The sequence below is a fragment of the Cricetulus griseus genome, chromosome 4, assembly GCF_003668045.3.
Source record: "Cricetulus griseus strain 17A/GY chromosome 4, alternate assembly CriGri-PICRH-1.0, whole genome shotgun sequence".
Lineage (NCBI taxonomy): Eukaryota > Metazoa > Chordata > Mammalia > Rodentia > Cricetidae > Cricetulus > Cricetulus griseus.
Window position 1 is genome coordinate 182641025 of NC_048597.1, and position 67132 is coordinate 182708156.

General features: G+C 43.5%; 1 protein-coding gene and 1 pseudogene across 1 annotated transcript; both read right to left on the bottom strand.

Annotated features, from left to right (window-relative positions):
- Window positions 1-11421: 11421 nt before the first annotated feature.
- Window positions 11422-47976, bottom strand: Aqp9 (aquaporin 9). The gene is made up of 6 exons (XM_035443242.1): window positions 47866-47976; window positions 27384-27510; window positions 22330-22467; window positions 20253-20371; window positions 13231-13448; window positions 11422-11596 (listed from the first exon to the last, which is right to left on the bottom strand). Exons 1-6 carry the CDS (start codon window positions 47974-47976, stop codon window positions 11422-11424), a joined length of 888 nt encoding a protein of 295 aa, XP_035299133.1.
- An 8796-nt stretch (window positions 47977-56772) lies between these two features.
- Window positions 56773-60978, bottom strand: LOC100756686 (annotated as a pseudogene).
- Between the last annotated feature and the right edge of the window lie 6154 nt (window positions 60979-67132).

Below are 67132 nucleotides of genomic sequence, written 5' to 3' on the forward strand. Positions count from 1 at the left end.
CACACACACCTTATCTGGAATGTTTCAATTGGGGATGACCTAAGTCAGGTTGGCTTATGTCTGGGGGATTATCTTGATTGCCTTAAGTTATATGGGAAGAACCATCCTGAAATCAGCCGGCACTATTCTCTGATTCCTGGACTATATAAAAGTAGAGAAAGCTAGGTGAGCACAAAGCCTGAACTCATTTATCTTTTTATCTTCTTTGGACTGTGGATATGCTGTTATGATATGACTAGCTGCTGCGAGCTCAAACCACTGTTAACTTTCTTTCGAGAGGCTATAATCTGTTTATTATTATCTAGAAATTGTGAGCCAAAATAGGACCATTCTTCCCTGTTAATTTTTATGAGTATTTTATCACCGCAACAGAAGTGAATCTAGGACATATACATTCATATGTTTACCAGCATGTATGCACATTCCTATATATGAATACATATCCATGCATATGTACACACACATCCATTTAAGTTAGTTCATCTGACTGAGTGTGGCTAGTTGCTGCATGGTCTTGGAGAATGTCCATTCCCCACATTGTATTTATCTAGACTCTAAGTGGCTTCTTACCTCCCACAGCCAAGAACAACACTCTATCTATCCCCACGGATACATCCATATGGATCTGATTTTCAGAAGTATACAGAGAGGAATGAGATTTCTGACTCATGAGAGAATACGTCTTTATATCACTAAGTGCTTCCAGATTGTACTTCAGATGGACATAAGTCTTTCTTTATAATTAAGAAAAAATTCCCAAGCTGTAAACATCCCCCTTATAAAGAGTGTAGTTCATATCTTTTAGACTTTTTACAGGAGAGGGAAAGCACCCAGTACCTAGTTCCACAAGATTCTGTCACCTCAGGTACTGTCGGCATAGCTTCCCATTTTCTGCTAACCCTGGCCTCTGGCAGCCACTCCCTGACATGTAAGCACAATCATTCCACATTTGACCTTGTGTATCTGCCTTGTTTCCTCACTTAACATAGTATTTAGGCCAGAAGAAGACTCGATGAGCAAAGATGCTTGCCGCCAAACCTGGAAGGAGAAAACAGTCTTCTACAAGTTGTACTATGACCTCCATACATGTTCTATGGCATACATGTGCATACTCATACAAACAATAGACAAATGTCATGAGAAATTTAAATGTGACTGTGTTTCCTAAAGTTATCCATGTTGTATGTTTACCTGCACTTCAATCATTTAAGAGTTAAGTAATATTCAATTGTGTGGAGACATTCGATTGTATGACTCTATCAGTAGATTGGGTGTTTGGACTGCTTTGGGTTTTTTGTGGGATTATGAATAATGGTACAACGCCAAGCATTTGTATAAAACATGTGCTTTGGGTTCCCTTGGTGTAAACTTAGAAACAGAATTGCTAGGTACTATGTTTTGTCGAATTGTCAAACTGTAGAGGGAGTCTCACCATTTTAGACTGGCTGTGCCTTGTTTTGTGGCCTGGTATGTGGTCTCTCCTGGAGTTCTGTGTTCATCTGAAGAGACTATGTATCCTGATGTCATTGGCTTTGGAGTTCCCTAAAAGTTTGTTACCAAGTCGTCTATTCACTGAGTTCTCCACGTCTTGTATTTCCTTGTTGATATTCTGTGTAATTGTTCTATCTTTACTATAAATGAAACGTTTATTCTTTAGAGGTGTGGTCCCTGGTAGGTTGGACATGCCCCACATGCCCCACATCCACGCCTATATAGGTGGAACAGATTGAAATCAGTAAGTTATAAAGATCAAAAAGGGGAGTATGAAGTAGGCAATGGGGAGAAATGGAGGGTGAATATTAGCAAGATATATCGTATGCATGTGTGAAATCCTCAAAAAATATACTATAAATGAAACATTTAAGTCTTCAACTACTATATCTGAATTCTTTTAATCCACCTTTCAATTCCTTCACGTTTTTCTTCATGTATTTTTGAAGCTTTGCACATACATGTTCTCCTCATAGTTTAAAGCCTATTTTATCTGACACAGACATGAACATGCCAGTTTTCTTTGACAGTGCTTGCATGCCGTCTAGCCCTCTACACTGAGCCTATGTGTGCCTTCCAATTGACAGCACTGAACCTATAGAAAACACAGTGTTGGTTGTATTTATCTACCTATCATTCTATAGACACATCTATTTTTTTTGAGACAGGGTTTCCCTGGGGAGTCCAAGATTATCTTGAGCTTCAGATCTTCTTGCTTCTACCTTCCGGCAGCTGAGCATATAGGTGTGAGACACCACATCCAGCAAGCCCTAAAGTCATGGATGAAAAATCAGCCACAGTCATTTTGAAGATATTTTATATCATCTATTCCAAGTATATCGTTTGGTGAATTTTGACATGTGGGTGCATCCATACAGTCCCAAACCCAATTAAAATACATGACATTTCCATTTTCCCAAGCCCCATCACAAACATTGCACCCTCCCATCTCTGACAGGACTAATTGTTATAGTCTCTGTCACTATGGGGTATTTTGTTTTTTGGTTTTCTTTTTTTTGAATTCTGTAGAAGTTGAATCATGATGCACTTCCTATATCTGACCCATTTTGTTCACCATGTTTTAATATTTTTCACACTGTGATATGAATAGCATGTTATTTTCTTTCGTTAATTCTTCTGTTGTCATGTGTTATCAAAAATGTGTCTCCTTTCCCTGTTCCTGGACATCTAGACTCTGTTCAGGTTGGACCTTTAATGAATAAATATGCCATGAACATTTTTGTGCAATAATGCTTGTGTGTAGGTCATATATTCCTTCTTGGATAAATACTTGGAAGTGGAATTCAGAGATCATAGAGCAGGCCTGTGTTTAACTTTATGAAATTTTTAAAAATCCACTTATACCATTGGACAAGTCTAATAACACTGAATTACAAGCTACAGTTGCTCTGGATGTTGCCATTTGGAGTTGCTGACGTGTTTTGGAGGACGTTGTTTTAGTTCTTAACACACAGACTTTTAGGATAAAACAACAGGATAGAGAGGATAGAGCACTAAGTTTAATGTGAACTTCTTTGGTATGTGTATTGAATATTTAAATAATACTTTAGGGTGCATCTAGTCCGTGGTCCATTTTAAAAACTGGTTTGTCAAACATGGAATGTACTTGTTCATACATAGGTGGATATTTGCTATAAAGTAGAGGAGAATCAGGCTACAACCCACAGACCCAGAGAAGCTAAGCAGCAAAGAGGGCTCAAGGTGTGTGGGGGGTGTTGCATGACTATTGTGGTGAAGGTGAAATAGGATGGGCACTGCCAATGGATGGGGGAACCTAGAAGGGGTATGGGGATGGGAACAGGAGAGATCAGGTTCAGGGAGGATGGAGGGAGAGAGTCCTGGGAGAGACAATTGGAATCTGGGGGCATCTCTGGGATGAGCTATAAACCTTGAGCAATGGAAACTCCCAGGAATCTATGAAGGTGAGCCTAGCTAAGTCTCCTAGCAATAGGGGATATGGAGCCTGAACTGGCCATTGCCTGTAACCAGACAAGACTTCCAGTGGAGGGATTGGGACACCAACCCAGAAACAAATCCTTCAAACTACAATTCGTCCTGCCTACAAGATGTGCTGGGGTAAAGATGGCACAGACATTGTAGGAGTGACCAACTAATGACTGGCCCATATGGAAAACCACACCTGAGAGGGAGCTCACCCCTGAGGGCCAGGACCCAGAGGCATGACGCCCTGGAGACCTTAGATAGAACCAAATACATATGAAAAAGAAAGTCAATGAAATGAATCCTAATGACATCCCATTATACTCATAGATACGAGTCTAGCCCAACTGTCATGAGAGAGTCTTCACCCAGCAACTCATGGTAACATGTAAAGACCCACAGCCAAATATTAGGTGAAACTTGGGGAATTCTGTGGAAAAGGGGAGGAAGGCTTAAGAGCTAGTGTGGTTAAGGTCACCACAAGAAAACTCACAGAACCAACTGACCTGGGCTCACAGGGGCTCACGGAGCCTGCAGGAGACTGACTTAGGCCCTTTGCATATAGGTGACAGTTGTGTAGCTTGCTCTTCTTGTGACACTCCTAACAGTGGGAGCAGGGGCTGTCTCTGACTCTGATGCCTGCTTTTGGGACCTAATCCTCCTAACGGATTGCCTCATCCAGCCTTAAGAGAGGTAGCAAGTCTTACTGCAACCTGATATACCATGGCTGGATAATCTCCATGGGAGGCCTGCTAGTATCTAAAGAGAAACAAAGGAGGAGGAATGGATGGGGGTGGAGGATGGGGGAAGAACTGGGAGGAGGAAGGGGAAACTTTGGTTGGGATGTAAAAACAAAGAAAATAAATAAAAACAAAAATAGTTTATCTTAGCTGCAATTATACTAGATATTTTTATTCAAGTCTGTGGCTTTCCCCATTTCTTTTCTTAAATAACTTTATTTTTTTATGTATATGGGTGTTTTGCCTTTATATGAGTACGTACACCTCTAGTATGTAGTACCTGGGAAGACCAGAAGAGGGCGGTGGATCCTCTGGAACTGGAGTTACAGATGATTGTGAGCTACTAAATCCTCTGCAAGAGTATAAAGTGCTGTTAACCACTGAGCCATCTAAATGACACCCAATTATTTTCTTAGTCTTCCTTCCTTCCTTCCTTCCTTCCTTCCTTCCTTCTTTCCTTCCTTCCTTCCTTCCTTCCTTCCTTCCTTCTTTCCTTCCTTCCTTCTTTCCTTCCTTCCTTCCTTCCTTCCTTCCTTCTTTCCTTCCTTCCTTCCTTGTTTCCTTCCTTCCTTTCTTCCTTTCTTTCTTTTTTCCATGACAAGGTTTCTCTGTGTAACAGATATGGCTGTCCTGAAACTCACTCTATAAACCAGGCTGGCCTTGAACTCAGAGAGATTTGCCTGCCTCTGCCTCCCTGAGTGCTGGGATTAAAGGCACTTGTCACCACTGCTCAGCTTTTTAATATCTTATAATGGTTAGAAGCTTTACATTGTACTAAAGTCCAACTGTTCTGTTTTTATAGTATTATGTAAGAACTCTGTCAAAACCAAAGCTGCATATATGTTTTGTTGTAGAAGCTTATATATTGAACTTCTGTATTTAGGTCCATATTGAATTGGTTTTTGTGGACTTTTTCTCTAGAGCTAGTCAGTGGCATTTGGGGGAAGCACTTCACTTTCTTGGGAAGGTGACATTAGTTTCCTTATTGAAAATCAATAGGCATGCGTGCCGGTCAAATTCTGATTCCCTAATAGCCATTAATTTATTTGTACTGTCTTATAATGACAGTGCCATGCCCTGGTTATCATGGTTTTAAAGAACATCTAAAAATTAACTTAGACACTGTAAATCCTCCAACATTCCTCTTTTCAAGTCTTTTGGAGAAAAGCTTCATGATACTGTCTCACTCTGTAGCCTAGGCTGACCTTGAACTCATGACCCTCCTGTGTTAGACTCTGCAGTGTGTGACATTAGGCCTGCCTATATACTTACACACAGCCATGAGCTTTTAATTTCCTTTTAAAAACACCTGCTGATATTTTACTGTTATTACATTAACTCTGTAAATATTTTTAACTTTTTAAACAAAATTTTGTTTTAATTTAAATAACTAGGTCAGCAAGCACTGGGATGATTTCTTATCAATGCCGAGCTCTTTGTTGAACTGAGTGCAGCTCTGAGCAGATTGCCAAACCTCAACCAGTCATATAAGCCAAGCAGCCTTAGCAAACATACACTTCTGTAGCTATTTTGGGGGAACTTCAAATTCTTACCTGTCAGAAAAACAAGTGAGTGTGAAAATGTGAAATAACAATAGAATTGGGGGGGGGGGCGCTAAGATGGTAACAAGTTCCAGGGAGTATTTAAGGGTTTCATGGTGTTTTCAACGCCCTATAGGGCATCATCCCCATTTGGTGGATAAAGGGGAGGTAGAGGCTCACAGTGACTCCATGGTAGACTGCCTCTCTAGATGCTGCCTGACCTCCTAGGCTCCAGACCTGTAGTCCCCAGATGCGAGCACTCAGAGCCCCTCATGGTCTCATTTGCAGATCACTAGGTCAGCCCTTTGCTTTATGCTGACAATAGGTTCTGGGGTGGATAAGGTATGGTCCTCACTCCTCCAGCTCCACAGAAGTGACTTTTGGCTATGACAATATTGTCTGTAAATCAGAGTCTTAATCTCAGAATATCCCCAGACATCAGTCACCTGGGAGGTTATCAAAAGCCTTGATTTCCTTTACATCAAGTTTTTGGCTTGGAAGCAGGATGCTATTTTTGTACTGGGTTTTATTTCCAAAGATCTGAAGTCCTAGGAATAAATGAATAAATGGTTATCAAATAGCTACTTCTGCAACAAACTGTAGTGACTTGTGAATTTGTAGGTTTTCACCGTAATCAGCTACAGTGTCTTACAAAGGGATAGATTCATGGCATATCTCAGCTTTTAAAGTTTAAGCATTTTATGGAGTATGGATTTCTTGTTGTAGCAATAATTATTAAAGACAGTATGAGTGCTGGATAGAGAGAGAGGTCAGTGGCTAAGACCACAGTTTGGGTCTCAGCATCCATGGCAGGTGACTTGCAATTGCCTGTAACTCCATCTCCAGAAATATAACACCCTCTTCTGGCCTTCATGAGTACACACACACACACACACACACACACACACACACACACACACACACACACACACACACACTCATTCATTCATTCATGCTAGTGTGGTGGTTGATATCGACTGTCAAGTTGACAGGGCCTACAATTACCTAGGAGACAAATCTGCAGACATAGCCTTGAGGCAGTTTCTAGATTAGGTTGAGGTAGAAAGACCCACCCTAAATGTGAGCGGCTTTCTTCTATGAGCACAATGCTCAGACTGAAAAGGAGAAAGCAGGCTGAGCACCGACATTCACCACACTTTGCTTCTCAATTGTGGATGCAACATGACCAGCTACCTCATGCTCCTGCAGCTATGCCCGCTTCACTACAATGGACTGCATCCCCTCAACTGTGAACCAAAATACACTCTTAAATTGCTTATGACAGGAATTTCATCATAGCAACACAAAGTGACTAATACACATTACAGCCTCCCTAATGAGTTGGGACTTCCCTGCTGTCTTTACACACTCATTTGCTGCTGGAACCCTGATGGGAGGCCATGCCATGAGTATCACTGTGGCTGAGGGCCTGGACTCTGAAGTGTCCTTCTACCTCCAGAAATCCAAAGATGTCCCCACCCTCTTACTCCAGCAAGCATAGCATTGAGAGGAACTGCCCTGTAATCAGGCTAGGGCTGCCAGGGGTGCTAGACTAGGAAGGAAGGAAGAGGCCACACCAGCACCTTAGTCTTCATCAGGCTCAATGCCTAGTGCTCATGACTCTTTTTAGCTTTTTGTGCTTGTCTTTGTCCATTCATGCAGATGTCTGTGGGGGCCAGAAGAGAGCGTTAGTTTCCTCTGCGCTGATTTACATGGTGGAAACAGAACTTCTGGCCTCCAAAAGAGCAACAGGCCCGCCATCAGGATGGCCGATCCGTCTAAGGTGCTGCGTTCAGGTCGCAGTCTCCACTGGAGGCATGGGTTCGAATCCCACTCCCGACAATCTCACTCTTTGGGCTGGAGAGAAGGCTCAGAGGTCTTGAGTTCAATTCCCAGCAACCACATGATGGCTCACAACCATTCGTAATGAGATCTGGTGCCCTCTTCTGGCCTGCAGGGATACATACAGACAGAATACTATATACATAATAAAATAAATATTTAAAAAAGAGCAGCAGGCATTCTTGACTACTGAGCCATCTCTCCAGCTCCTCCCCCACGATGATCTTTAGGATACAATAAAATGTTTTAATCTTCCCTAAAATCATATGTGGATAAAGAATATAATCCATCATGCCACTAACAGTCTTCAACATTTATTTTGTTTCTTTTGTGTGTGTGTGGGGGGGTGAAACTCATCAAGGCAAAACAAAATGTAGCCCTTGAGAGTGCCAGATTGTGTGCCCACTCATAGCGTGGTGGATCCTCCAGACAACCGAAGTTCATTCATGTTCACTTGGTGTGTGCCCTCTATGACAGCAGAGGCGTCTTCTCTACACTCATGATAGAAGAGGTTAGGCCTCGTGTTTGGTTGTCTGTCTATCTGCAGGAATCTTTCATTGGCTGTCTTTTATTTTTATGCAGACCTAGAGGGTCCACACAGTAACCCTGACTAGAGCTATCGTAATTTATGCCCATGGGCTATAACTAGTCAACTTGTTACACTGGAGAATTTAGGTTCTCAGTTTGAGAATTGACATACAACATCTCACTGTGATGTTTTGGGGGTGGAGGGGTGGGGGTGGGGTGGAGAATTCTGTTTGCCCAAATTCATTTCTTAAGAAGGCCATGGAAGATGGCCAAGATTCAGTTAATGGAGCCAGTTTCTGTTCTTCAAACTTTCATTAAGATGTTTTGACAAAGGTGTTTAAACCATGATGCAGTGTTCTGAAGATGCCCCCCTCCCCCCCAAAGAGCCATTCTTGGGGAAAAAAAAAAGCTCCTTAGCCCTTCTCCCAACCCCACTTCATTTGTGGATACAACACAAGATTTTATTTGAACAATCATTTTTATGGCTAAACAAAGCTTATAAACCATTATCTGTAATCAGAGATTCCAATTCTTTTCCCATGATGATATTGCTGAATGCTAATATACCTTATGTATGAATACACGTGTGAGAGCAACTTAAATTGTAATTTATGTCTTAAGGATTAAATTAAAAAATATTTTTAGCTTCACTTATCCTGTCCAACAACTAAATAATTGCTGAGGTATTTGGTGGGTAGAACCATGCTCTGAGACTCAACTGGCCAGGGAAATCACAGAAAATTCTGGTTTTGACATTAAGATAAATGCTCCTAGGAACCTTTTCAACTGACAAGGGAGGCTGGAAGGAATGTTGCAACTGTAATTCCTAAAGGAGTTCTTTTCAAAGGAGAGCCTTGGCTCTGCTAGTGACTGCTGGCACAGACCAAGAAAACTTTACATAGACACTCTCTTGGTGAAGAATCCAACAGAGGCAAACCTCCTCGCTGTAGATCTGGGACAGGAATGGATCTGAGTATAGAACAAGGGAGCTTTTTCTATGAAGATATCCTTCCTAGGGCGGACTTCCAAAACTGCACACTTCCTCTTCATAATCTTGATTATTGATCATCCAGTGGTACTTAATGAGTACCAGTGGTACCTGAATGGATCATCTATTGCCCAATCTACTCCCCCAAAACTCAAATTTTGAATTGCCTCCTGCTCTAAGAATTAAAATCTACCATGCGGGTCTGTTCTGGCTTGTTTGACATCTCTGCTCTCTACAGAACTTGAATCCAGGGCATAGGGCCTCAGTCTCCGGATTCTCTCCTCACCCTTCAGAAACTCCAGGGTCTCTCAGCCTGGTGACTGATATGGGTTTTATACCACCTTGCCGTGGCAGTGTCTCTAGACATCAACTCTTTCCCTTATTCCTAGTGTGACAACCATCAATGTCTCCAGATATTTCCAGATGTTCTGAGTGCAGGGAGAGGGTGAAAGCAAAACTGCCACTACTGAGAACCATGCTGTAATCCACCAGGAACCGAAGGCACTGAGAACAACGCCAACGAGCCCATCATGACAACTATATTTGGCTTTCAAGGAAAACTTAGGCCCATAGGATTCGATCCAATCCATGTTTCTAGTCCTTGATGGATGCTTGAATCACCTAATCTATTTACAAAGAACTAACTGGACATTAATATTTTCTAAAATCCCCCCCCCAATTAAGTTCCTAGATAGTATCGACAACCTCTGAACTAAGGATGTTTGGTGACCATCAAATGGAAAAAAAAACCTAAACTAAACTAAACAAAACCCTAACCACAATAATATCCCCTATGTATTTAAACTAAAAAATATCCAGGTAATTTTAGAGTTAGAAAATAAATCCATATGCCCACAGGTTGCACAGCACAGGGTGTTAAAGACATGTCTCATTCATTTCTTGTTCTGTTGTCCTTGCAAAGCACCTGGGAAACTTGCTCTCTCTAGGAAGGCTGGGCTTTAAACAGGTGGGATAAAGGTATGTCCCCTGAGGTAGAGCAATTCTCATTCTGGCTGAAAATAGCATTAGAAACTCTCCGAGAGGCTGAGGAGGGCTGGCAGGGAAGGCAAGCAGGAGTGGCTAAGGAAGAAAGACCTCTGAGAAGTTCTCTACAAATGAAAATTATCAGATGGCTGCCTCCTTCCTTCATCAATGCCTCAATAAGAGTGGGAATAAAACCAGACAATGTGGCTCTGGAGATCTCACACCCTAAGATCCAGAAGTGGTATTTCTACAAAGCACATGGGGTTATGGAAACTGCTCATGCCCCCTTTCACATAAGCCTGAGCAGGATGCCTAAGACCCTCAGTCAGCTAGCAAGCTTCTGGAAGGCAGAAGGCAAAATAAAGGGCAACTGGCTTATTTCATTTGAAAAATGGCTGCTATGATTATTTACCTTAAACCATCACTTTGTCAGTGATAAAGTCTGTCTCTCATGTGTTCATCCCAGAGACTTTTTCTACCCTCAACTTCAGTCTGCCCAGCCAGCTTCCAGTAGCTTTTAGTTTGGGCTTCTAGGGGCATGGATGAGTGCAACCACAGACTACTCAAGAGGTCTGTCCTCAAATGAGCCATTAGGAAAACACATTTGTGCTAAAAAGACAGAGTGATATATTTTTCACAACCAAGGTTACAATCATATTTTAGGTTATTATACACTTAAGGACCTGGAAATTAATTGATACCATCTAAAATGCAGAAGAGCAAGAGATTAATCTGACAAATGGTTTCCATTTTTTTTAAAGCCATTCAGTTTCCCAGATTTATCTTGTGTCCTGAGGTTTCTAAATGCCAAGCGCTCTTTCCATCTGCCATCTCCTGTTTTCTACAGCCACAAGTTGAGAGAGCATCAGCATCTTTGCAGAGACAGCCCTCAGCTCAGTGGAGTGTTAACCCTTTGCTCCCCATTTCATAGGTGTTAAGCGCAGCCGCCATTAGGCCTATCAGTTTCAGAACGTTGTATTTGTAGATCATGAAGACCGAGTCTTCAGCAACACTATTTCATACAGGGTAATCAGGTCTCTGAGGCCATCCAGCCAAGTCCATGGTCAAGCTTCCAAATTTTTGGCAATCACCTGGGAGTAAGGATTTCCATCAAAGATGCAGTAACTGGGCAGGAGAGATCGCTGCCAGTCAGTGCTGTTCTTGGGAGGGGTGACTGGTGGAGTTTTTCATGACTGCCTTTGAGATTGCTTGTCCCAAATGGCTAGGGAAAATTGAGTAGACTCCCCCCACCCACCCCAATTCTTACCACAGCATACCACACAGATGCCATCTTTTCTGAAGAGAGAATAGTAAATGAATAGTAAATCTAGACCCAGTCACAACACTACATGATGACACTGAGTTCACATTTCTCCAGCTTGTTCTCTGATGGCTCTGCATTCACTTCTGAGTTGGGGGATGAATGATGCATTTGGATAAAAAGAATGTAGAAGAGGCCTCCAAAAAAAGCGCCAACCATAGGCCCCACAACCGGAATCCACCAGAAGTTATTTCCAACTCTGAAAGCAAACAGGAAATGGTGAGACATTTCTTGGCCACCTTGGTATCTCTGCCTTTGCTGCTCACTGGTGACTCTTTCTCGTGTCCACACCGCTCTTGAACTTGAAGAGTGTCAAGTATAAGCACATTCACACCATCATGGCCATTGCCACCCTGGACTCTCCAGTGTACCTGATATCAGGGGCTCACTCCAGTGTCCTAATGACTGATTGTACACTGTTTATCTTCCTTCGAGAAAACATGGCACTTGGGCAAGTGAGATGGCTCAGTGGGTAAAAAAGCTTGCTGCCAAGCCTGATACCCTGAGTTCAATCCCCAGAACTCACATGTTGAAAGGAGAGAATCAGTTCTTGCAAGCAGTCTTAGGGCCTCCACATGTACATGGTGGTGTGTGTGTCCCATCCACCCTATACACCCCCCAATGAAGTGTAATACATTTAAAAATGTATGCTTCCTTGAATTCATGGTCGGAATTGAGGGCAATCTAGAAGGTCCCTGAGGAAGTACCGTCTCTGAACTCCAATTTCTTCATTCCCAGGGAGGGACACTGCATAGGTTGGGTGAAAGAGTACCAAGACTCAGCAAAGCAGCCACCAGATGTCACTCTAACTCTGTGCAAGAGGTTGCTGGACTGGTCCTCCCATGGTCCTTTTCCACACCTTCAAACCCAAAATCCGGATGCACTCTGCCGCTAGAGGCTGGCAAAGGGTGGCTGCTTTCTCCTCTGGGTTTAAAACCCTTTCTGGAAAGCCTTGGCTGGAGTTGAGTGTGTTGTCCCTGTAGCAGCCATTTTAGTTGCTCCACAGTTTCATTTTTTGGAGCATCTCCCTGTCACAAGCTGGACCCTGACTGTTTTATCTAAAGCTGGACCCATTGTGCCAGAAACCCAAGTCCCAAGTGGAGGTGCTCAGGTGTGATTGCCTGCAAGGTCCTGTCTCAGCACACACACACAGGACAGCCATCATTTACTCTGTGCTCCTAGGACTGCCACAGGAATGTGGGGCGGGACATGAATGCTCATGTGTGCACATCTGGGGCCCATATTAGGTACACCTGTATAGTCTCCCTCTGCTTTATTGAACTGAAACAGGGTCTCTCATTGAAGTGGAAGCTCTCCTTTCAGCTGGGCTGGCTGGCCACTGAACCCTCAGGATCTGCCTGTTGTTTCCACCCCTCCATCCCAGCTCTGGAATTACAGGCACATGTAGCCATGCCTTTTGGCACGGATTCTATCCTTCTACTCTCTCCCTTTCCAGTTCGTCTTATATGGTATGCCAGATTAATTTTGATCAGTAGGTCTTCTAAACATGCCAAACTTCCTAGTGTGGGGGGTGATTTGGAAATGTCCTCTATCACAGTGAATTCTGCATATCTAATGCCCAATAAAGCTCTGCCAAGAGAATGAGGGACTCACAAGGCCCTTGGCAGCAACAGGCATCAATTCTAGCCTGGACCTGGTCACAAAGCCAATCTATAGACAAGTTATATAATAAAAATAGTTCATGTTTAACCAGAGCATCCTTAGCCTCTGCTCTCTGGTCCATATGCTCCTGCGTCTCCCAGCCAGGGCTCAGTCCTCTCTGCTGAAGCCCAGCAGCCACCCTTTTCTCTCCTCCCCACCATCGGTACTTACGTGAAGACCTCAAACCCCCATCCCGCCAGAGCAGTGAAGAATCTGGGGCTCAGGTCTCGAGCGGGGTTCATGGCACAGCCAGTGTTGAGGCCCAGAGAACAAGAAAGGGCGATGATCAGGAGGCCAATGACAACGGGCTCTAAGCCCCTGGGGACCCCCATGTTTCTGGAGTCAAAAATGGCAAAGACAATCAGAAGGAGGAACATGGTAGACAGCACCTGGAGAGGGAGAAAATGTTTCAGAGTTCAGTCTGCTCTGTCCACCCGCTCACCCAAAGTAACCTCTTCTGTTAGGACATGAGAACAGCCAGGCCTGACACCAAGAGTCAGCACAAGTAAGAGCACTTGCTGCTCTTGCAGGGGACGCGGATTCAGTTCTCAGCACCCACCCACATAGCGGCTCCCAACCATCTGTGACTTCAGTTCCAGGGAATCTGATACCCTCTTCTGACCTCCACAGGCAGTGCAAGCACATGGTGCACAGAGAGATACAGAAGCAAAACTCATCCACCTAAAATAATGAAACTGGTGACAGCTAACATAGTGGAAGAGAGTGTGGCTTGTCCACAGACACACTAGAAGCAGGTGGTGACAGACTCATCCATTGCAAATTGGGTGCCTGCTAAGGGTCACACAGTTGGTCCACCTCCGGAAGACGCTGGTCCTATCACACTGTCTGCTAGGATGCTGGTCAGCAACACTGGGAGACAAGTGGCCAGATTAGAAAGTGAAGGAGGGCTGGCTCAGACTGGACATAAAGAGAGAAAGCGAGAAAGCAATAGATGAACACGCAAAGGGAATGTAGAGAAATTTCTTATTGGGAAAATCAGGCTGATGAAATAAGTGGGAAAATCTGCTTTGTAACAAAAGAAATGCAAACAGTAGCAAAGTTAGAGAAAACCCATTCTCCTCTGGGGTTTTCTAGTGCAACTTAACACATGCCAGGTTCTTGAAAGGAAATCTGCAATAACTTATCAAATGCATTTAAAAACCCAAGTTCATGTATACAGTTCAATAGGTCAGATTCATACCATACCATTTAGACATAATCTAAACTATGGAAAATTATTTTAAAATATATGCATTTACTTAAGCATGGTTTGTCATGCAGGAAACTGGAAGCCATTTAAGCAAGCATTTATAATGGAGGAGGGAACTGTATTACAGGATGTCTATCCCATAACTTACTATAGGGACACTAAGATCTGTGTAAACAGCACCAGTGGGATGGCTCAATGGACAAAGGTGTTTGCTGCCAAACTTGACGACCTAAATCCAATCTCCTGAGCCCACATGGTTGAAGGAGAGAACCAACACCCAAAAGTTGTCCTCTGGCCTCTGCATTGTGCTATGGCATGCACATATGTGCATATACACATACACACTAAATATATATAAAACGTTTTTTTAAAGAACTATAAATAAAACTATGTGGTAACTTTTTTTTTTTTTTTTGGTTTTGGTTTTTCAAGACAGAGTTTCTCTGTGTAGCTTTGGAGCCTGTCCTGGAACTAGCTCTTGAAGACGAGGCTAATCTCAAACTCACAGAGATCCACCTGCCTCTGCCTCCCTAGTGCTGGGATTAAAGGCCTGCACCTGATGGGGGATGTTCTTCTGTGTATATGTTTCTCTTATTGGTTAACGAATAAAACACTGATTGGCGGATTGGCCAGACAGGAAGTGATGTAGCTGGGAAGAATCAGGATATATGCAGGGACAAACAGGAAATTGTTCTCTTCTCTGCAGAGATGCTAAGCAGTCATCATGTAGCAGGCAAAGGAGTTGCAGGTCTGGCATACCCCAGTAAGATAAGACCACATGGAAATGCATAGATTAATAGAAATGGGTTAATAATTAAGTCAGGACTAGGCAATAAGAAACCTTAGCCAACGGCCAACACCTTTATGTTCATGTGTTTCTTTGGGGTTGAGAAGGGTGGTGGGACCTGCCGGACCAGAAAGCTCACATTACATGAACCAACCCTGCCTGGCCTGTGGTAACATTTTTAAATGCTTATATCATTGAGTGAGAAATTAAATATTGTAAATGCACTTTTTATTTTAAAATGCATGAATGTCTATATAAAAACGTTAACAGACACTCTCAAGTGGTGGGATTTTTTCTGCTCTCTCCATATTCTAAACTTTTAATCAGTCGTTTGCTTTGCAGCCTAGATGACAGCTGTGAGTTGGTACATAGGTATTGTCTGTCACACAACGCATTTTAACTTTCTGAGGTGCATAGCATGTCCATCTCACTCATGCTCCATCCTGTGCTTCATCTCAATGAAAAGTTGTAAAGGTCCCTGTGAGGTAAACCCAGCTCTTCTCCTTACAGATGAGGGGACTTAGGTAGGCAGAGGTTGAGGCATGTGCTCTAGGGCATATAGAAGAGGCAGGTTAGGAATAAGGCAGGTGATTTTATACTTTAATCCCTTCAGTGCGTCATGAGCTTTCCAAAAATAGAGTTAAAGAACTTGTACTTTGAAAGACATCTTCTCCAGAGATCCTGGCGTCTGCAGTGCCCTTCCTGACCATCTCTGGCAGAGTGGAACCCTGGGCTGTCCTTGTGCTTCAACTTGATTTCTTATCTCTGGCCTTGTCACCTTGAACCACCTGTTTATATATCAGTGGAACCTCTGACCCTGACGTTAAAGAAAGAGCAGGTTGGAACCACAGGTGTCTAACAAATACGTATTGGCTGGCAGAAGTACTTGGGGGGAAAAAGCTTGAATATAGTCAGAGTTCAACAACTAACGCTACTGAAATGAAGTGGCCCCAAAGGAGGGACCTGGTGGCCAGCATCTCTCTTGGGTGTTGACTGACTGAATATTGGCACTTTCTTAGGCTTTCTAAAGACATAAGACGGCAGGGAGCCTTCGGGGATTTCTAATATTTATTCTCTCTATTGAGCCGTGCACTGCTTAAACTCTAGAGTTCCTGGAGGAAATGGCAGCTCACTTTGAGATAAGGATGCGGTGAAGAAAGTGTGGGTGAAGACAGACCTCTACTGGCCAGATGCCGAGCAATTTTCTAAGGCACACAGCAAAACATCTTAAGGCTCGAACAGGGAGAATATGTGGCATTCTACAAGAGTCCATCAGAACAGAAGAGAAAAGGAAGTAGAGAGGAATGCGAGCTGGACTAGGTAGAAATGTTGCTGCTATTGGTTGTCCAGTAAGTATGGGGAACTGCTGTGGTGTGTTGGGTATTTTTCATGCCATTTACCAGAAGAAGGCTAAGCCAAGACCTGAAAAAGCTCTGAGTTACTTGCACAAGGACAAACAGGAAGTCAGCAGACGGGCAGCATGACTTGGCCTCCCCAGCAGAGTGAGTTTTTAGAGAGGCTTGTGCCGCTGTCTTGCCATGTGGTGCCGTGTCAGGGATGTCTCTGGGACCAGTGAGGGAAGGGAGGAAGGATGTGTCTGTGAGAAGCAGGACAGTGTCATTCCAGGACTCAGTGAAGAAGGGTGAATGTGGCACCAAAGTCTCTGGGGCCGGAGGTCAACTTTGTCCCTCATATTCTCAGAATAGCTGGGAGAACTCGACACTGGGCAGAAAGAACAAGGAACAAGAAAGGCAGTTCCAGTGCAAGTCCAAGCCTGGAAGGCCAGTATTCTTCCTCTCTTGCTTGCAATGGGATAGGTCCACATTCACAGGAGAGTTCCAGGAATGTCCCTCGAGAGCTCTGTTTGATTCTGATCTTCTTTAGAAGATACATTCAACTGGATGGAGAGGCAAGCCAGCTTCCAGAAACCCTGAAGGTTTTACCCATCCCCAAAGTCTATTCCTAGATACCCCGGTTGCCTTCTTAGCTCAGCAGATAAATGGCTAATTGCTCTGGGTTTTTGTTGGTGCTTCATGCTTAACAGTTTCCACCATCTGAGGGCGTCCAGATGGAGCTGCAGCAACAGACTCCTAGTCTATGGAAGCTAGGAGGGTTAATTTTGTCCATCTCACTCTCTGTATAGTAGCTGATGTCACAGACGTAAGGACCCCACCCTGGACCACATCATGCCTTCAGCAATGTACTCTACCTTGTCTCTCCCCATGCCTGTTTGCATACTGCTATCTAAATAAACCTCCTGTGACCCCCTTCTCTTCAGACAGCTCCAGTTTTCCCTACTTGTTAAACTTCTGTTTCCAATCAGCTCGTCTAGTATCATAAGTGGAAAGACTCCGAGAGGTATTGTGTCCCAAGCTGCCCACCATCCAGAGTTCATCATTCCCACAGTTCCTATAGTCTACTATTAAGAGGCCACCAGACTGGCCTCCCAACAACTACCTCCAGTGACTGCTGTCCTCGGGAGACAAAGTCTTTATTTAGTGCGGGAGAAATTTTTTGAAGTCCTCTTTTTATGGGATGTAACTCAGCATAATTATAATTTCACTCTTTTATAGACTCAGCCATCATTAATTCATATTGTTTGGGGCTCAGTGATGGAAAGCCTGCCTTCCACGTCCAATGCTCCAGGTTCAATCCCTACTGCTGCAAACAAAATTTTGAGGCTCTTTTTTTTTTTTTTGTGATGCCTCCCAGATGATGGGTTCTGTCAAGGGGAAGCTGACTATCTCCTTCCCAGCCATGGAACTCATTCATTGAAGGGGATGAAGAATGCACGTAGTATTTCCTATGAGAAGCACATGGTTTCAGAAGTTGCTGCCAGTGTTCTGGGTAGAGAGTGGAAGAGATATGTGATAGGAATGAGAAAAGAGATTTTCCTTTGAAGCAAGGTGTCTTGACCTGCAGCACAGTGGGCCTGCTGTTGAGTCAGGGTCATCCTTACTATAGACCAAGGAAAACTGGATCAAGGAAGCAGAAGTCTGTTTGGGATGCACTGCAGATGCTAATTGGAGTGTTCTCAACTTGGCTATTGCAAAAAATGCAAAAAGGAGAAAAGGATATTCCTGTAATGACATGTTATTGCACCTCGGCCATTGGGCTAGCAAAATCTTAAAGCTTTCCATTTATCTAAAGAAGATGTTGTTTACCAATGTTGAACCAATGTCAGAAAGCCATTAAACAGAGAAGGGAAGAAGCCCAGGACCAGAGCACCCAAGATACAGTGTCTCATTTCTCCATATGTCCTGAGTCACAAATGCTGACATATTGCTCCGAGGAAACAATGCATCAAGAAAACTAAGGAAGAGACTGCAGACTATGCCTAACTGTTGGCCAAGAGAATGAAGACATCCAAAGAACACCAGAAACAGATTGCCAAGAGGCCTAGGCTGTCCTTGCTGAGAGCTTCTACTTCTAAGTTGGAGCCCAGTCAAAAATAAACCTTCAAGAATAACAAATGCAGACTCAGACCTCAAAAAAACTTTTTTATCACCTATTATGTACTTGTGCTTTCATCAAGTTTTTTTTTTGGAATAAAGGATGAGGGACCAAATCTATTCTGTTTTTCCACTTGATGGCCCTTGAGCTCCTTGAAGGATTCTCTCATGTCCCTCCTCACATACACTATCCCCAAACCTTATCTAGACCCAGAGTGACTTCCACTCACTGCCTGTGTGAAATAGAGGACCTTTGGCTTCCCTTCACAGAAGCATACTCCTGGCTGTGTGTGACACCTGGAAACAAATCTGAAACTCAGTTCTTCACTTGCCTCCCATGCATGCATTATTACACATGGCAACAACAGCATTCCTTCTGCAGGCAGCTTCATTGCTGTGTCTTTCTCACTAAAATTCGCTCTACAATTCTAGGACTTGTAAGTTCCCTTCTCTAGGTTACTAATGTGATAAATTAGCCTCGTTTACTATTTATTGTTCACAATGCTCTTTTTAAAAAAATCTAGGAGGGCATGTTGGGAATATAGGCATTCTCATCGAGTCTGGCTGTTACCTTGCTCTTCTGTGGTCATGCTGTTCAGGCACTGTTCACATGCACTTTTTTTCTCATTTTTTTAAACTCTTACAATGAACCCGACAAAGGCTGATATTTATCTACATGGTACAAGTTAAAAAAAAGCAAAAGTATATTTATGTTTATTTTATGTGCATGTGTGTTTGCCCTGCATGAATATATGTGTGCCACATATATGCAGTGCCTGTGGAGTCCAGAATGGCATCAGATCACCTGAAACTGGACTTGCTGATAGTTAAGAGCAATAGTGTAGGTCCTCTGTAAGGGCAGCCAGTGCTCTTATAATTAGAAACTTAGAAAAGTCCTGCAATTTGCTGAAGTCACTCACAGCATTGGGGACAGGAATGTTATTCCAGTTCAAGAACTCAGACTCTGGTTCTTGCAACTTTGCAGTTCACATTCAGTTACAAGTCCTTCAAGCCCCAGACATGGTGTGGAGCAACCAGGGAGCTGTTGATAAACATTTGTGTCCTGCTTTACTTTGTGATCAAAGTGGAAAAGAATATGGTGAGGATATGGAAATCTTTTCACAAACCAACCAGTACGGCCATGGCTCTTCGTGATAGGTTCTCACTGTGCAACCCTGGTTGATCTGGAACTTCCTGTGTGGATCAGGCTAGCCCAAAACTTGTGATGCCTCTGCCTCCCAAATGCTGGGACTATAAGCGTGTGACACTACTTCCAGCAGAAGCTACTTCAAATATTAATCTAGTCTAGACACTTATCTCCCTTGAGAGTCAGGTAAACCTAGGCCTCATGGAGAGATAGGGCAGGTTCATGACACCCCAGGCTCACCACCATATTTTATAGTCCTTGGAATTAGAGATGCCATCTCTTGCAGCTATTATCTTTAGCATAAAAGAGACACTGGAAGTGAAATGAACCTCATTTGCCTCTAGTCTGGGCAGCCACTCTTTGTCTTGATCTCAACTAATATGAAACAAGTATGTGTATTAAAAAGGAAGCAGAGAACTCTTCTATTGGCATCAGCATCTTCAAGGGCAAATCATTGTCAAGAAAGCTCAGTTCATATAAGGACTTCTGTCTCGGAAACACAGCCCTTCCTTTCTGACAGGCATATACCCCATCCCTGTCCCCACTTTCTATCATGTCTTTCCACCAAAATCAGGTCCTTGTCGACTCTTCACTTACTTGGTCTACAAAGGCATTTGTCAGGGATATGAATGGAGCTGGGTATGTTGCAAAAATGAACGCTGTTGCATTTTCTCCCACGATGAGCAATTTTCCATCAGCAAAGGCCATGAATCCATCTATGGAAGATACAGCTCGGGGACATTAGTGCTTTCTGGGAAGGACTGAGGGGGGCTGTTCTGGTTGGCTTTAATTAAACTGTGGCATAGCCTAGGATAACCTGAAAAGGGAGTCTCAACTAGGAGATTGTCCAGATTAGATTGGCTTGTAGATAGGTATCTGAGGGATTGCCTTGCTTCTTAATTAATGGCGATGGGTCCAGCCCACTGTGGGTGGAGCCACTCAGCAAGGAGGTGGCTCTAGGCTGTATAAGAAAGCCCTGTGTGGCTGAGCCTGTGAGTAAGCCAGCAAGCACCAACCTTCCATGTTTTCTATTTCAAGTTTGTGCTTGAATCCCTGCTTTGACTTCCTTGATAGACCATGATCCGGAGGGTGACATAAACCCTCTCCTCTTCTATACTGCTTTTGGTCAGAGTGTTTTATCACGGAAACAGAAATCAAAGTAGAACAGGTCTAAACTTGGACCCAGTCCTTAGTCAGAGGGGTCTTGGAGACCAACTTTCTTTGGGGGTATGGGTAGAATTCTTGGAGTTTTCAAGATTGATCTAAAACCGAAGTGTGACTTTGACTCGGTGGAAGAGTGCTTTCTAGTGCACTAAAATTTACTTCAGAACTTGAAGGTGTACCTGGATAATGGGTACCTGTATATGGATGACCTGTAGAGCCCTCAGAGCCAGGAAACTGGCTGCCACGAATACAGGTGGTACCTACCCTACACCTCTCTGCCGAGCTGCTGGCTCCCTGAGTTTCTGGTCTGATCTCAAATCTCCCTTAGACATTTAATTCTCAGAGAGACATTGTGGGGAGAGACCACTTTGTACAACCAGTTTCCCTAGGGTTTGGGTTATCACTGTCTTCAGTTTGCCATTCAGAATGCTCTGAGGCTCATCTTGGGTTGTATGCAAGGAACTATTTTAACAGTTGGTCCCACACAATTCTAAGATTCCTTAGCCTTAAGGACTTTGGGAGTCCTCCATTTTGCAGAGAAGGAAACTGGGACCTACATAGTCTGATGACTTATATATTTTCTTATTTATTATTTATTCTGAGACAACGTTTCAAGTCACCCAGGCTGGCCTTGAATTTGCTTTGTTGCTGAGAATGACTTTGGATTCCCCATCATCCATCCTTCCTTACAGGTTGCGGGAGTGTGGCAGCATGCTTCACTCCCAGATGATTTATTTAAGTCACAGAGCTACTGACTGCCACAACCTTAGCTCGGTCCTGGGCCTGTGGTCACCAGTACCACATTTCTCTGTGGACGGCGCCTGAGCAGATGCTTCAGCTGTTCTCTAGAAGGGGCATAGGCCCCCACCCAGCCTGCTTCTTGACAGTGCTTCTTCCTTGAAGTTGTGCTCCCAGATTCCTACTCTAAATATTTCCTGGGCCACAGCTTTCATGACCAGGCAGGACCTCTTTTCTAGTCAAGTCTGGCATTTTTGCCTATGTTCATATTGTAGCACATTGCAATGCAGGGTGGACCCAAAATTAAGCTCTTAAAAGTTGTACCCTCCCACTTTAGGAGTCATATTTTGGGGTCTAGAGAGGTGGCCCAGCAGTTAAGAACTCTAGCTGTTCTTCCAGGGAGGGCCTGAGTGAGTCCCAGAACCCACATGGCATCTTACTATGGTTGGTAACTCCAAGTTCCAGGGAATTTGATACTTTCTTCTGGCCTCTGTGATAATCAGACAGGTGGTACACAGACATGTACACAGGCAAAAAACAAGCAAACAAACAAAAACAACAAAAACCCCACAGGGATAAACATCTTTAGATTGAAACCCCGATTTGCAGATTTTATTAAAAGGCTTCATAATTGCCCAGTTGATAACATGGCCCTCTTGTCATTTATTCCCCCTGTTGGAGCTTAGTCTCACTGCTTTCTACCTAGCAATTCAAGCTTGCACCGGATGCCTCACTAGCCCTCCAAGTCTTTGGACTCTGGGTCAATACTCACCATAGTAAACGCCAAAGACAGTTGCAGCCCCCACAAAGGCTCCTAAAAACTGGGCTCCCACATAAAAGGGGAACTTGAACCACTCCATCCTTCCAAAGACACACATTGCAAAAGACACAGCTGGGTTGATGTGGCCTCCTGCGAGGAAGAAGAGAAAGTCAGGGGAAAGAGGCCAGAGAGTGGGGGTGGGGAGAGGGAAACAGAAACACGGAAAGGAATTCGGACATTAAAAACTTGGTGTGAGCAAGCAGCTCGTTTTACTTTTAAAGTAGACTTTTAGCCATTAGTTAAGGAATACCACAAGTAGATTGATGTAAACTATTACTGTGAATATATTTTGAAGGCAACTGAGGCTTGGGTCCATATCTAACAATTCTTCAGCACATGCCCAGAGGCTGTAAAGCCATCTTCACACTGGGAAGGGATGCTGTCCTGCTGGATGTCCTGTGCCTGTCCCTGAGGCAGAAGGGCTTTGTTGGAGGTGATTGTCATGTCTGATGGATCACTCTAGGTCCCTTTGTGTAAACAGTGTGTTCTCTCACACAGAAATGTGGCAACAACTCCTTCAATCCAACCTAAGCCGTAGGTAGTGAAATCAGCTTCCTGATTCTCAGCTTCACATACGGTCATAGAAAAGGTTTGCTCTGTGCTCAGTGATGGTCCCATGTTGGCCCAACACCACCAGTGTGGTGTGGTGATATCTTTCTTACACAAATAAAGCCTGTCTGGGGGTCAGAGAATGGAGCTTGCCACTAGCTAACCATAGAGGTCTGGAGGTCTGTACAGACAGACAGGAAGTGACATAGCTGGGCAGAAACAGGATACAAGCAGGGAGAAACAGGAAATCACTCTTTTTCTGCTGAGACCTTGGGGTAGTGTGTGCTGTGGCTTGCTCCTTCTCTCTGATCTTTCAGCATTTCCCTCTATATCTGACTCCAGCCTTTTATTATCTAGACCAATTAAGAACTCCTTTTACACTGTGGTATTATTTAGACTTAAGAACCTAATGGAATGGATTCTGCTCTAGTTAACTGGCAAGAAAACTGAGAGACAGGAGAAGCTTTCTCCAAGCTACATGGTCAATGAATGATGGAACCAAAATTCAAGTCCAGCTTTATCTGAATTTAAGAGCCAAGTTCCATTAGCCCACTTCTAGACCTCCTGCAGCATGTTTGTAAGGATTTCTCTGCCTTAGGTCTGGGGAGCATTTCGGTGGTACAGAACTCCTACTGCTTTTGCAGAAGACTCGTTTGGTTTCCAGCACCCACACAAAGTTTCTCAAAACCATCTGTAACTTCAGCTTCAGCAGATCTAGTGCCCTCTTCTGGACTCTACATGAACCTGCACTTGCCACCACCACCACCACCTCCACAAATACACATAATTAAAAATAAATCTCAAAGTAAGATATATCTGCCTTGAAAATTAAGTGTGTGTACACATACACACATTTGAGCTTGCCCTGGTGGCAGGGCATAAGGTGAACCTGAAAAACATGGATGTCCTTTTATGTGGGAGGCATATCAAATTCATTTTCAAAGCGAGTACATTGAAATGTGGACATTCAGATTAGAGGTGAGCAAGAGAGAGGACAACAGTCCTGATGGTAATGGTGATTATGAGGGTGATGATAACCCTGCACCCTGGCCCTCATCAGGACCATGGTCAAGCCTGTCCTGGAAGCCCATACCCCATGAAGAGAGCCATGCTTTTTTCGAGTCTCCTGTCCAAAGTTGACAGTGGGTTTTTGGCTACTAACCCACAAAGGCAGCCACCCCTGCCATTCAATTGCAGTGAATATGAGCAGGAAAATTCCTGTATGTCAAAGCATCAGTGATCTCCCAGATCCTTATGGACACTCCAACTGTGGGGTCTTGCTTTTATGGGCTCCAGAAGCCAGCTTAGAAGGAAGGTTGGGAAGAGGGATTTGGACAAACACGGGGACTGATGGGAAATTCCTGGAGCCAGCCTGCTTTTGTTCCTCTTCTGCCTGTGGCTGCATGGAGAGTCCTTTAGTTAACAGAGGGCAGGCCAGGTTTGCAGGGCCAGAGGATCCAACAGCAACCCACAGAACAAATGAAATGTCTTACATTTCTAGACTTTCGAGGGGAGGAAGGTCTGTGCCTAGAGAAGAGGGTCTCTGAGCTTAGAGGAGATGAGCAAAGGGACTAGGTAGGATAGCATGCATGGCTAATCCCCTCTAATAGGGCAGAATATATGATCTGAGACAGCCAGCCTGGAGGCACTCACTGTGAAAGGACAAGAGGGCCTCTGATCAAAACCATCCCTCAGGAGTGCCTTGCCCAGTAAGGTTTCTAAAACAAGCTCTCTTCTAAGATAAAAATTCCCGCAGGTAGATTTACATTTTGTAGGCACCCTGGAAGCCTAATAAGCCTCAGATCTCATGTGATGTCAGCCACTTCGTATGCATTTTAGATAAGAAAGCTGATGAAATAATCAAAGGGATTTGTTTAGATGATTCACATGAAAGAAGTCTAGGGACAGTTACTTGGGAGTCAGAGAGGGTAGATCTGGATGGAAGCTTTGAAAACTAATGAGGAGAAAGGGGCTAAGGGGTGACAGAAGGTTCGGGATGGGAGGGGGAGCAATGGCTGCAGTCCAGAGGGCTATAGAACTTCCTCCCTACAGACCCGAGCAGCTTACCGCAAGGCCAAGGCCAGAGCAGTGTAGTGGAAAGAACATGAGCGCTAGGGCCAGAGAGTCCTGCACTCATATATCGGTGCTGCCAGGGTTGCTTTGATGACCGTATTATTCACATAAAGAACCCCCTCGGGGAGCAGCTGGAGTCCAGCAGGCCTAAGATGTGGGTCTTGGGTGAGCTAAGTGAACTCTTCAAAGATTCTGTTCTAGGTAAACTCCCTATCATCCTCACACAATTCTGTGATAGATAGCTTACAATTCTCCTGTCACTAAGCAAGGCTATTCTGCTTTTTCAATTTACTCATTTACAAAATGCTACATCAAAAATAGTTCCCAACAGGATCCACTGAGATGCCTAACAACCTGAATTCAATCCCTAAGACCCATATGGTAAAAGGTAGAACTTATGGTCTCCATATGTATTCTATGGCATATGTGCACATGTACACACACACACACACACACACACACACACACACACACACACACACACACACAAACTTTAACTTTAAAAAATAGTTACCATCAGGCAGCCTACATGCTTTGAGTAGCATATTACATGTGTGTATAACAATAAGCTCTGATTGGCTGAATGGCACATTCACAGTGGAGCAGGAGGCTAAAACTCCTTTATAGAAAATTGATTCTTTATATTTAAATGTGAAAGGCCACTGACTTTACCAGTCTGTGGACACAAAATGTGATAACATTTATATTCATGTCCTGCATGTACTGGTTTTTCTTGGAGTCCTCAAAAAGGGCTTCCCACGAGGCTACAAACCATGTTAGGTACAGCCTAATAGAGACATCTTGATAGAGACATCTCCCACACAATTGTCTTCTCTGATTCCTGCGGCCACTGATGCCAAGACTGATGCTGTGGATCTGTGTAGCTGTCAGAGAGAGCACATGCGTTGTCCCTGTTTGTTTCCAAGTCATCAGTCCTCAGAGCCTCAACTATGCTAGTTCTAAACAGGGGCATGCTAGGTGCTCCCATTCCAGCTCAGCATTTTCATTGGCCGGTTGGGCTCATCCACCATTTCATTGGGTTTGGGTCTGCTCACAGCTTCTCATAAACCACTTGGTCAGAGCCAAAGCCTCACCTGGAAATGCAACCTCTAGTCATTTTTGATTCTCACTGCTGAGAACTTAGCCTCAGTACCCAGGCCAGAGGGGACAGCTCTTTGCCGTCTTTCTGCTCCCTCTTAGCCTTCCTGCTGCTTCTTTCCACATGTCTCCTCTACAATAACTCCTCAAGTCCCCAAATACAACAATGAATGCCAAGATCCATGACCTACAGTTGCAGTGGCATGGGCCAATTATACCAACAGAATCTGAGGGACATTGGTACTGTATGATTATTTGACAGTGTTCAGCTCAGAATATCATGCAGGCAAAATACTCCAAACTAGTGGTTCTTAACCTGTGAGCTGAGAACCCTTCAGGGTTTAAGGTCCCTTTCACAGGGATCACAAACCAGATGCCTTCATGCCAGATATTTACATTACAATTCATAACAGTAGCTCCATGACTCAGAACACCTATCCCCGCCCTGGGTCTCTTCCTAAGTTTCCAGACTGCATTTAGTAGCAAGTAGCATCCCATCATTTTGTTTTGCAGAACCCTGTAAGTGGCCATAATCAGCCTGACCACCAGGGAAGAACAAGTTTAATATTTTCTAGCTCAGGTACTCCTGTCATGAAGACAGAGTTGATGTTGCATAAAACCTAGTTTCTCTGATTATGGCTGATAATGATCTAGGAACTTGCCTCTGCTGGTGTGGCCTTTGTTGAGCTATTCGAAAGCATATCTGGAAAATGGCTTCCAAACATGAGATTCATAAAATAAGAAGTACTGATTACTGGAGGACACACTGCAGCAGCAAAGGATGGCTCAGGCATCCTTGAGTGCTAACCCCATCTGGTCCTTGTTCAATGTTGCCTTTACATAAGACACCATTTGTTGGTATTTAAATTTTATCATCTAGAAATGGACTTTGGGAGCCCATTCCACTTAGAGGGATACTTCCTCACCTAGACAAACCAGGGAGGGCCTAGGCCCTATCCCAAAGGCTATGACAGTCTCTGAAGAGCCCCCCCCCCATGGAAGGCCTCGCCCTCCCTGGGGCGCAGAAATGGTATGGGATAAGTAGGGTATTAGTGGGGGACAGGGGAGGAAGGGAGGGAGAGGGAACTGGGATTGACATGTAAGACAATCTTGTTTCTAATTTAATAAAAAATGTAGAGAAAAATTTTATCATCTATAAAAATATATCAATACACATTTTTATAGGATTGTGGATACACAATAAATAATGTACATAAAGTGGCCAACCATGCTAGCATATTGGGGCTGTTGCATTGATAGCTGTAATAATGACTTCTACTTCGTACCAGAGACACCGCCAGTGACATAAATAGCCATCACAACTGCTGATGCAAATCCAATATTGATAGTGACAATTCCACCAAGATGTCCTCTGCTGAGGACTGCTTGGGCAACAGAGCCACATCCAAGGACCTAGAAAGAAGGGACAAAACAATTCATTAAGGAAGTGGGGATGACCGCTGTCTAATGCAGTATGTGTGTTTTAAGTAAAGTCATGAATTCAGCTCCCTTAGATACCAAACAATTCAATTATAATGCTCCAGCTGTCTCCATGGTGCCATCTAAGTTACAGATGAATCTTAGTAGGGGTGTGCAATGTGACATCTTGCCTACAACTTATAAATCAAGTAAGTTCGCCGGGCGTTGGTGGCACACGCCTTTAATCCCAGCACTCGGGAGGCAGAGGCAGGCGGATCTTTGTGAGTTCAAGGCCAGCCTGGTCTCCAGAGCGAGTGCCAGGATAGGCTCCAAAGCTACACAGAGAAACCCTGTCTCGAAAAACCAAAACAAACAAACAAACAAACAAAAAACAGTAAGTTCACATCATGGTCTCCATTCCTCTTCCCAAAGGGATGAAAAATGAAGATTCCAAGATAGAAGTATAAAAATGTACACAAATATCTTCTTGACAGTGATGAACTGTTTCTTTGAGACCACTGCAAGGTGGTCCTAGGAGGTCCCCTGGAGAAATAAAATTTAAATATGAGACATTCAACACATACAAGGTGATTTCAGCTTATGCCTCCCCAAAGGCAGAAGACAGATGGTACAGGTGGCCTTTGGATGTCCTATTGTCCCAGTTAAAGGATATATCCACCCATATTATTTGCAAATTTCTGGACTTAGGAGATGCAGAAGAGCCTGGCTTCAAGAGGGAAGCCCTTGATTTGCATGGCACATTTAAGACTTTGACTTGATCCACAGCCTTAGTGGCATAGTCTAGAGTGTTCTTTTCATTTTAGACCACCCTGTCTTCATTTTATAGCCTACCAACTAATCCTCCCACCCCCAACCCCAGAATCCCTTATCATTAAGACTGTCAAAATTAATCCTACATTCCTATCTTCATTTTTCCTTTGTAATCTGAAGCCAATTAAATGCTTAGTATAACTTCTGAACTAAGCAAGTAGCACTGAGTAGCGTCTTCAGAAAGCAGGGTTGGATATTATTGCAGTCTGAGATGAGCTACTCTGGACAGCCAGAGCAGAAGCGGTACTAACTCTCCAAATAAGAGTCTTCCCCTCTGCATGATTCTGCTACACTGTCCCTAGTGTGGGTCCAGAGGGAACAGAAAAGCTTGAACTGGAGTCCCCAGAGAGGCCTCTGTCTGACCTGTCTGATTTCACTCTGGTGAATATCTTCCTTTCTATCCTAGCTGCTGAAATCACCTTGGGGGCAGGATGTGTGGGGGTGGGTATAAATCACACTGTTGGCTGAGGGGGAGGGGTAGTAGGAAAGGTGAGTCTTTAGGAACTTCCATGACCTTCATCAAAATTGCCACCCAGAAGACTGCAGCCCAGATCTGTAGCATTGCATTGTGTGTGTGTGTGTGTGTGTGTGTGTGTGTGTGTGTGTGTGTGTGTGTGTGTGCATTTGCGCGTGCATGCGTGAGTGCATGCGTGTGCTGTATGTACATGTGTTATACACATGTGTGCAGGCATACACACCTGTATAAGTCTATGAGAACATCAGAAGAGGACACATGTCCGTCATCCTGGTCTATTGCTTTCTACCTTATTTTTTTGAGGCAATGTCTCCCACACTGAACCTGAAGTTCATCATTTTGGCTAAGCTGGCCAGTAAGCTCCTGGGATCCTCTTGTCTCTGCTCCTCAACACTGGGGTTCCAGGCATGTGTGGCCATTCCCTGCTTTTTAACATGGCTGCCAGGATTTTGAATTCCAGTCTTCCTGCTTTCACACAAGCACTCTTCCCCATGGAGGCAACTGCCTAGCCCCAGTATTGGGTCTTATTAGATAGTTTTGTCATCACCTGAAAAACAATGAGGACGACGCTACATATACAGTGTGTCATTTCACCTCTAAAATGAAGACTACACCACCACACTGTGTGGTGGTGTAGTCTGACTTGTAAGAAGGCCTTCCCTATTCTCAGGCCCAGAAAGAAGCCTGTGCTTGTATTTATCCTGCTTTTGTTTTTCTAGTCTATCAGGAAATCCTATTTAATTACATTACCTACTGGGATTCTTCTCATCAAACCTAACCTGAAACTCAATTCTTCTGTAACATTCAATTATACTTCGTGCAGTTTATAATCAGTTCTGTGTTGGGCTTAGTTTCTGTACCTAGAAAAAAAATCTTCAAGGTTTCTTTCCAACATCCAAACAAATGTTAATAGCTGCCATTAATGTTCTGTTTCAGACATTTCTCTGCAGATTTCATAGACCCACAAGGTCATTTCCTCATTCTTTAAAAACAAAACAAACAAACAACCTAAGGGGCTAGAAAGATGGCTCAATGGTGACAAGCACTTACTGCTCTTGCAGAAGATCTGTCTGTGTTCAGTTCCCAACACCTGAATTAGGCAAGTTCACAACACCTGTAACTCCAGTTCCAGAGGATCTACCACCCTTTTCTTGTCTCCAAGGGAACCTGCATGCACATGTCACATATAAGACAGGCAGACACACACACACACACACACACACACACACACACACTTGAATTTTTTTTTTTTTTGAGACAGGGTTTCTCTGTGGCTTTGGAGGCTGTCCTGGAACTAGCGCTTGTAGACCAGGCTGGTCTCGAACTCACAGAGATCCACCTGCCTCTGCCTCCCGAGTGCTGGGATTAAAGGCATACGCCACCACCGCCCGGCCACACTTGAAATTTTTAATTAAAAATTTTAGTTAGCATACAAAACAGTGGGTTTCATTATTACAACTTCATAATATATCATTGTGCTTTGCCAACCATTGTCCTCCCCCCCACCCCCAGATAATCTTCCTCTACTTTAAGGTTATAGGTAGGAAGACAGATGATAAATAGAAGATAGAAAGATAGGGGAACAGATGGTAGGTGGATTAAGATACTGAGAGGAAACATGAAATATTTTGTCTTCCATCTTCTTGACAAGACCTAGCATGTGTTCAATCTAGCTCCTTCTCCAGAGGAGCTGGAAAAATTCCTCAACCTTGTTGGAGTAGGAAGGTGTGACCAAGTCATGGATCTGCTCTTCAGTGTGTCCTTCTGTGCCCCAAACCCTGTTTCACATTTTATTAACACTCTTGAACTGTCTTCACCAGGCATTCTCTCATTAGTTAAACCTGCTCAACTGCCTTTCAAGTAGCACCATCTCCTACTGATGAGTCCTAACAGGACTCAGTCCCTGTTAATAGACTAAACTGTGAGAAAATTACATGAGCCCCGAGCTCCACCTCCACAGAACTACCTCAAATTTAAGATTTATTTTGCCTATGAGTCCTAGATTCAGGCAGTGTTTGCCAGAACATCTCTGTTTCTGTCCCAATGAAATTGTCTGAAGACATACCAACTGTTCCTGCACTCATATGTCTGCCTTGTGGGTGGTATTGGCTACCCTCTGAGGCTTTAACTGGAGTGCAGATCAGAGTACCTACAAGTGGCTTCTGCATGATGGCTTGGCTTCTTTATAGCATGCTGGTTGGTTTTAAAAGGTGAGCATCATGTAGCCCCAGAGTCTATGTTCTTAATTCCTATACCATGTCCCTTGCAGTCTGTAGCATTTTGATAATTCCGAACTTGATGGCAGAGGGCATCTACTGTCGGCACTCTTCCCACACTACACATACATACACAAAGAAAGAAAAGATCCATGTATTACAGGTTTTGGTCTCTGTAATAGTTTCTAATATTTTCATGTTGAATAATCATAGTGTTATTTTTTTCTGGTGGGTAAATGACACAGCAAGAGCCTTACCTCAGGCTTGCTTCCTGGGATTCTTTTTCAATAAAGGCTCAAATGAGATAACACTAATGAAAGCACTATTTAAGCAGCAAAGGGCAATCATAAATGGAAATGCAGGATATTGTTGCTCTAAGGTTAAACTCAAAAGGAAAGCTAAGAGTCGGTGAATTCAAATGACTGAACCCCTGAGCTTAATCATGAACTCACTTCCTGGCAATAACAAGCAGATAGAGGGTACAGTTTATGACAGGCAGTAGGAGTAGTTGCTGTGTCACTGCTAATCACAAAATCAGATGTGGGCAAGGGGGAAGTTGCAAAGCTTCAAGTGGTTTTGCTTGTCTTTAATGACTTTCTGAAGACTGGTCATTTTATAGTGAGAGTTTGTCTGGTGTGGGTGTTTATGTACTATAGTCTGGGTAGGAAAGCGACAATAGCAGAATAAGTTCTGTTTTTATTAGCAGATTTTATGGCTGTGAGGGCAGGAGAAAGTTTCAATAGGAAAGACGGGGAAACATTAAGGTAGAACAGGTGGTTAATTCAAATATGAGGTATGCCCCTCTATTACTAGGCAAACATTCTGGAACCATCTTGCCTTCCTTCTCCCCTCCTTGAACATTCATAGTGATGTTCCTATACCTTGCTTAGCCTTCTGTCTAAAGCCTCTGGCCAGGGTCCCCTTTCAACCTCTTGCCATCCAGTGATGGAACCAGATGCCATACCACAGAGGTACTGAAAGTTGCTCAGCTGCCCAAGAAGCATCACTGCACATCCAGGCTCTCCGTTGCCTTGTCCCATGAAGCCCAGACCCCTTCTAACCAACACAGATCTAAAGCACTACATGCCAGCCACTTTAAGCCCTTTGTACTGATATCTTCAACTCCAGCGTCTACATGCCTGCTCACAGTGTGCCTTTCTCTTTGCTTGCTCCTCCAAACCCAATCTATTCTTAATTCCAAACTAAAATTCTGCCTGCTTCAAGAAGTGCTGCCCTCTCCTCCCCACCCGGCAGACACACTCTGAGCTTTCATTGGCCTTCTGAAACACTTCCAAATGCTGCTGTCCTTACATGTCACATTATCTGTGGTATTCCTTCAAGACTATTGTCCACCTGGGTATAGAGTCCAGTTGGTAGGGTGATTATCCAGTTTGCACAAAGTACTGAGCTCAGTCTTCAGCACCATGTACAGGCGTGGTGGTGCCCACCTGTAATCCCAGCACTTCGGAGGTGGAGGAGGGAAGATCAGAATATAAAGAGCTTCTCATCTGCCTACCAGCTTCCAAGAGCAATCTGTCCTATGTGAGACAATGTCTCAACATCTTCCCCCAAATACCATAATTTTATAATGTCTACCAGCACTGCTTATTCCTCTAATACCCATACTAAAACGGTACTTGATAAAGATTCTTAAACACAAGCAAAAGAAAGAACAAATTTTTTTTCTTGTAATCGTGAATGCAGAAAAGGGAGAAAGTAAGGGTAAGATGATTGAGAAAAAGAGGGGTGTGATTTCTAGAAAATATTATTTGGAAAGTTCCAAAAGTTACAAATGAGTCACAACCTTGTGACAAACATGGAACCTAACATAATGAAGTGATTTTTTTTTTCCAGACAGGGTTTCTCTGTGTAGCTTTGGCTGCCCTGGAACTTGCTTTGTAGACCAGGCTGGCCTTGAACTCACAGAGATCTGCCTGTCTCTGCTTCCCAAGTGCTGGAATTAAAAGCGATTTTTATGAATTGCTAAAGGTGGTAAAAAAATGAAGAGGGAAGACCCTGCCTTTATGGTTTTATTGTTGTTGTTGTTTTGGACCACTTCCTTTAAAGTGTCAAACAAGATGTGTGGGGGCTGGGGAGATGGCTCAGTGTTTAAAGCATCTGCCACTCAAGTGTGAGGACCTGAATTCTGATCCACAGAACCTGCAGAAACTTGGGCTTCTGTCTCCAGATGGGAGATAAAGACAAGAGAATCTCTTAGAGCTTGAGGCCCAGCTAGCCTGACACACTCCAAAGAGAGTAACAAGGAGACCTGCCTCAAACAAGATGGAAGGTGGGGACTTCCACCTGGGGCTGGCCTCTGATCTGCACACTGGAGTGCTCCCCAACAACACTATGATCTGCATACTTGAGTGCTCCCCACATACCAACAGCACCACAGCACCAGCTATGTCAGAAGCCATGGCACTGGCCAGCATTGGGGGTGCTATTTAGGATTAATATCTGTATTAGCTACTTTTCATTGCTGTGATAAAAATACCATGACTAAAAGCAAGTTATGGGTGGTTGCAGAGGGAGGATTCCATAGCTGTGAGCCTTTTTGTGAGCTAAGGACCATGCCTTCACTCCTTGCTCCTCCCTGTGACTGTGAGCCAGATCTTTTCACTGTCACCATCTTATAAATATGGAAACCGAAGCTGAGGCAGGCTAGGAGCACTCTGCAGGTTCACATGAACAAGGAGCAGCAGGTTTGTTCTCTTACTACTTTTAATTGAATGGGTGAAGGAGAGACAGTTTAGAACCTGTGTGCTGTGGGTAGGACAAGGTCATGACTTCCTCCCCATACTTAACTCCCATTTAAAAAAGAAAGTCCTTGGCTGGAAAGATAGCTGAGCAGAGCACATACTGTTCTTGCAGAAGAGCAGGGTTTGATTCCCAGCACCCATGTCAGATAGCCACAATCACTTGTGACACCAGCTTCAGGAGATCTGATACCCTCTTCTGGCCTCTAAAGGAACCTCCACTAATGTGCACAGAGACACACACACCATCACCACCACCACCACCACCACCACCACCACCACCACCACCACCACCACCACAGTTAAAACACAGAAATTTGAATAGGTAAACAACATAAAGTAAAAACCAGTGTCTGAGTGTCAGAGGCAGAACCAGGCCCTCTGGTTCCCTGTCCTGATACTGGCTAGGACCACTGCTTCTCTAGATTCTCTTTCTAAGAATCACTCAGCTTTCTAAACAATGAGTTTTCCAAATGCAAAAACAAAGCTTTCTCAGCCATAACGGAGATAAGTTGTAAAGAGCTAAGACTTTCATGTGGAGGTGTGTGCCCCGAGAGAATGGCCATATTTGAAAAACAGCCACAGTAAGGGAGGCTTGTGAAGGGAGAGGGATCTCCAACCTGGAGTTAGCTGGACAGGCAAATGGCCAATGCCAGTGCCCTCAAAGCAGAAAAGGCTTTCCCCATCTAACTAAGGCCCCAGAAAGAAGAGGTGATTAAGCTCCATTATCTCGACAGGTTGAAGACCAATATGCTCCTATGCTGACCCACAGCTGGCACCCACATCCCTCTGCTCCTCCCAGAGGGTCAGCCAGATGAGACATTGATCCTGATTCCAGATATCAGAAGAAGAAACTAATTAGGCACTTATTTGTAAAGGCATGCATGTTGTGTTGTGATAGCATGGGTCCCTGTGATTCATGAGATAAGGATGCTGGCTGGTGAGAACAGTTCTCCCTGTGGGCAAGGCACCTTACAACATCAACCTCACTCTCTGTCTAGAATATTTGTCAAGATGAAGGAGCTTGGGGACTGATGTGTCTCTTAGATTCATTCCAGGGTCTGCAATTCTCAGGGTATTATTCCCTACCTATCACCAGACCTGTGAGATGCTCCTCAAACAATGAAGAGTCTGTAGTCCAGCCAGCCTGAAAAATATATTCTAATTTCCCCTTTCTAATGAGCCTGAAGTCTTTTTGACAATCCCTGCTTGAGTTTGCTGCATAGCCCCCAGTCTCACATCTGGAAATGTCAGCATGCTCTCCTCCATGCATGGACCACTGCTCTTCACAGCATTTCTTGAGCAGTGTTCTATAACATTTGAAGAGACACGTTTCACTGGGTCAGCTCTTTCCTGGGGGAGAAAAATGGTCAGGGAATGCCCAGGGGCATACAAAGAGTTTCAAAGTATAAATATAAGAAATTTGTCTCCTTTCCTTCCCACATTTCAAATTTTATTCTTCATATTAATTTATACAATGGTTTGTTTGGGGCTAGTGAGATAGCTTAGCAGGCGAAGGGACTTTCGGCCAAGCCTGATGATGACCCGAGTTCAGGGCCAGGGACCCACATGATAGGAGGAGAGAACCAAGTTGCCATCTCATGCCCCACAAGCTCACAGGGGCATGCTTGCACACACACACACACACACACACACACACACACACACACACACACACACACCCTAAAATATAACTTTAAAATTTGAAAACTGTGTCTTTATACAAGATGCAGAATAAGGAGGAACCAGCAACTGTGCTCATCCCTGACTTCTCCTTTCTTAGCAAGTGATGTGAACCCTGTCAGTAAAGAAAACCCAGCCAAACCCACTTCTGGAAAGTAGAAAAAGTAGTAGCTCCATTTATAGACTCAAAAAATAAGAAGTTTTCTGAGTCCAAATGAAAAAAAAACTGGGATCAAAAGCAGCTGGGGGCTGCAGCTTCTAGATCAGTGGCCCCCAAGACCTTACTTCCTAAGCTCTTGGAAACTGTGACACTTGCCAGGTTAGTCTGCCCCTTCATGTTAGTGGCTGACAGGGGAAAAGCAAAAGAAAACCTGCTTCCGAGGGAACATTCCACAATGTGGGCTTGTGGAATTCCCAGTGGCATTTACAATAGATGTTTATGATCTCCATCCCCCCAAACACAAATAAAAGCTCCTCCATGGACAAAAGTCAATAGATAAAACAATCAGAATGACTAAAAATGTGCTAGGCTTTAGTGGGACGAAGTTATAAAAGGAAGAGAAAGGCAACTTCAGAAAACTTACAGGAATAAAAATACAGTAACAAAACCTAAGCTTCGGTGGCTGGCGTTGACCAGGTTAGACACAGTGCAACAGGGAATTAGTCAATAACCAGGTCTATGTGAGATAAACACACGAAGCACAGCATGGACGAAGGGGATAGTATGAGAGATATAAAATAATGGCTAAGAGACAAAAAAAGATGGAGAAGGCTAAGCATTGTGGTACCCACCTTTAATCCCAACACTGAGGCAGGCGGATCTCTGTGAGTTTGAGGCCAGCCTGTTCTAGAGAAACCCTGTCTTAAAACAAGCAAGCAAGCAAGCAAACAAACAAACAAACAAACAAAATAGATAGAGGAAGACACACAGTCAATTTCCAAAAGCAGATTACAAGAAAGGCAAGGTGACAAAGGTATTAATAACAATTGGCAAAAAATGGGAAATATTTACATTGAAGACAAACCATGAATATTTCCCCTCAGTTGTATGATAGAAAATCTTAGAGTTAATTTTTTTAATTCTCATATTATCTACCAAAATAATACAGATTTGTAAGGCCCTAAAGGCTGATAACAGACCTGAATAAGAGAGACTTGGGATGACGCCTGCAAATTGCCTATTAAAAAATTGCACAAAGGTGGAGACATATTTTCCATGTCTACCTTTTTGGGAGCAGCAAGGACAGGACAAAGATTTCACCTTTTTGGAGGCTTCCCACACCAGCCAAAAATGTGGGGAGAATGCTGTGCTTTGAGGTGTGCAGTCAAGACAAAGCTGAAGGCTCGGAAGCTCTGGTTTCTAGCCACTATTCTCTGAATACACCTGGTCTCGGCAAATTCCAAACAGGCACAATTGATTATTCAAGTGTGTCGATGCTGAGAAATAGCATTTGATGGGATAAGATGGATGAGGTGGGTGAGGGCAGAACAGGGTGGACTTAGCAAAAGGGGAAAACGATGGAGAAGATGAGCTAAGGCTTCAGAGGAATACCTTCAAACTGTACGTCATCGAACAGCAGCATATGGTTGATAGTTAAGTCTGAGAACTCAATCCTAGTTATTATTTTACTAAAATGGAAACAAACAACTCATTTAGTTTTTGAATTAGAAAATGAGCAGAAATGGATAGTAAATGTAAGTAAGTTGGCACTGCTAATATTATAAGCAAAATAAAATGAGAGGGCTGGCTGTAAGGGGGGGTGCCTGTAGGTAGCAGAAGGGTAGAGCTCGGCTCCTGGGGAAGAGGTGGGAAACTGGAATGCTTATGGTAAAGATGCTTTGTTTACAGGTATGGCGTTGTCAAAGGATAAATAAAGTTGTTCTATCTTTTTAAAACCAGTAATAATGACTCATATCTCAATCCAGATTGAACTGAGATCTGAAACAGGACTGAAGGGGTGGGATAGCTGGTCAGAGCAAAGACTGTAAAGAGCTTTGTCGTCTGATTTGCAAACTCCTCAAAAACACAGGCCAAGTACCTACTTACAGCACATAAAGGGCACACAGAGGAGTGAAGTGAAGGTGGGGTGAGGAGAGCTGGTGGAGGCAGTGGGAAGACAGGATGATCAAAGCAGAAACCACTGGAGGGGAAAGCAAAGAAACCTTCTTTCCAAAGCCATAGAGAGGGCACGGCTGAGGGGTTCAGTGGAGACTTCAAGAGCCAGAGAAGGCTATGTTATTGCATTTCAAAATTAGTGCTTTGAAAAAGTAGGTGTGAAACAGCAAATGAAGCATGACATCTTTATCTTTCCCTTTCTTTTTTAATTTATTGGGGCTCTCTTTGAGAAAGGTTTCATGTAGCCCACATTGGTTTCAAACTCACCATGTAGCTGAGGATGGCCATGAATCTTGATCCTCTTGACTCCACCTCCCAAGAACCAGAAGCACATGTGTGTACTTGGCTGAATTTCTTAGATAAATATGTCAACTTCCAAAATGGAATCAAGAACAGAAAAATCTAAACTGGATCTATGACTTTTAAACAAATATTTCCTCTTCTGTTTCTTCTCTTTCTTTCTCTTTCCTTCGGTGTATACACTTAGTAGTCTTTAAGGAGTAGATAATTCCCACCATATAGAAAGTATTCTTGGGTGAGTGAGATGCCTCAGAATGTAAAGACACTTGCTGTCAAGTCTGACAACTTGAGTTCGAGCCCCAGGACCCCCATGGTGGATGGTGAGAACTGGAAAAATGTTCTCTTGACCTCCACATGGGCACATGACCACACAGATACAAGATAAAGAAAGAAAATTAAATTAAAAAAATTAAGCATTCTACACAATAGGTCTGAGAGAAATAATTCCAACCATTTCAGGAGGCTAATGAAACCATAGTAATAAAAATAGACAAAGATAATATATAAAAATTATGATATTGGGGGCTGGAGAGTTGGCTCAGGTAAAGAGTGCTGGCTCCTCTTCCAGAGGATCCAGGTTTGGTTCCCAACACTCACATGACAGCCCACAACCCTCTGAAACTCCAGTTCCAGGGGATTCAATGCCCTCTCTGGTCTCTCAGATACCATAAATGCTCATGATACATATACATACATGTAGCAAAATGTTTATATATATAAGAAAAACAAATAAGTCTTTAAACTTTTTATGATATAAATATTTAATAAAGCATTACATATTAAGTGTAGTATGATTAATTGGGATTAGTATCAAGAATGTAGGACTTACTTAATGCTAAAATTGTTTATCAATGGAATTAACTGCATGAGCAGATAAAGGGGACTCCCATGTTTACTTCAAATGTTTATATAAATCTATGTGTTTCATTGATGCAGAAATAGTATTCTAAAATATTACAAAATCAGCCCTAAATAAGAATTCTCTTGAAGCAACGGTATTCTCCAAAAATCCCCTAGGGATTATCACATTTATGAGACAAGATCATGAAGTTGACTATAAAATGATAACATTATCATGGCTTCTACTGACACAGCATAAGAGGTTTAAGCCATAAAAATGACAGGAGAAGAAATCAAATGCTTAAGGAACAAAAAAATAGCAAAGCCTTCATTATCTTCATAAAAAGAAATCCTTGACAATAGCCAGAAAGCTATTTTAGAATCTCTATGACTGATGCAAAGTATGAAATTCTAGTAAAAAGCCAACTAATGATCCACATTCATGTTCATGATGAGAAAATTCAGCATTCTGAAAGTGTCAGTTGTATCAAGAATGATGTATTATGTCAAGACAAGATACCTAATTCTGCCCATATTTTCTCTTAAAGAACATGATAAGTTGACTCTGCAATTCATATAGAGGAATAAAAGATTAACAATATTGAGAAGTAGTGATGATTTTAAAAATGAAAGATAACCGAAAGTGATTGTAACAAAAAATACGTGACTTTAGTACAAGTGTGATATTAGTCACATTGTTGGATCTGATCGGTCTAGACACAGAAATGAAATACACACAAATATATGAACTGGGATATGAGAAAGGTATCATCAAATTAATGAAGAACAGAAAGTCTGCTCTGAGATGGGGCTGGGTCAGTTGCCTTTCCAGACAGGGATGTCAGACTCCTACTCTATAACATACATCCCAAAAGTCTAATGACTCCCAGCTCTAAATATGAAAAGCAAAGGAGTTAACCTTGATAAACCACAGAATATCTTTAGTGTCTGGTTTAAAATAAATGTCCATATCCTATAGATATTAAGAAAAAGTTTGAACTCCCAAAGAGAATTGGTTCAGAAGACAAGAACAAGGAGCTCACCATGTTCTAAGTATGTGCATTTTCACAGAGAGAAAAACCCAATAAATAGTTCAGAGAAATGTGTGCAAAAAGGATCATCATACCAGGCTTGATGAAAATCACTACTGAAATTCTCTGTCCTGTCTTTCAAGTGAGAGAGCAAAAACATATAAAAATAGGATGTTAACCCACATACTTGAATATAAGGAAAATGGGGGGGGGAAATCATAGGTTGCTACTGGATGCACAAATTTGAAATCCCTTTGGAGAGAAGTCTAAAAACACACACAAAGTTTATGAAGCAGGTACTATAGGACCAACAAACCTAGACACACACTCAAGAGAAACAATTGCAAGCATGTACAGGAGACCTGTACGAAGACACCCACTACAGGAATGTGGGCTGTAATGGCCCATAGCTGTGAGTACACTGGTTTATGAGGGCATGGCACAGAGGAATTAGCACCCTTATCTATATAGGGGAAATCTGAAGTGGTAGAAGATACGACGACTACAAAGCCATGTATAAAACTGCAGAAACAGTAAGATGTGGTTGCATAAAGAGACGGCAGCACAAATTCAAAAGCATCTCTAGGAATGTTCACTTTATTTGGCGTAGTGGGGAGAAAGCAGAGATTCTAATCCCAGCTCTGAAGTTTGCGTGCTTGGGCAAGTTACTTACTCACACTTAGCCTTCATTTCCTTATTGGTTGCATGAAAACAACTCCCTCACCTCATCAGACTTTTTAAAAGAGTATCTGGTTGTGAAACTTATATTTAATAGTGATGACCCATTCATCCTGCCTTGATGACCCATTCATCCTGCCTTTTCTTGTCCTCATCATACTTTATGGAAGAGGGCCTGCTATCTTCTGTATGTAGAGGCCCTGTGGAACCCCAGGGATTTAGTTCTTCTACAGGATCTGAGTTCCAGCCTTAGGCTTTCTTAAAATACACAACATCCAACTGCAGAAGCACAAAGGGCTACTCATCATATATAGATCATAAAAAAGTAATAAAATGACAAGAAGTTGATAAGGTTGACCATGAGCATTCTTTCTGATGCCCTGCTGTGGGGGAAAGAAAATATGACAGAACTCTGTCAGGCCATATGTCTCTGTTCCTTCATCTGAAAGATAATGGCATTGAACAACCGAGACCATACCAGACTGAAAGATCCTGACCCAGCCCTGACAAACCATCTGTGTGGAGTAGGTTTGTGCTGCTCTAGCAAAACATCGTGAGAAACAACATCTAAGAAGGAAAGATTAGCTGGATGTGGTGACACATGCCTATAATCCCAACATGTGAGAGCCGGAAGCAGGAAGTTCAGTTCCGGGCCAACCTCACCTACATAGTAAGATTAGGGCTAACCTGTGAAACCTTGCTTCAAAAACAAAACAAGAAAGGGAGTAGAGGGAGAGAAAGATGAAGATGAAGAGAGATTTATTTGGCTCATAGCTTAAGAGGTTTAAGTTGATGGTTTAGCCCACCTGCCTCAGGGCTTCTGGTGTGGAATATACCGTCAGGGAGGCACATGGTAAAGGAAGTTAAATGAGAATGGAAGGGACCTAACTTCCTCCACAGAGCCTACACCTCTCAATAGCACTACAGGCTATGGACCAAACCTTTAACACACAGGCTTTTGGCAGATTTAAGATCTAAACTGTAGCACCATCTTTGGCCAGAATGAGCCCAGGCACTGCTGACTGCAGACGCTTCTAACTCACTACCCACAGTTTCCTGTGACCTTCAGTCTTCATCATTCGAGTCCTTAAGTACAAAGAAGTTTTGCAAAGCAATGAGCTAGAAGAGTATATGGGGAGGAAATAGAAAAGCTATGACTGACCCATAAAGAGAGAAGTCGAGAAAGGTGTCTCTTGAGACCCAATTCTCAGTAGGTCTTTTGTCATGAGACAAAAGAAAGCTCTCAGACCAGAAGTGATGGTGCATGTTTTCTGTCTCAACACTCAAGAGGCAGTGGCAGGCAGAGATCTGTGAGTTCAAGCCCAGCCTGGTCTACGTAGCAAGTACCAGGGCAGCTAGAACTACATAGTGAGACCTTGTCCTAGGAGTGGGGGCTGGGAGTGGGGAGAGGTCTCCAAGAAAATCCAGAAAATAGAAAACCTAAAAGAAAGGTATGTGCCATGTGGTCAGTAGGGTCTCAGAGCCATGAACGGATGGCTGAACCATCTCAGGACCAGGTGTTGCAAGACCTAGTAAATATCCCAACCTCAATCCTATCTGCTCTAAGTAGTCATCATTTGACAACTCTAATTCCTAGTAATTTCTTGTATTCTATAAAAATTAACCTAGTTTTCATGGGGAAGGGGTTAATTCTTATCAAATGATGGTATTTTAGGAATGGCTGCAGTCAGGATATCAAGGCCAGCTCTTATAGTCAAGGGCCAGGGGATCCTGGATGAAGGTCTTGAGGCTTTGCTATTCCTACTTCCCCATTTAGACAAACTGATCTGGCCACTTTCCTTTCTCGGTCTTTCAGGAAAAATAGAAACAAGAAAGAGTCCAGATGAGAACATGCTGTGTTCATAGGAGGCAAAGCAGACAAAGCCCAGGGGCCTAAGGCAGGGCTGCTGGCTCTAGGCTGATTCAAAGGACACAGAATTGCATCAGCCAGGGCCTCAGCTCCTCTTCCAACAAGAAGGGTCAGTGACATGTGCCTACCCACCCTTATCTTAGTACTCAGTGTTTCTGAATAATATAGTAGACCAAAATTACCTTGGATTATGCCCTATGAAGTGGGTGTCTCCTTTAATCAGGAGGCTGAATTTTTTACTTAACTATTTCATTTGAAATGCTGACCACATATTCTCACTTAAAATTTCCCTAGTAGGAAATGCGCTTGCTGACTGGAACACATGCACTTTATGGTAACAACTTTTCTGACTAGTATGTCTAAGCAAGAATCTGCCCAGAATGGAACTAGAAATCTGGTGACACACATGGAGAGGGACCAGTCATGGAGGAGGGAAAGAACAAGGAGTACAGAAGCCTGTACTCTGCGGGGTCTGTGATGTCTGCAGCCTACTCTGTCTGCTTCCTCCCTTCCACACTGCCCACGGCCCTACCCCTCTGTATTCTGTGTTCCAGGACAATTTCTTTTGATTTCCTTCCAGGGCACAGATCAAGGGCATTACGTTCATTTAGAGTTGATATGTTTTTACTCTTTAGGTGCCAAGAGATAGGTCTCTAATATGGAAAAGCTTTAGTAATAAGAAAAGAATTAAGGATCTTCCCCACTACCTGTAGCTCCCACCTCAGAAGGATGCCCTTCCTGGGGAGGAAGCTTGCTGGGATATTCCCCTCAGCATCAAAGTTAAGAGGAGCTTTGTATCAAAGAATCCTAAGATGTATGGAAAGAGATGCAAGTACACAGAACAACGAAAGGCAAACATAACCTCTAGGAGAAATTGCACAAAATCATGACAGGTCCTGAGGAGTTCAGTAGAGGAAGAGACTTCAGTCTATGTGGGCTTATGGGGCCCATTTCTGTCTATACAGAGCTTTGTAGAAGGTACAGAGGAAAGCCATCTCAAGATGCCCAGGAGGAGGCAGAGATGGGGGACTCCCTGGCAGGAAAAGGGGAAAGAGCCAAAAAAAATTCTGTGACCATTTCTGATGCCAGAGACTTTACATGCCATGTACATTGACTTCTCACCTCTGTGATGTGTTAGCTCCTTTCAAGGGGACTGAGATTCAAAGAGACAAAACTCATTGCTGAAGACCATAAAATAGCTTAGAAGTGCAGCATGGGGCTATTGCAACTTCTGCAGTTTGCTTTTCCTGTGCTGCAAGCTCAGGTATAAGGAATTCTGGTCTTTGGCTCCCTATATCTGCATTTCATGTGTGTTCACCTCTATAAACAGTCTTTTTTTTTTAACACAGGAGAGGTGAAGACACCAGGTCCTGGGTGCCATGACCAGTATCATCAGCTGGCCATTCAGTCACCATTCAATTCTTATGGCCATCAGCTCATGGCTTCCATCTATGAAATGCTAAAGCGGGTGTATGGGAAGCTAAGGGTAGGGGGCAAGATCTACCATACATTTCCCCAAAGGGACTCCAGCCTTGGACAAGAAGTGAAATGGCAAACATAAGGTCTAGAATTAGAAATAAATCCATTTTGTGCATTCCAGGTGTGGGCCTTTATGTCTCCCTTCCCTTGCCCTCACTGTTTCTGAATAACAATAAAGAAGCTAACTGCGAGTTGCAACTTGTTATTACTGATATAACCATTAACTCACAGCAACAAGGAATATGGCTGTCTTGCTGATTAAACAACTAAAGAGCCTGATACAGGTTGGGAACTTGCCACATGCTCCTTCTTTTCAGCTCAAAATGACCAACCTTCCCTCTGCAAGAAGGCAGATGCATTGCTAACCTTTCCCTAATGTTGGTAAGGATAAAGGGCCTATGCCTAAAAGGTCCCAGTGTCTAACAAGCCAAATTCCAGCTCATTCTTCAGCTTATGACTTGGTTATTTTTTTGTTTTGAGCCACAGTTCACAAGGAACTTTTTTCATGAAACTTTTCTTTCCTGGAGGCTACCAACAGGCTTCTTTGGCCATTTCAACCATGGTATGCATGAGTTTGAGGGGACTCCAACAAAAGCACATTTTAAGTTGACATCAGACCCCTGGGATCTAAGGAAGGGGAAGTGGTCCTGACCAGCGTCGGCCATCTTTCCAATGTTCTCCTCCCAGGCCTTGTCAACAGGCAAATCTTTACTGGAAAAAGCCTGGCAAGATTTGCATTTGCCTGTAGACCAGGAACAAGGTAATGGGATGACCTTGAGCTGAAGCGTGTGTTTCAAATAACAAAGATTTGATAGAGAAATTACAAGGTTTCATAGAGAAATGAGCTGAGATAGGTATCTCCTGACAGTGCCAGCCACTAAGTGGGGAAGCTGGGGAAGCAGTAGCAGCCCACAGAACTGCCTTCCATATATAGACTTTAGAGTGGAGGGCTATCTGAGCTTGGAGGGAAGGGTGTCTGAGCTTTGAGGGTGGGGCACTTTAGCAATCATGTGGGTCTGTAACTTAGGAAGTTAAACCACTGCACTACCCTGCCTCAGTGCTGCTACGTGCTGGGAGTTCAGTGACTTGAGAAGAGCATTAAATACAATATGGATGAGGCTGATCCCTTCTTGAGGGTCGGCATCTGTCATCCAGCTGTATGGAGACTTGTTGTTTAAAAACTTACACTTCTTATTTACACTTCCCTTTCAGGCTTCAACAAAACAGAACATGAGAATCCAAGTTCTAGATTATATCTTCACTTTAGCCAATAACTATATGAAGTAAATAGGAATTAATCGTTCATGACTAAATTACCTTTAGTTAGAAGACAAAGTTCAGTTTTCTACCATGTAACATTCAGATAGTCTATGTCTAACTTCTGCCTGGAATAATTGGTCTGTGTGGGTGAAATTGTTCTCACAGCACAGTGGTCAACATGGAAGAACACAGTAACCACCAAAAGTGTGGGATGGCTCCCCATTGGCAGCCAAACAGTCTGGTTTGCAGTAGACATCAAGGAGGTGGCCTCCAACTCAGAACTGATACAATCCACCTGGAGACAGCACAGGATCCCACAGGGTGAGGGTGAGGGCCTCAGGAGTGACCTTCCCCTACCTCAGATACCGTTGATAAACCTCAAGCTGTTTGAACTGTGTTTCTGACTGATCAATTCTAATTTGAGATTCCTAAAACCCCCTCCTTGGGTACCACTAGTTAGCTTGTGCATCTCACAGGTTTACTGTCAAGGATCCTGTAAGGGGCACAAAGGAAGGGAAGAGTGGAGGCTAAGCAGACGAGTGCAGATCTCACACCCACCCTCTAGGAATCCACTCCTTCAGTTATTGTCTGAACTGTTCAGTTCAGTTCAGTTCAGTTCAGTTCAGTTGTCTTTTCATAGACATAAACAAGACTAAATCATGAAGGGGCCAAGTGAAGAAGTAGTCCCAGCATTGTCTAAGGCTATACAACTAGGTTGTGGCTGGGAGGCATTGCTCAGAGGGAGTCTCTGGGCCCCAAAAATCAAGTTAATAGAAGTCATTGAGTGGAGAGCCAGCAAGGCTTGTCTGCCCAGATTCATCTCTGCCTCTCTCTCTGTAATAGCATTCCTTCTTCCAGGGTATGATGCTGACTCCTTCTGAAATGGGGGTCTTAGGACCTATAATCACATGGGGTAGTTGCCAGGAATTATTTTATGGTCAACTTGAAAAGGGCAGAGGTGGAGGTTGAGAATTTCTGGCCTTGAGAACAGCAAGCCCTCCTATCTGGGCCAGTGCTGGGGCTGGAGGCGGGATGATATTGGCATAGGGGAAGAAGGCACATGGCTGCATGATCTCAATGGTGAATGGCTAGAAGCAACTTCCAACTCCTCAGTGTGGGATGGAATTATGAAACTGATTCTTAAGAAACAAGGGAGGGTTTCAAACTTCTTCGGTTGCATAAAGGAAGTTGAGGTTGCTTCTTTGTTTTCTACACTAAGAATTGATATAGGTCTTGCTTCATCTTCCTGCATAAGTCACTATAGGCTGAAATCAGCCCGTGGTGACAACACTCTTGTAGGGTCAGACTGTCAAAGATCATTATTCAAGATGGACGTGGAGGTGCACACCTTTAATCCCAGCACTCTGGAAGCAGAGGTAGGCAGATTTCTATGAGTCTGAAGCCAGCCTGGTCTATATAGTGGGTTTTAGGCCAGCTAGAGCTGCATAAAGAGACTTTATCTAAAAAAAGACCCAAACATCTCCATATCTGGTGGAAGACAATTTTCCAGGAAGCTCTGACTGGAATGAGAAGACTCAGGGCCTTTTTTTCTTTTCTCTCTTTTCTTCTAACTGCCCTGACCTAAATTCTGAGCTTGACTATGGTGAGAATAAGTACAAGCTTCCTATCAGGGAGGGTAAGAAGTCAAAACTGTCTTTTAACTCTCCCTGTCTTGACTCAGCTGACACATTCTACCCCTATCCTCCTCCAATGGTAGAATCAAAATAAATGGTTGTCCCATGACAATAACTCTCTTTACAAAAGGTCAGAGTCCAGCTAGGAGTTAAGGCCCAGAGAATGGCAGAATTTGTGACACAGTAAGAACCTAGGGCCAGGGCTCACACTACTTTAGTAGCTAACAATAGTTTCTACTCTCTCTCTCTCTCTCTCTCTCTCTCTCTCTCTCTCTCTCTCTCTCATAGCTGAACAAATATTGCAGCGATTCTTAGACCCAGTCTTCATTTATATCTATGAAGTTCTTGTAACTGTCTATTTAAAGAGCTTTAGAGATTTGCTGAGGTCAAATTAAATCAAAAGAGGGAAATGGTGTGGAACCAAAGCAGGAGTACATATATAACATATATACTACACCAACCCCAGGTAGTGAGATGGCCCAGTGGATAAAGGTGCCACCAAGTCTGATGACCTGAGTTCCAGCCCTTGAGCCTACATGGTGGAAGTAGAGCCAACCCCAGCAGGTTTTACACACACACACACACACACACACACACACGCACGCACGCACGCACGCACGCACGCACGCACGCACGCAACGCAACGCACGCACGCACGCACGCGCACAGAAAGGGGGCTTCTAAATAAATAAATAAACAAATAAATGGATTCGTAATTTTTTTCTAAGTTAAATGATCTGACAATGCTGCCTTTGCCAGGCTTCTCTCTTGGATTCTGTTTCATGGTGTTCATATTTATTGACCATTAATGCTTATTTCAGGTGACTCAGTCACTGGATGGGAAGCAAGCAGGGCACACAGATCAGTTCTTCAACTAGAAGAAATTTCTAGCAACTGTTTCATAACATAACCATTTTAGACACTGAAATGAAGAGAGTACTCCACTGTTCTCATCCCCCACTCCCATCAACTGTCTGGGATAAACGTCAAGAGCAAATGAAATTCTCATGGTATGGTCACCAAATAGCCAAACAACCTAGAAAGTAACTTGCTGCTTCCTGGAAGAAGCTGGATGTGGTAACCAAAGAAAACAAACCAAAACAAATGCCTTTTCCAGCAGCTTGACAGCCAGAAAAGTGGCATTAGATCTGAACTGGGGAAACCAGGAAATACTCACAATCATTATAAAGGTGCCCAGGAACTCAGAGACTGTCTCCTTAGCTACACGGCTCTTCAGGGTCAGCCTCTGTGTGAGGCTCTTCTTTGTGCGTTCCTTCTGAGAAGGCATCTTGGGGTTTCTGTCAGTGGTGTGCTTTCCAGCAAGGCCTGCTTGCTCTGTTCCTTGGCCTTCACTACCACATTAAAATAAAACAAAACAAAACTGAACACTTAGCTCCTCTCAGATTCCTGGAGATGACTGGGGAGATACTGACTATGCAAAGGCTGTCCCAATTAGAGGCTGTGACTTAATCCTTGTCTGCTGTCAGTCTCTGCCTGCTGCTATTCTTTCGAAGTAGTGAGTTATAACCCCAAATCCTCAAAATGATCCTTTTTGTACCTGATAGATTAATCATTACCTTTATTTTCTGGCTGCCTTCTCTGTTGACTTTTCCCCGCAGGAGATGAGAAAAGAGATGCTATGTTGGTTGTGTTCCCAAACCACAGAGGTGGGCCTGAGTCCAGAAGAGATTCACATGTTACACAATGTCAGCCACCTTCTGATGATTTGTTGTCTTCTATTCCAAAGTGGGCGGGCAGTTTGGGTGTCATTTAGAATTGTTATTGGGTATGGATACCTTCACTGTGAACACTCTCTGCCGAAGACTTTCATCCAAGCTGGAGGGTGTAAGGGAAAGGGATGATCGTTGTTACAGAAATCTGTTCCCCAGTTTTCATCTAGCAGGGCCTCTGGGCTTCATGAAACTCTTCTAGAGCTGCTGAGAACTGCACTAGAGACACAAGGGGCTGATTGAAAGGCTTCACAATTCGAGTTTATGGGACAAGATGGGAACTCCCCTCTGTGTTGTACAGGGAACTGGTCTCCCTTTCTGCTGAGCAGAATTTGGGATTCAAGAATCAAAAAGACAGAGAAAGCAGTCATACACACCAGAGGGTTGAAATTCCAGCCCCTTTGGCCAGGACGGCAGTCAGACTATATGCCATCCCAATTAAAGAAGAAAGGGGTGACGACGATGGCTCACTAAGGCGGCTAGTTCAAATCTGGTGAATTAACATCCTTGCAGGCAACAAACTACGTTTAATAATAGCTTCTTGTCCTGCCCAATAAGCAAGCCCTGATTTCCAAAGCTGGTTTGTCTGAAAAGATGGAATTCAGCTGCAGCCTCTAAATACCCCCCAGGCAGTCCCATGAATTAGAACCCACATTGTACGACCTCCCTCCCACAGAGCAGCCAGCCCAGTTTCATTCCTCTTTGGGGCCCTCCCCTACCTTTGCAGGAGGCCTTCAGTCTTTTCCAGTTGAGGAGGCAGGCTGGGAGGAGGGAGGAGAGGATGAGGAGAGCAGCTGGGGAGAGCCCAACTGCAGGACAAAACACCTAAGCTGCAAGTAAAATTTACGGTTCAGACCAAAGGGTTCACATTACAATAAAACCTAGCATTTTGGCTTTAGCTCCTGATTATGTGATCATGGAGAGGATGGATAAACTCAGAAATTTGCTTTAACTCCTGGTTAGGTGATCATGGATATCATTGTCTTGGAGAGTTTCCTATGACCACACTGTGCTCAAGTCCTGGTGGCTAGACCAGAGGAACAGGACTTTATTGTCTGACTCCAGCTAATTAGACAAAGGGTGTTCTTCGGAGTCTTCATTCACTCACCTGACAAATATTTATTGCATATTTGCTTGCTGTGTGCCAAGCACAGCCCTTAGCAGAAAAGCACACAGCAGTCCTCCTTGTTTGTCACAGGGCTGAGTATGATGGAGACCAACATAAGGGAAACAATCACACAGGTACAAATAGACAATTGCAGCTGAGACACATACTCCACTGGTGGGGGCTGTATTCCTATGGGCAAACATGACCAAGGGAAGTTTACCTTGTTGGAGCGATCTCCGGAGTGTCTCCCAGGAAGTCATGTCTGAGCGGAGATCAGGAGGCACAAGGGTTACTCACATGAAATGGGGAAGGAAGTTGATGTAAAAGGCTTTGAGAGGTGGAGTGGGGGCATCGTGGTACCCATCAGAGAATGAGAGAGACACCTACTGCGGTTAGCCTCCGGGGAGAATGAAGGAGCATAGTGCAGAATAAGCTGGGGTCAGGGAACCAGACTATATTGAGCCTTGCGAATTGTGTGTCAGTGTAGAAGTGTTATAAATCATTGGAGTAGATTAGGCAGGCAAAGGAGCTCACTAGATCTTCACGTTTTAAAAAGATCATCCTCCGATGACTGTCCCTGATGAACTACTGGCCACTGATGGGTTCTATACAACAGATAGTTATCACCTTCAGTTGTGTAACAGAATGGTGAGCCTATCAGACGCCAGGGAGTATCTCCAAACCTTTGGCCACACACACAGTCTTGGTTAAAATCAGTGAGTCACAAGCCAAGTGGTGTGGCACACACCTTTGATCTCCATACAGAAGGAAACAGAGGCAGGTAGAGCTATGAGTTCGAGGTCAGCCCTGTCTACAAGAGCAAGTTTCAGGACAGCCAAGACTACACAGAGAAACCCTGTCTTGAAAAAACAACAACAGCAACAAAAAATGAATGGGTCACAAACAAAACAAAAAGACATGAATGTGAGAAGGGGTCATATGAGGAGGAGGAAGAAGAAGAATGACAGGGGTAGGGGAGTGAAATAAAGAAGGGTGGGGACAGAGTAAACAGAATGCCCCAAGTACACATTAAATTGTCAATGAACAAATTTAACCAATTAAAAAATGATAATTCTAGTTGTGGGTTGGAGAGGGGATTAAAGGGAGTCTAAAATAGCCATACATAGATCCACGTGAGGGTTTAATCATTCTAGAGCTCATGTGCAGCTTTCACAATGAATAAATGGAAGCTGTTTAACAGTTCTTTACATTCTAAAGTGGGTTTGTGGGACATAGAAAATAAAAGGACCGTCAAGGTATATTGCTGGGTCTTTCGCTGACTGGGAAAAGCAGTGCAAAGCCCTTGGAGAGGATCCCTGGAAAAGGCTAGAACTGTAGTGAGCACTGTGGATTCTACTTGTGTGAAGTGGAGCCACAGGTACAAAGATGAAGACGGAAGAAATGTGGCCCACTTGGAAAGGGTGTGTTCAGGGAGGTGACAAATGAAGCCATTAGGATTGCTCAGGAGAGAGAGTATGAAGAGCCTCGGAATAGAGATTGAACAACTATATTTTGTGCTTAGGTCAAGGTTAACATCTATTGTTCACTATCTATCACTGTAACTTATCATCAAACATAACTCCTCACTTCTGTCCCCAGCCACCAAACAAAACCTCTCAAGTACCCTGAGAAAGTAAGCAGTGAACATCACCCTGCCCTTCCTCCGCCTTGGGAGATGCCTTCGTGGAAATACCCTCCCCTTCAGTGTTCTAAATGGATGCATGGGGCTCCTAGTAATTTCCATCCATGCAGTCATCAGTCAATCCATTCATCCATCCCACCCTCATCCATCCATCCCCCCCTCATTCATCCATGCAACTATCCAATCCATCCATATATCTATCCCATCCATTCACCCATCCCATCCACCCGTCCATCCATCCACCCAACCCATCCATTCATCCATCCATCAATGATATCTATCTATAAATCAATCTATCCAATCCCAGCCATCAATCTATCCTATTCATCCATCCGTCTTTATCCTATCCATCCTTCCTTTTCCATCTATTCATTAATTTATCCATCCTTCCTGCCAATCTACCCATCCGTTCATGCATCCATCTATTCATCCAACCCTCTCATCCATCCAGAAAAACTTCTCACTAAAAACTGGTCATGCATAAGACATGACATTAGGCACTAGAGATTAAAAACCAAATCTATTCTGCTAAGAATTAATAGTCTAAGTGACAAAGTCCTGCAAAGCCCAATAAAATAAGAAGTATACTGAAATAAAATCCCAAAGACAGACACCTGGGAGGTTGCTCCACACTAGTTAACACCTTGACTGCTGTTAACAGTTCTGACTAAAATTGCTGGGCTCCCTGACCTCAGTGCCATACTGAATGTCCAAGACCAGCCTCAAATGTGCATTTAATTCCATCTGAATGTGACCCTCCCTGGCTCCAGCATTCTCTTTGGTGTGCCTGATTTTGCCCACTCAGGAGACCAACAATTAGTCACAAACCTGACCCTGTACCCTGACCTCAGTTTTGTACTTCCTGTGGCTTGAACCTGTAGCTCCATTCTAGTTCTGCCTGTTCACACTTGGAAACTATGTCACATCCCAGGACTGTTCCTCTTTCCAAATCTTTAACACTAAGATTCACTTCACTGATTGTAATGTCCATTCCTCATTTTTCTTATTCATCCACACAGAATTCTTTGTGAGAATTCTGCCTGGCGTCATTCTCACAAAGCCAGCCTCCCTTTCCATGGAGTTCTTACCATGGGCTTGCCTGGCCTCATGATGCACTTACCTGCATCTCAGGTCCCACTGACCTGTTGACTCTCGTCTACATCCTCGTTGCCCAAGTCCAGCTATGAGTATGGTTGGCCATGGATTTGTCTCAAGTGTTCTCTCCCTAGACAGCTGGACAGTACTAGGGAAACTCAGATAGCTATATTGATTGTCCCTGTGGCAGGCAATTATGGCACAGTGTCAGCATTGCTGTTGTGTCCTCAGTTAACCTTTCATGTCCATGGCTCCAGATTTTACCATGAATTGTAACCATCCATCTCTTTAGGGCTGGACACAGCAGGTACCTGCCTCTCCTAGGCACCCTCAGCTCCCATTGCCAGCCTCCCCAGACACTAGCACAGCTGATGTCTTTCCCTGGGATCCCATAAAAAAACAAATAGGGTTCATCAATTGTAATTCTTTTCATGTCCCTCCTTCTCAAAAATTTGCCCCAGTTTTGTTTCTGTGTCCTCTCCTTTGTCTTTTTTTTTTTTTTTTGCAGTGAGCCCCTATTCTGGCACTCTAATGGGGCCTCCAGGGACTCCAGCCAGTTAGTATTTACCTCACCTCCCTTTCTTTCCTAAACTGGCCTTTATCCCAGGGCCCAAACAAGCTAAGTTTTTCTTATGGTGAAAACGTTCTTTCAAAGTTATTTTACTTCAAATTACCATTTCATCTGGCTGTTCCACTTTCCTCCTCACTTTTTCTTTGGAGGGGGTAGATAAACTTTTCTGAATATAAAATCATATTAACTCAGAAAAGTTATAAACATTTAAAGTAAAACCAAAATTTTGTAACCCCTGGCCTTAGAGATAACCAGAATTGGAACACACTCCTATAGGATTCTCATTAGTAGATATGTATAAATATTTTTCCTCCTAAAAGTGAGATATTTACTTGATCAAACTGGTTTTGTGCTCTTAGAATCGATTCTGTTTCTTTCTACGCAAATGTGTAATTCATCTTTCTAGCGACTTGCAATATTCTCTTGTACAAATGTGCCATGTTAAAAAGCTCCTTTTTAGCAGAAAGTTGGTTATTTCTAGTTCTATTAAAACGGAGCCCCGGGCCTCCCAGTTCCATTTGGGACATCACCAGGCTAAAATGTCAACAGCAGGCCCTTACCAGGCAACTGCCGGGCCTTTCTAAGTGCCCACAGTACCCCTGTGTTGGAAATACAGGAGCTGTTAACAGTTAGTATGTGGCGTGACGTCACACACCTCCCCACCCCCAACCTACGCTGACTGTGGGCCTGTGACCAGCCAGGATGGGAACCGTACGATTCCAGCCATCCTTCTTGTATCCCAATGAAAACACATTTGGGCGCAGGCGCCCTGCATGTAGCAGCCGGTCTCCTTTTCCTCTGCACTGTACAGATGCACTGTCTTCCCTACAAGATAATCGTAACTCAGCTGACCTACAACGTCGAAGGCCCCAGATGGCTCCTTGACCAGAACCTATGTCAGCTGGGCGTGCGTAAATTTCCTGTGGGATATAGACTGCCCTGCCCCAGCTACAGGACTTGGCCAGATGTGGGAAACTGCATGTTGCTGAAGTCATCGGTCACTCAGCCATCCTGTGGGAGAGGATCCACTCTGGTGGACTCCTCACTCCAGCGACTCCATCTTTCTTTCATCTTTGTGGGGAGAAACGTCATGACAGTAACAAGTCCCCAGTCTCCAGATATCGCTGCCTGGAGCTGTGCACCAGACAGGCAAAGGCGTTGTTGACCTGGTGTGTCGACCCAAAGTCACTCTGGCTAAATATCCTCCTGTTTGGTCATGGCGGTTCCCTGCTTTTCTGTCCTGTCCCAGTGGGCCTTTCTGCTGGCAGGCTCTACCTGAGAAGCCATAGTTGGCTGTTTTTTGTTGTTGTTGTTGGTTTTTGTTTTTGTTTTTGTATTGTTTTTTTTTTTTTTTTTTGAGATTTCTTTCTACCTCTTCCCTTTTATGAGAACCAAACCCTTGCCTTACAGGCTTGAGGCTCGGTGCTCAAGATCTGTAACCGCAGACTTCAGCGCTCGGGCTCACTTCAATTTAAGAACAAGGGTGCTCTCTGCACACACATCTACCTGGCCTCTACCCTGACCAGAACGCAAAATAAAAAAGGGCTGGCATTCACCTCACATCACATCTTCAGTATACCACTTTACATAGGAAAGGAGGTTTTTGTTTTTTTTCTAGCACAATGGTGTTCACAGTGTTTTATAATCTTTTGGCCATAAATACCTTTCTTTGAACAAAGGAGGGGTGTAGGGAAACATTGTCTACACCCATACGATGGGTGTTGTTTTTCCCATCTGCATCACTGTGTCACCCACCTTAACACCCCCCAGCCCCCACCCCCCACCCCCCCACCTCTCCACCTCCCCATCCTGCATTGCTGGTCCTCCTGCCTTTCCAAGATCTCTGTCTCTTGTCTCTCTCTCTGTCTCTGTCTTTCTCTCTCTCTCTCTTTCCCTCCCTCCCCTCCTTTCACCTTCTTTCCCTCCCACTTATTCTCAAAGAAAAACAAATGGACAATTTTTTCTACTACCTTTACACTGAGTTAGTGTGGTTCTTAAAACTTCCATACCTAGAGCTTGATACCTCTAAGCATGGAGATGAAATAAAGCTGTTGAGAGTTAGGACTGTCTCAGAGGAAACTAAAGCCTGACCTTATTTTATTGAGATAGTTTTTTGTTTGGTTGGTTGGTTGGTTTTTTGTTTTGTTTTGGGTTTTTGCATACTATTGTCATTGTTTCTGACTTAGGGACCTGATATCTAGGACTGTGATGGCAAGCCAGAGGTAGAAGCTACCACAGGGCTGGGCTCACCACTCGGAAGGCCTGATCCTTCCTAAACTGGCATAGGGTACTCCTGTGAAAATGTATGTAGGCATCGTAGCATACACACAGAAATCCAGTTTAAATTGTAATGGAAAATAGAATGAAGGATAAGATCTTGTCCAAGTTCCCAGTTCCAAACTTAAGTGCAGATAAATATCTAGAAAAGGGAAGTTTGAAGAAATTTGCTAAACCCTGGGGGAGGAAATGATGCCATTTTACCTGAGGACAGAAGAAGAGGAGGAAATGGAGAGACTGTCTAGTTTCTCATGAGGAAGATGTCATACTGCTACTTTATCCATGTAATATTAAATATGAATGGTCAATGAACTTCATCAAATGGCTTTGGAGTACTGAATGAGTTTATGTTAAATGAGTTCTTCCATTTTTATGTTATTAGCTAATTACATTGTTAAATGTTTCACCGTTGAGTAGCTTTGCACACCACACATGTAAATACAGAAGACCAAATGACTGTCCATAACTGTCCATAATGTCATCTCATGGACGTTCATTCAGGAAAGTTTGATTGCTAGTATCTAGATTTATTTCTGAATATTTAAGGAACATGTTGTCTAAGACTTCAGTTTTGGAATATCTTTAAAAAGTCATTGGGGGTTAATATATGACCAAAGCTTTTAAAGTTCTGGAAACTTCCAAAGTCTGCCTTTGCATTGCACAAAGTTATATATTCATATAGTCCAGGTTAGTGATTATTTAAACTTGAGTTGCTTTGTTATAATTAGTGTAGTAGTTTCTTATGTTGTATAACAAATTACCAGCAATCTAGCATTATCTCCAGCTTAATTACAATCAACACAAATGTGCTAAGGCACAGATTCCAGGGGCCAATAATCCAGCCTGCTGTAGATGCTTCTCTGCTCAGGACCTCATGAGGCTGAGATCAAGGTGTTGGCCGCTAATCATCATCTGGAGGCTTGGACAGAGAAAGGTCAGTGTGTGAGCACCCACAGGGAATTGGCAGACTAAGGTTTTCATTGTATGGCCAGTAATTGGCTGTGGGCTCCTAGCAGCTGTCCTTTGGTTCTCACAATGTGACCCCCTTCACAGACCTTTTCAGACCAAAGTCATTTACTTTAAGGAGATTTTGGTACACTTTAAGGGCTCACCTAATCAGCTACATCCATGCAAAATAATTATCCTCTTATCAACTTGAAGTCAACCGATTTGGGGATCTTGCATCTGGGTAGCCCCTGTGCCTTCTAGTGTAACTTAATCACAGCATAGGCCGACTCTCATTCTATTCACTGAGGCGGACTATGGTGTGTACATACACTAGGTCTGGAAACCCTGTACTTACACTAGGTCTGGAAACTCGGGGCCGTCCTAGAATTCTGCTTGCTCCTCTTTATCTATCTGGTAAAATTGTCCAGTTCTGGGGAAAGAATGCTCAAAGCTTCCAAGGTGGTGGCTTGTGAAGTGCTTCTGGCTTCGTGGACAGTTTGCTGTCTGTGTCAGCGCTGTGTCACCTGGGACTCTGGTAAGCCGAGCGTTTCCCCCATTTCTCCTTTCTCTGTATCTTTAGTTAGGGTGTGTCCCAAGAGAGATTCTTGCGACAGCTGACTGCTCCAGAGGTCAGGACTGAGACAGCATCTGCTTGTAGTTCTCGCACCTTGTCTCTTTATCTGATGGCTCACCTTGCTGGTATGAGGCCACGTTCACACCTGAAGCCTCTCCACCTTGCCTGCATCTTCCTCAGCCTTCTCAACTCCCACACGAGGTGTGAGCTTATTGAACTCCACAATGAAGCCTCCTAGCTTCTGTAGGCCATTCATGGCATTCAAGGTCAGAGGCGATTGGAACTGATGAATTTCCGTGGGTATCAGTCTTTCTCATGAACCCCAGATGATGAAGGCAGGTTCCAGAGTACCCTTGATGGCCCCCTCTTGGTAACCTCTCACCCATCTTCTCTTCTTGATCTTCCTCTGAACTTCAAGCTTCAGGTATAAGGCAATTAATCTGTCAGAGGCAGCCAAAGAGGTCTGAGAACTGGGCAAAGCCAATTCCTGAAATACATCCCTAGTCACAAATAGGAAGGCACATACATATGTCTTTGTGTATAATCACATATATACCTATGCCCCATATATCTCACTTCTGCCTACAAGCTCCTGCCTGTGCTGTATCTTTTCATCTAGAATGTTATTTTCCTGCTAGGCTTCCTGTCCAAACCCTACTCACCTTGCCTTTTGGTAACTAAAGCCATTTTCTTCCTTTTAAAATTTTAATTTTGTTTTGAATTATGTCTCTCTGTGTGTTGGGTTGTGTGTGCAAGTGAGTGCATTGTTCATGGAGGACAAAAGAGAAGATCCGATGCCCGGGAGCCGGAGTTACAGAGGGTTGTGAGCTGCCTGATATGGGTGCGGAGACCTGAATCTTATTTATGTTGCATTACTCATGTAACCCTTGGGTCCAGTTCCTTATCTCCCCATGTGTGTGCATGTACATACAGGCAGTGTGTCTAATGCACTCAGATCACAGTTCCTTCAAAAATGACAGTGCTGTTTTATAGTTCTTGGTGTGGCCTAAAGGTGTCAAGTGACCTGCTCTGTATGAGTTAAAGAACTTTATCACAGCTCTTTCACAGCAAGAGATACTTTGACAGTAACTGGACCCAAATCAAATTTTGGAAGGTACCCCCCCCCCGACACACAAAGAGCCCTTGATTATACTATAAAATAAATGCAGCACATTAGGATGAGGAAGACTGGCAGACATGGCGTTGGACAATCCCCAGGCTGCAACCATCTTTAACCCACTGAACCTCACCTCTTGGATACAGCTCTTAATCTTGCTGCTTTGTCCTATTCTGTTTACATCTTAGGCTGTGATCCTGGAAATTCAAATCACTGGTGAGAGTTCTTTCTCTGTTTTCTCAGTTTTTCAGGTGCTTTTCTCTGCAGGATGATCTCCTGCTGTTTGAAGTACCTTCTGTCTTCTTCATCAATAAGCACAAGGTTCAAAGGGTACCTTACTGAAAACTTCTTGTTCATGGCCCACATTGTGGGTGTTGGGTCATAGCTAAGAACAGCCTTATGGGAATAGAGTCTCCTTTTGCTGGTGCACCATCTGTTATTTCATACTCAATGATTGTTTTTGTTTCTGTTGTGGTGCTGGATCTAATTCCTGTGATCTCTTTCTTGATCACTCAATGTGCTGTGTTTTTATTCTTACTTGTAAGAAGTAAGGTTTTCCTTTAAATGATACTTTGACTTACTATATTCAAACTCTATGTGCAGAAATCTTCAGTGCCCACCTGCATTTTAATAGAGTTGTTGACGTCTGGATAGGTAGCAAGCTGGTGAACCATAAGATCACACTCTTTCACTGAGACTGTCAGCCTTCTCACAACCTTCACCTTAATAAAATAACCTCAGGTGGACATTGACATCCATGCATGACTCATATGGCTTTTCAACTCGCATAAATCTAAAACCATAACTCCTGCTATGAGTCAGTTCTCTGGGTAAGGCTAATAATTCTTTCACTAGGTTTAGATTCATGAGTATTACTCTTGTCATTGAAAAGTTCAATTTGACCTACAAATTCAGTTCTCATTCCTTGATGCTCTAGCCTCTTTCCCCTACCTTTCTCCATCATAAAGAGATAGTACTTTTCTACTTTGCCATCTTCAGTTTTCATTTCTGCCAGTTTCCTGTTTTCCCCATTATTAAAGGCAAATTGAGCTTACAAATAGGACCAAAAAAGCCTCCAAGAAAACTGAGTGTTACCACCATCAGGTCCACTATGTCACTCTGATTTCCCTCAGGAAAACTTTCAGTCTTGGGAATGGTTTTTGAAGTCAGTTCTTGATAAAAGTTTGGTGTGAACTTGGCTTATGACAGGTGCTGTGACATTCCCATTTTCCAGAGAACTGTCCCTCTTCAGGATTTCCTCAGCTGTGAGACAGTCTGATGTAGCTTGTGTTACCCAAGAACCCTGACAAAGGAACGTTTACAAAATCCCAGAAATAAACTTTTAGACGTTAGCTTAGAGAAAAAAACAAAAACAACCAAAAAAATCCCCCCCCCCAAAAAAACACATCAATAACACTGACAGCAGACCGGTGCTGCCCAGCACTATACACACAGACAAATATCCACTCTGTGAATTCAGCTGTGCCTGCTTGTAAAAGATCCCCACAGTTGGGCTTGTTGACTATTGGCATTGCCTTCTAGCAGAGGGGAAGAGTGAAGACCATGAGTCCCTGGTCTGAGTATCTGACCTCTCCTCCCAACCAACTTGTATGCAATTCTTTCCTAATTGCACAAAGCCTTGGTGTCTTTGGGAGAGGCTAGAGTGTATACGGGGAAGAGCAGAGGCAGATGTCTCCATCTGCTCAGCTGTAGGGAAGCCATCGTCCATGCTGAGTCTCTCCTTTGGGGTCTCCCACACTCCTGTAAGTAACCCTTCACCCATGCACTGTAAGTAAGCCAACAAACTGCTTCCCTAGAGTGAACTTAGCTGTGTTGGTTTGTGACTGTGACCTTAGGAGAGGGACGACATTGTTCAAATCTCATCCAGGGAGGAAATTTGTCAACAATCTCCTGTCCTTTCCTTGTCTGAGGTCCTTCTGTCTATATCTCTGGGCAGGGATTTAGACACAAGATGAAGAGTAGTGTACCTTTGAGGCTGATGAGAGATGGATATGCTTTTGAGAAGAGGCAAAAGACAGAATACTGAGCATTTCTACAGAGCTATGCCAAGTATTCTGCATCAGAAATAGCACCCCACTTTACTGTAAGTCCATATATATATATGCAATTCTTTCCTAATTGCACAAAGCCTTGGTGTCTTTGGGAGAGGCTAGAGTGTATACGGGGAAGAGCAGAGGCAGATGTCTCCATCTGCTCAGCTGTAGGCAAAACCACATATATATATATATATATATATATATATATATGGACTTACAGTAAAGTAGCTAAAATAGCTATTTTAAATAGCACTTCATCTAAAATAGCACTTCATCAATGGGGGTAATAGCTCTATGAATAAAGTACTTGACATACAAGCATGAAGATAAGAGTTCAATTCCCCAGACCTATGTTTTAAAAGATTAAGTCAAGTATGGTAGTATAAGCGTTTAATCAGCCTTGGGGAGGGAGGCGTGGGTTGAATCCCTTGGGCTCACTGGTCAGGCAGCCTAGCCTAATTGGTGAGCTCTTGGACACCAGAAGTTGTCCTCTGGCCTCCACATGCATACCACACTCATTCCCTCGTATGAATATGCACATGTATGTATGCATGCACACACAAAATAGCTCATCACAATTTAACGTACATTTGCAAGAAGTATCTTGTGAAGACTACAAAGGGCATGCATAAGCAGCAATGTCTTATTTGTCCATGTCTCCTGCTATACTGTGAGTGCCGAAAGATTAGAATCTTCAATCACCGTTCACTCAGGAACTAGTATGCCCATGGCACACATAACTTCCACAGGTATGTGCTGACTTAGAGAAGAGACCCCTCTCTTCGAGGGTGAGGAAACTGAAGATCAGGCGGGAGCAGTGGCCTGCCTAAAGTCATTCTGTCGGCAAATGAGTAAGGGAGGATTCCAATTTCAACCTTTGGACCCCTGATCCCAATAACCTCCTACTATTATTGCTCAAACACATGAGGAAATCCCACTTAGCAAAACCTGAAAGAAAATTTGGGGTTATAAGTGGAGTTTAATTTGTACTTTCAGAGTTTCTTTGGGACTATGTTATTTGTAGAGTAAAGACACAGAATTGGGGAAAGAGTCCTTGAGTAGAATTGAAGCTTACTGTGAGAGTGAAGCTGCGGCCACAGACTTGTCCTGTACGTGTCACAGGGCCTGGATTGGTTCCACAGTCCCAAACATGTGCCTCTCCTGAGGGCATGCAGCTAATCACACGAGCCAAGAGTGAACCACTGCAACCCCATCTCCAAAGTAACAAAGGCACATGGCTGGACCATGGTGCACTGCCAACAGCAGTCAGTGTTAGTGACAAGGCAGTTAGTGCTATAACAGTGATGTCATTATGACAGAAACCCAAATTATTAGCTAGGTTGGGGAGTCAAGACAGAATGCACATGCCCCACACTTTAACAGTGATCTAGAAAGGATCTGAGTAAGACTTTTGTTCCCCGGTATTTCCATGTATTTCCCACCCCAACGCCTCTCATTAGCTAGGAAGCTGAACACAGCATTCCTTACTGCTCAACAAATGGAACATGAGTCCATTGTTTGCTTTCTGAGTTCTGCCAATGGGGAGATCTCCCCTCAATCTCTGCTGGCTATTTTGTGTTAGTTAGCCCTCTGTCCAACCCCAAGAGCCTGGGAACTCCTTGTTCTAGCAAGTAGCTGTCACCTGGCCAATCATTTTTTAAATTTTTTTATTATTTTTTATGTCTTTGTCTGTAAATTTGAGTGTGTTGAGGGTGGGCATGTACGCATGCCTGCAGCCCTCTCAGAGGCCAGAAAAGGGCATCGGATCTAGTAGACTTGGAGTTACAGGTACTTGTGAGCCACCATATGGGTGCTGGGAATTGAATCCAGGTCCTCTGCAAGAGCAGGAAGTGGTCTTAACCTGTGGGCTATCTCTCCAGTCCTGCCATCAAACATACATATCATCAATCAGGCCAATAAAAGTGCCACAGCAGAATGCCTTTCTTCTAGAAGTTGCTACATAAATTATAATTCTTGTGAGGCCATTATACACAGCAGACCTAGTGCTAAGAGCTCTTCTCCTAATTAATGGCTTGTTTGTTGTGCAATGATGGAGAGGAAGAAACAGTAGAGGTCACCCATCTATTTCTCAGGTAGGTGATGAGAAGACCTGGCATCCTTTCCTGAGGACCATTCTGTGGCTCTCCATTGCCTTCCAGATGACATTGAGAGACAAATGCAGGGAAAGTGCTACTCATCTTCCGAAATTACAGAGGGTGATTTTATAAATCAAAACATTAGCTTAACTAGTGAGTGGAAAGGACCGTTCTATGGCCTCTGGGAACCTGAAAACAAAATGTAGTGTTGACTGGACTGTGACACAGAAACCCGGTGTGTGGCACACCACTAACAGCAAAACCTTTGTCTTTGAGAGAGAGCCAAAGGTGTGCCTTTAAATGTCCTAGTTGTGATGGACAGCTGCTGTGTAAAAGCACCTCTGTATGTCTTCCCGTTTAATCCACACAATCTGGAGACGCCAGCTCTGTCTATTCGGATAATATTTTCCCCCTTTTTTCTTTCCTTTAAACATTTTATTTGTTTAAAGGAAACAAATTTGTTTGTTTCGTGTGCATATGTATGTGAGTACATATGCACGTGCCATGATGTACGTGTGGAGGTCCGAGGACAACTTTCAAGCATCGGTTCTTTCCATGTGGGTCCTGGGGACGGAACTCAGATCTCGGGCTTGAGGATTGTAGCTTCTGGAGTTTTTAATCTGCTGACCCAAGATGGACAATATTTCAAAATAATTAATAAAATCCCCACACAGTGTTCCCAGCTTTACTGGTGACAAGAAAGGTCATCGATTAATGATCACATAAGCAGTTAAGAAGGTATTTAAAGTCAACTCACTTTGACTGAGTGAGAACATAGTGGAAGCTACATGGATCCAGGTCTACATGTCCTCCCCCACGCTTCAGTTATTGATCTTTTGGGTCCAAAGATGATAGACTTTTGCTCAGAGAGAATTTGTTTAAGGGAAAGCGTGTTGACCAAATGAAGCAAGGCTCTCCAGTGCATGTTTGTTCTATGATATCAAAGCCTTTTTGACCTTTGACATTGGCATGGTTTTGAAGGACAATAAGGAAAACATTATAATCGATTTGCTTCAAAATGGTAACCAAAGTATGAACATTTTTCTGTAACTTTAAATACGGTTTATATTTGGTACATGGAAAATTGTAAGCAATACCTTGAAAGTGGTCTGACCTGCTATCTTGAAACATATTGACTGGACATCTTGCCTATGTTATTTATATAGTGTGATTTTTATTTTTGTTTTCTCCATTGATTTTGTTCAGTTCAGCAAACACTTAATAAACATTTTAAACTTGGTCTTAAATTCAAAAATCCTCCTGTCTCAGTGTCCCTAGTGCTAAGATTACAGATGTGTGCCACCACACTGGACTTACTAAACATTTTTTAGTGACTATGTACTTGGCACTGGGTCCTGAGCTCAAGAGGATTGAGGAAAAACAGTCCTGGAGCCCAAGACATATCTGGCTTATACCACTTAGCATTTTCCTGAACATGGTCTTGATAAATTTGATCAATGTACACAATCTCTGTCTTATCAAGTAACTTAAGGTGAAATTGAAGCAGAGATGAGGACTGGCTGGTTGCTAAGTACCAGTCACTTCATTTGGCAAGTTGTTGTCAAAGAAATTAACTTACACTCCCACTATCTTGCAAATAAACAAGGTCACAGAATTGGGGGAGGGGAGGTAGCTCTGTGTATATATAACCTACCTGCTTTGTCATAATAAGGCACGAAGGGCCTGGTGATTCCCAGTCAACTGTGGTGAGGTCAGGATCTGACCACAAATCCCTGCTCTATCTCTTCCCTCTAGAAGTGCTGTCAGTTTCATTCAAGCACAGTAGGCATGTCAGAGCCAAAAGTCTAGTTGAAAGAGGAACTGGGAGGTTGCCTTTGCATTTGTGTATAAGATAGAGAAAAATAGAACGGAGTCTTTTGCCAGGGTATTTTACATCAAAAATAGGCTTTACCTGTAGTGAAACTTGGGGCAACTTAAAGAAACTGAAGGTGATTAGAAGATTTCTAGCATGTTATGGAATATGATATCATTAAATAATGAGTGAGTGAGATAAGTCTTAGTAATAGAAGTCCTACAACTTTTGACCCATAGAAAAAGATGGTAATGAAAGTCTGAAAACTCTTTTATGGAAGAAGTGACAATCAGCTCTCAACCTTAACTAGGCCATCTATACCATCACGTGCACTCAAGGCTAAGGAAATTTCGGGAAAGGGGCCAGAAGGGATGTAAGAGACAAAGGATGGAGAGGAGTATCGTGTGAAATGCAGACTTCTGCACAAGACATGGCATTGCACCCATTAGCCCTCAGCAGTTGTGGTTATCTGAGCACCATCAAGCCAGTCAGTATTCCAGCATGGATGGAGGAGGGACTCACAAGCTCCCCCACCCACCCCACCTGATGGCTCCTGGGGAAGGGAGAGTCAGGGCGTTGCCACTGGTAGGTTACCCAAGCTCCAGTGCATGGCCCCTCAGCTATTCACATACAAGCAGCACTAACTGGACTCAGTGGGTGAAGGAGGAGGAGGAGGGGGTGGAGAGATGAAAGTGGAAGGGATTTGTAGGGGAGGGTTTGGAAAAAGGATGGGAAAGGTTGGATGTGGTCAATATGCATGTATAAGTGTATGGAATTTACATTTATATCAAAGGAAATTTAACTCGCATCAAAGAATAAATAAAAATAGTATATATCAAAAATGACTCTCCTCTGAACGCAGGTTTTTGATTGAGTAGAAGTGATTGAGATATGTTGTCTTCACACTTGGCAAGATGGCACAGCAGTATTTCCAACTCTCAAAAGTCTGAGACAGGCCCGTATATAAAGATGGCAATAAAAGTTCAAGGCCAACTTGGGTTACAGTTTAAGTTCCAAGACAGCTTGGGATCCATAGTGAGACCCCGACTCAAAGTAAAAATAGGCAAGAGGGGGAAGAGGAGGGAGGAGAAAGAAGAAAGGAGAGGAGAGAAGAAGAGAGAAAAGGGGAGGGGAGGTAAGGGAGGGGAAGGAAAGGGAAGGAAGGAGGAGGAAGAGGGGAGGAGGAGGAAGGAAGAAAAACAAAGGTTCTGGAAGATGACTCACATTCATTCTGGCTTATAACCAAATGCCTACTTTTCAGTTTACAGTGTGAAAGGTGGCTGTTTTACTCCTGTTGGCAACTGTGCTTTCCTCCTTGGCAGGGAATCCTACAAGTGAGAAATCTTGGAATCTTAGAAAATACGGACTGGAACAGAAAACTAGCTGCCTTTATCAGTTCCTCAAAACCTTGTAACCAAACTTCTCCTTCTACTTAAAGGCTACTCCATCAAAAAAGGAATCATTTCGTATTCTATACCCAGGGGTTATCCTTCCTGGCTCTAGATACATCTTCCCAAAATTGATGCCTTCCATCTTGGGTCTCCGTTTCATACTCCCCTTTTCTTAACCAGGTTTTTACCCTTGCCTTCAATGGTCCTGGTCCTCACATTTGCTTTCCAGATAAATCTTGTCAGCTCCTATTCCTTCCCATATGTAATCAAGAAACCTTTTGTAACTCAAAACCCAATATCCTCACCCTCATCACTTTGTCTTGTTGGAGATTCAGACATTGGCTTGATTGAGCAACCTGGGTTAACTTTGGGGACATACCCATGGAAGAAACCAGTTCCCTGCTCATGACTTCACACTCAGGGAAAGAAGTGTTGGAGATATTTTCCTTACTCTTGAGAGAGATTAGAATTCAGGGTTGAGCTTGAATACCCCATTTAGAGACCTTGGGTTTTTATTTCTCTTCTACCACTTAGTAGGCATGGAACTTTCAGTAGGGAATTACCATCTTTGCTCTCAGTTTCCCCATTTGCACAAAAGAGATTATCATAATGCAAACCTCACAGGCCAGCTCTAACTAGAAAATAAATTATATATTGTAGAACACTTAGTAACTACCACAAGATACTGTTTCTCTCTGTCAATACTTTTTCTAGATTACAAGCAGCCCTTTCTTTTATGGCAATATCATGACATCAGAAGTTTCACAACACAGGTGAGTGGTTATAGTTTCGAATAACACCCTCGTGATGTGTGTTACAGGGCAGATGAGATTAGATAGGATAAACTTGTTTCCCATTGGCCCCATGCAGACACCACTCAGTGTGATGAGGCTCCACAGAAATAATTTCATAAGTTTTATTATGTGTTCTTTTATATGATGGTTAGGCAGATGATGGCATGAAAGGAGGCATTAAAAGAGACTCAGAAAAAGTACCAAGTGTATTACATTCACAGATCCTAGAAAATGAGAGACATGGCATGCCATGTTACCACAAAAAGATAGCGTACAAACACAGGTCCTCTGGAAGAACAGCCAGGGTTCTTAATAGCTGAGCCCAAACTCCAGCCCTCTGACTGCATTTAAAGACTTGGTAATGTGCTTCCTGGTGTATATCTGGAATGAACAGCCCTGGATGAGTCCTCACCTGCATCAAGGTATTTTCAGTTCCTCAATCCATGCTTTCCTCCAGAATGTTTGCTACACCCTCTTCTGAGGGATCAGTGAAATGCAACTTCAGGCCCTTGTTGCTGTTGGCAACACTTGTAGTCATTCTCTCAAGTTTTTCTTTGACCCTCATCTCTGGTCTCTGGGTTTCCTCGTATTCCATCCTCTATCCCCAAGATCTTGAGGCCTGGGAAGTTCTGGAATTTGATTCTGATCTCATATAGCAGCTGCCATATCTTTCCCCTGCAAACTTGCCTGTCTGACTTTCTATCTCCTCTATTTGTGTGTGTGGGGGGGGAGGAGGGTGGTCCTTATGAGTCTGAGTGCAAGTTTATGGGGGTATGCATTTGTGGGAAAGCACACATTTGCATGTGTGTGCATGCCTGTGGAGGTCAGAGTGCTGTCCCTCAAGTGTTGTTACCAAGAAGCTGCCCATCACCTTCTATTTATTTGGTTGTTTAGAGACAGGCCTCTCACTACCATAGAACTTGTCAACTAGGCTAGGCTGGCTGGCCAGTGAACTCCAGCAATCTGTCTGTCCTTGCCTTTCTAATGCTGGGGTTATAAGCACACTCCACTATGTCTAGCTTTTTCTTGTGTGTGTGTGTGTGTGTGTGTGTGTGTGTGTGTGTGTGTGTGTGTGTGAATTCTGGGATCTGAAGTCATTGTGGTTGTCTTTACTGACTGAGCCTTCTCCCCCACCTTTACTTCTCTATTTCTTGCTGACAATCCTGTTTTTTTGTTCTCCCAGCTTTAAAATTTTGGAGTTAATACTGGTAGAACTTTGTTCTCATGTTGG

What these genes read in the sequence shown, in the direction of transcription:
- Aqp9 (XM_035443242.1), bottom strand. Translation starts at nt 47,976, where the DNA reads ATGCCTTCTCAGAAGGAACGCACAAAGAAGAGCCTCACACAGAGGCTG. An exon ending in TGTCACTGGCGGTGTCTCTG is followed by an intron (nt 22,468 to 27,383) that starts GTACGAAGTAGA and finishes TCTTCCTCGCAG; the next exon opens with GAGGCCACATCAACCCAGCT. An exon ending in TGGGGGTTTGAGGTCTTCAC is followed by an intron (nt 11,597 to 13,230) that starts GTAAGTACCGAT and finishes GTTTGCTTTCAG; the next exon opens with AGTTGGAAATAACTTCTGGT.